Here is a 70,101-nt window from a genome sequence, read left to right as displayed (position 1 = left end):
TCCCGACCCCTCTGCATTGTCCTTTCTCTCCCTCCCACAAATGGGAATCCCTTTATCTCCTCTCTAATTTCCCTCCACTGATGTCCAGAAATGTGGGTATCCCCTGGGTGCTCAGCTCATTCCCTGTCTGGGTACTGATCACAGCGTCCCTTGAACATCCCTGACCACTTTCCTTCCCTCTGGCATTTTTTGCCAGCCCAACTGGCACTTTGAGGCTTTCCAAGCTTTTCTCCAGCCTCTGATGAGGTTTTGGGAGAGCCTGGAAGTGCAATGTGTGGATCCAGCCCTCCCCGGGGTGCCGGCTTTGAAGTGGACACCGGGATGTGCTTGGCTTTGGTGGGGATTTCACACACATTCCAGCCAGGGAATGGCTTTGCCATGCCAGGCTCTCTCCAGTAACCACCAGTTTGTCCCTCTGCTCCCCTCCCCTGCAGGAAGCACCATCCTTGGTTAAATAACATCTGGTCAAAGGGCTGCTGGCCGCAAAAAACACGTCTGGAATGTGGCCCCAGCCCTCGGTGACCTCCCTTTTCATGCTGCCAGGGGCCACTAACGAGGACAAGGACGGGGTTTGGATGGAGCAGTGGGAGCAGGGTGTTAACCCCACGGGACCCAGCAGGGATGAGGATTCTGCAGATCTCTGCTGGGAGCTCCAGCACAGATTCCTCTTCCCGGGCTGTTTTTTTCTTCTCTGTGCCACTCCAGCAAAGAGGGGGCAAGCACGACCCACTAATGCACCCCAAACTCACCCGCCCAACCTGGGCCAACCCCACGGAGCCCAGGACTTGCAGGATGGTGAGTGGGCACCCCAGCCTGTTTTGGGGAAGAAGATGAGCCCTGCAGAAGAAGGGAAATGTTCTCTGGCATTTCCTCTGCCTCGCAGCCCTTAATTTTAGTTCTGCTTCATTTCCTTGCAGCTTGGCAGAGTAATGAACAATCAAATCCCTTTAGTAATTTATTTCTGCTGCCGCACCGTTTCGAGGAGGTGATGACACTTGAAATTGCCTCTCCTGGAGGGATGGAGGGGCCGGATCCTGCAGCCCATTACACCAGAGCGTGCCTGTCCTGCTCCCAGCAGCCTGCCCAGAGCTCCCAAACCCACCTTCAGCCACAGCCCTGCTCCCTTGATGAGTCCATTAAGGTCACGCCATTACAAGCAGCCACCAGATGAATTCTGTCAGATGGAAGGCGCAGGGACTGCTGCTCCGACTCTCATCATTTGTGTTAATAGAGTTAATTTGCTCAACCATCCCCGGCAGCACTCCTGGGAGCACGCCTCTCTCTGCCTGGCCGTGTGCCCCGGGCCGTGTTTGTCTCCTGTTGCCGTCGGGGTGTTTACAGCACCGGGCAGCTGCGTCCTGGATGTCTCCAAAGGATGAGCTCACCTCCCCTTTGGGTTGTATCCGTGTGCAGCAGCCCAGGGGATGCTCGGCAGGGTGAGGAGGAGCTGCTCTGCACCCCTGTCACCTGCCCAGGGGAAGGGGACAGTGCTCTCCTGTCCCCCGGCAGCAAGGAGAGCTCCAGGCTGCTCCTCACACTCGCTTCCTTCTCTCCTCTCCCCAAAACCTCCTGAGAGCTGCAGCAATCCAGACCAAAAAGTGACTCTCCAGGCTCCTGGAGCAGGGAGGGAGCTGCCAGACGTGCGAGGATGGAGGTGCTGGATGCTCCTGTGGCTCTGGTGCTGCTGCCTCCCTCCTGCCCCTCACACACCTCCCAGCACTGTCACTGTCCCTGTCCTGGTGTCCCCAGGGGACAATCCTGCTCCAGGAGAGGGACATGGCACACAGAACAACTCAAACTTCACATTTCTGACCCTGTTCCTGATTTCTCCCTCTGGTTAATGGCATCGGAAGGCCTCTCACACACCTCCCCACCTCACCCAGCTCCTGAAATGATGGAACCAAATGAATATTATATTATTTCACAGGGAGTTGCCTCCTTCTCCAGCATGGATCCAATGGAAAAGCAGGAAAAGGAGCAAGCAGTCGGCAGGACAGAGAAGCTGAAGGACAGACCCTGGACACAAAAGCCAGGCTCACCCTGGGGATACAACAGGAATAAACAACATCCCTGCACTGCTCCATAGGCACCCCAGCAGGTGGGTACGGTCAGGAGGGATGGAAAGGTTCAGAAGAGGCAGAAGATTTGGATAACTGCTCATGATCTGTCTCTGGAGACCGGCACACGATTGTTTGTAATCTGAGAGGACAAAACAATTTCCCCGTGTTGGAGGACGACAAGGCTGAGGAGCTCTGCTGGACAGCAGCTCCTTGGATACTCCACTCATTATAAGCAAACAGAGGGGTTGAAAGACTCAGCTGAGGAGATTCCTAACTCACTGCTGTTGGTTTTTTTTACTATTTGTTAAAATAGTTAAATCTGAGAAGGTCAAATTCCAGCAGAACGGAGGAGGTGGGCACGGAGGATGACTCGAATCCTACAGGGTGATTTCCTGGCACCACAGCAAAAAGCAAACACAAGCTCCAGTTAATTAAGAATTAAAAAGCAGGGATCTAATCAATGCCAGTCTGTGAGGTTCATGGGAAATGGGCCTTGTCAGTCAAGCACAATGTCATTTTTCTGCCTCCTAAACCAGTCATGTCATCAAAGCAAGTGCAGAGACGGGATGGAAAATAGATTTAGAGTGACTGACAGGATTGGGGAATGGATCACAGAGGCTGCCAGAGCTGGGCAGTGACAAGGTCAGCCCCTAACCCAGGAGAAGCCCTCCCCATCCCTAAATCTCCTTCTCCCCACCCCAATCCCCTGCTGGGTGTCAGCCCCTGGGCTCAGCTGGATGCCAGGAGAGGGGAGGTGACCCCTCTGTGACACAGGGAAGGACATCCTAGGGACGGGACAGGGGTCCCAGAGCCTCTGTGGGACCTGCAGAGCTGTCTGTGCACACATTCCTCCTTTTGGGGACAGGTTCCAACATCCTCCTCTTCTCCTCCCCCCATTCTGTTGCTCAGGTAACACTTCCAAGGCAGGTCCTCCAAAGCAGATTTTTAGGTCAGTTGTAATTGGAGAAGCTCACACGGAGCTATAAAACATCAGTTAATACACTGGAACTATCTAGTTAAATGCCAATTATAAAACCCCATAAGCTCCTCAACTCAAATATATTAATAACATAATTAAACATTTATTGCTTATGCAAATTAAAAGTTCAGTTAATCGGACGTCAACGAAACCCCGGGAAGTGACCATTTAAGTAACTAATTTCTGTTTAATTACGATTCCTCCCCATTGCAAAGCCCCCCCCCCATGCCATTATTCCTGGCCAGTGTTTACTCGAGCTGCTCCAACTTGGCATTCCCACCCCATTCCCGATCCATTCATAACCCCAGACAGCTGCAGCATTCAGAGCACAGCTGGCAGCAGCTGGACTGGGCACACTGGGGGAATTATGGACCTTGGGAGCAGAGTTTCGGGGTGGGATCAGCTCCCTGGGTGGATGGAGCTGTGTGCCAGCAGGAATTTGTTATTTGTCCGTTGTTGTGCTCACTGGAAGGGCTGGGGCAGTGGGATGAGGCTGGAAATGAAGCGTTTATTCCTCAAGGAGTGGAGGAATTCCCCCTGTGAGCAGAGCCATGGGGATGGGCTCCCTCCTCTCCCTCCCTCTCTCCAGCCACGGGCAATCAGTTAAAGCTGACAGGTGTGAAGTTGGCACATTTCTGCTCCAAACCGTGAGGAAAAGAGGCTGGCAGGAGTTTGGGAGGACAAGGAGATGAGGGAGGGACGGAAATGTTCCCACATCTTCTCTCTGTGCTGCTCAGGGTGGGTGGAGGGAGGGAAGGTGCATCTGGGGCTCAGGGGTGAGGCTGGAAAAGGACTGGAAAACCAGGAAAATCGGAACCCCCTAATCTCACAGCTCCCTCTGACCCCTTAGGCTCTGATCCCTAATCACCTCCTGGGATTCAGCCAGCGCTGAGCTCCCCAGCAAACCACAGGGGCAGAAAAAGACCATTTACTGTTCACATTCAAACCGTTTTCCTCCCCAAATTCCCAACCATTCAGACAAAACCCTCTGCCTGCCTCCTGCCAGGGCCTGGGTTTGGTCCAGCAGTTGTGAAATCTGGAGGAGGGAGCATCCCTGGCTCACCTTGAGCCTGGCTTACTCAGGTGAGGCCACATTCACCTCAGCCGCCGGGGTGAAGGGAGCAGCTCGGGTGGCAGCTATCCATAAATCACTGCCTTTCAATAATTCAGCCCCTGGAAGGTGATCCGACATTTTTAACCCACGTTTCAGGTGAAAATATCAGCCTGCCTCTCCCGTTTCTGCTCGCTAGGATGTGAAATTCCAGCAGCTCAAGGCGCATCCATTTTTTATTCTTTTTCTTTCTTTTTTTTTTTTTTTTATTACAGGCTGAGCTTTGTTCTGCAAACACTCTCTAAAGCCAGGCTGCAGCTAAACACGTCTGGGAAATGCCTCGTTTGGGGGAGGAGGAGGAGGAAGAGGATGATGAGCCCTCCTCACCTTCTGCCAGGCACCACTGAGGGCACCTGAGGCTCACCAGCACTTCTGGTGTCACAGGTCCCTCAGCTGGAATCCATTTGCATAAAGCAATTTCCTCCAACAAATATGTTCATAGAAATCAAACTCGAGATTGCTAATAATTTGAAGGTGGGGAAGAAAAAAAAAAGGGCAAAAAAAAAAAAAAAGCAGACAAACCCCAACCTTAATCAAACATATTTGTTGCTACAAGTAATTCAGCCTGCACCGTGAGTTTCTCTTGGTTCCCTTCACCCAGCAGCAGCTGCAGATTTAATGGGCTGTGTGTGACCTCGAGTGCTCTGAGCTGAGCTGGAGCAGGACTTGCCTCTCACCTCACCAGGAGTTTGGGATTGAAGGTGACATATCTCAGTGACCTGACCTGTTTCCAGTGCCCCCTCGCTGGTTTGACATCTCCCAGTCCCTGCCTCCTCCTGTCTGCTGCAGCCCTTTGGCTCCTGCACTCGCAGTTCTGATTCTGTGCAGCCCTGGGAGATGCCCCTGGCCTGGGGTCTTGGGGAAGGTGTTCATCTCAGCTGCCTGTTCCCTGGAAATTCCCTGATTACCCTGGGCTGCCTCTCCCCACAAATCCTGCTCCAGCTCATCTGGGTGGGAATAAAACCCCACTGCGGCCAGGAAAGCTGATGGAGTGAGTGCACAGGATGGGAACCTGCGCCTCCAGCAGGGACATTCCAGCCCTGAATTCCTCGTGCGTCTCCCAGTTCCAGGCAGGTGAATCCCACTGTGCTCTGGACCACGCTCAGCACTGTGCACACAACAGCCACAGAGCTCTGCCTCCTCTGCTCCTGCCCTCATCCCTCCGCTGCTCCTCAGAGCCCCTTTGGGGCCAGCAGGGCTGGGCTGTGCCTTGGAGAAGGGATCCAAACCATTTCTCCATGGGCTGCTGGCTCTTTGTGTTTGGTTCTAGACAAACCCAACCCTTGGGGCTTTGTCTGGGGGGCTGCTCCTGCTGCCTTCAGCCCTCTGCAACCCGAGCTGCTGAGGAGAGGCCCCGGGCTGTGGGTTTTATCCATCATCGCTGAACTCTCAAGGCCAGAGAAAGTCTCTGGGAAACCAGAGCAGCATTTCCCAGGGGCTCATCCCGGCCAAAACAGCCCCTCCTGCCCTTCTGCCCATCTCAGCCCCAGCTCTGCAGTGCTGCTCCTGCTCCTCCCCACGCCCAGACTTGGCTGTGGCAGCTGCTGGGAGCTGGAGCTGTGGTCACTCCTGGATAAAAGCTGCACTGGCAGCCCTTGCCACAGCTAACGGGGGGAAACAGAGGGGCAAAATGTGTGCAGAGACACACACAGCCCAGAGAGCGGCCACAAGTCCCCTTTGGTCACTCTGAAGCCTGGTTTTTCCTCCCCTTTCACAAGGAAAATGTTCCCAGGGTTGTCTCTGGTCCCTCCCAAAGCAGAATGAGGGACCTGGTTCCGTGAGCAGCGCAGGAGTTTGGAGGATTCTCCTGCCAGGCTGCTCTCAGGGCACTGATCACCAGCTCCAAACCAAACCACTCCTTCCCAGCCGAGTCCTGAGCATTCCCTTCTCCCTCCAGAGAGCAGCTCAAATCCCAGTCTGGGTCAGCATCCTCCTCCCTCTGTGCTGGGCTTTGGCTCAGATTTAGGGTCAGGCCTCCAGCACATCACCCACGTGCTGAGGATGGAGGAATTACAAACCCTTTCCAAGGAGTTTCCCAGTTTCCCCGAGGAGCTGCTGATACCAGAGCAAGGACAGCAGGTTCCTCTCCTCTGATCTCCTGCCTGCCTTGTCTCTCCCTCCCTGGCAAAAGCCTGGCCTCGACCTTTGGGAACAAAGCCTCCTCTGTAGCCTCTGTTCCCGGGGAAAGGAGAGGCAGAGTGTCCTCCCCAAGGCAGGGAGCAGGGACAGGGACGTGGGGAATGCCCCTGAGCTCACCCTGAGCCTGCACAGGGGGTTGAAGCACCATTTGCCATGGCAGGCACGTGTGGCACTACCAAACATCCTCCTGAGTCCCTGCAGCTGGCCCTGACACCAGCTAATTCCACATTTATTGGGAAATATTGACATTTTTCCAATAGCCTGTCCCACCTGCTGCAGGCAGCAGACACAGACACCTCTCCTGAATTTTCACAGGTTTGGTTTTTTTCCCTATGGATTTTCCTGCCCTGTGTTTTTCCAGCCATTTGTTTTTAAGCTCAGGTTAACTTTGGGGCTCAGCCAAAGGGATTTCACAACTTACATCGACAAAGGGAAGTGCTCCTAGCCTCCTTTAACCTATTTTGGATCTTCTGTCCAAGAATTCCACACAAAACAAAGAATTCCACACACGCCAGTGGCAAACCCGGTCATTCCCAGTCCACCTCCTGCAGTTTTGGATATATTTTAACCCTCAACCTTCACCTGCAAGCAACTCCTCTTCCAAAATACAAATGCAAATAATTGAGATTTAAAAAACCATATATTTTATATCCTGGGATATTTCCACCCCAAGCCACTGGAGAACAGTGAACGACGACGCAGCCACGGATTTCCCCAAAAAGAAGGAGAAAGTCTCTCTTTTTTTAAAATTCTTTATTTATAAAAAAGTACATTTTTTTTTCCACAGCTCAGCCACTATTGTTTTTTGTTTTTTTTCTTTTATACAAGTAAAAGGAAGGGTGATGCAACACCCCACCCACACAAATTATAACCATGAAAATACCCCCCACCCCCACCTCAGGACTCAAAATGAACAAATTACAGAGGATGGAAAACAAAACAAAAAAGAAAAAAAAAGAAAAAAAAAAACAAACCAAAATCATAAAAGTCCATTACATTATTATTATTATCATTATTTTTATTTTTCATTTTTTACAAAAGCACTTACAACACAGATTACAAAATAAAAATTAAAAAAAAAATAAAAGGAAGTAAAAGAAAAATAAAAAAAAGTGGGGTTGGGGTTGTTTGTTTGTCTGTCTGCAGTTTCAATTCCACAATGATCATTACAGCCAGAAGATGAAGAAAAAGAGAGATTAAATCACTGGAGCTGAGGAATCATGTTTTCTAAAAAAGAAGAGAAAGGCCAAAGAAAAGAAACTCCAGATCCTCAACGAGAGTCCCTCCACCAAGAGCAGTGGGGATGTGGCTCCGTGTGCTCCTGACATCCACCCCAAGGGAACCACACCTGGAAAACCTCCCTGGGAGCGATGGGGAAGGACCCAAGCCCTTCCCACCCTCCCCTGCCCCAAAGATCCCTCTGCCCATCCCAAGGGAAAGCTCCAAGTGACAGATTTCCTGGGGATGGAAGGAGGGCAGGGTGAGGAGCTCTTTCACGCCCCAGCAATAAAGGACAGGCAGCAGCCACATCATGCTGGCAGTGTCCCCTGTCCCCAGAGCCTGCACAGCCCCAAAACTTCAGTGCTGCAACAGCAGAGGGAAACTTAAAAGTGGATTTTAACCCGCTGGGAACCTGAATCCCCTCATTTCCACACAGGGAAACCTGGCACCTGCAGGAGGGACACCTCTGACCCCCACAGGGGCTTTAACCTGCATCCAACCTGGTGCCCAAAGCCCAAAGCTCAGCGGGTGTGTGCGTTCTGCGTGTGCTCGTGCAGGGCAAAGGGAAAGAGCCAGGCAGAGCAGCAGCCCCACTGCAATCACACTCCCCTCTCCAACTGCCTCCAGATCAATCCTGGGAATCTCTGTCTCTGTAACCCTCCGTGATTTTTGGCTGAACTCTTGTTGTGTTTCTTTTTCGACTCGACATCAGGAAAATGGCTCCCTTTGTCCCTCATGTCTTGGCAATCAATTTGGTGTGCAACCATCTCAGCCCGTTGATTTATTCTGTGAGGAAATCTTCAGGTTGTTTTGGGGTTTTTTTTTTTTTCTTTTTTTTTTTTCCTTAATTTTTTTTTCCTCCACTGCTGGAATGAAAATGATTTAACAGGAGGGAAAAAAAAACAACCCAAAAACAAACAAAAAAAACCTCCCCACAACAAACCTGGTAATTAAATAAGGGAAAATAACATCACTAGGGTGAATTGCAATGAATAATCCTAGAGAAAAGCCCCAGCAGGGAAACAGCTGGGGCGTCTTTGAACATAAAGCACAGGCTGGTTGTGGGCTGTGACACAGATCCCTTGGCTTGTACAGCTCCCTGAATTCACACCGGGAAGGAAAGGGAGGATTGGCCCAAATTCACCCCAGTTTGGAGTCGCTGACCTCTCTCTCCATGCCTCCTCAGCTTCCCCATCACCCTGAGGTACCACAAAGCTTTGCCATCCAGGGTGAGGGCTTGGGAATGGGAAAAGCACCAGGCTGATGTCAGAGATCCCTGCCAGGGGAGGGGATGAGGCACTGACACCCAGCCCCGAGCAGGGTGAGGATGTTCCCCAGTGCGGGGCTGGTGTGAAACGGGACATTTCCTGCAGAAATGCTCCCTTAGCACCGAGGAGGAGGGGAGGATGGCCGGGGACAGCTTCCCTCTCCCAGCTGGAAGCTCCCACTCGCTCTTTGCCAGCTCCCACGGGGACATGTCCCACCTCCTTAGCACCTCTGATGAAAGGGGAGGGTGAAAAAGCAGGGGAATTTTTTCACTTGAGGCAGCCGGAGGGTCCCAGAGAGGTGACCCAGCCCCTGAGCTGGTGTGTGACACTCCAGCCTGACAGCATCTGCCCACTGCGGGACATTGGGGCACAAAGGGACAAGGGACACCAGCGCACAGCCCTGCCCTGGCTGAGCCCTGCTGCTGAGCCCCGCAGAAGCCCCCAGGAGCAGGATGAACGTGGTTCTTCCCTTTGGCCTCTCTCCTGAGCTCACCCCTGAGCTCTCAGGTAGGAACAGGTATGACAATTCCTGCTCGATGGTGGTGGAAAAACTCAAGTTTAATTCCCTTCAAGGGCCCCCTCAGAGCAATTTAACGCAGAGAAGGCAGTGATGCTATTACTGGACCAAAACAGCTCTCAGATGAAGCATCAATCTGATTTTCTTCCCCCACACTTCTTTTTTCTTCCACCTTGCTACGGATTAATGGCTAATCACTCGGCTAATTACCACCACAGGAGTGTCCTGGCCATCTAGCTGACCTTGCAAGGGACAGCAAGAAGCAAATGACAGCACAGAGGTGGCATTTCTCCGTGGCTGTGGTGATGATTTGCACCAGGGGAGCGATGCTGAAGAGCTCAAGGATGAGAGGAATGCAGCACTGAGCCCTGAACTCGCAGGGTGCGCCAGGCAACGCTGTCTAAGGATCTTCCACTCAAGGTTCTGGATGAAAAATGATCATTTGACCCCTTTTCTGAACCCCTCTGAGGAGGTAAGTGCCTGAGCTACGTCCTAAATTTGGGCTGGTGCAGAAAGGGCAGGAAAAAAAGTGCTGCAGCAGGAAGGGAGCTGAGTACAGGCTCTAGCCTGGAAATCCCACTTTGCTCCACTCTCTCCTTTCCCTGGGTCCCGCCGGGGTTTTGAGCCCTGGCTCAGGGCACAGGGTGTGAATGGGCAATAAAGAAGCCAAGGAGGCTACAGCTCCAAAAAATGACTCTTTCAAAAGCAAACTAGTAACTCCCAGAGCAGATTCCTTAGGGTTCCTTCGGTCACCCCTGAATTTGGGAACAGCCACACAGCCCTGAGCTCTCTGCCCCACTGCCAGGCTTTGCACCTCTGTCCTTCACTGTGGGGTCAGCGGGGTGGGGATGTGCCACACCTGAGCAGTGGCCTCTGCCTGAATGTGAAGGGTCACCGCTGCGCCCTGTGGATTGTATAAAAGATTGTTTTCTTCCAAAGCCACCTCCTCTCAGGCTGTACCTGTGCTGGGGGAAATCTGCGGGGCAGGGCTGTGCCTCTGGTCTCCCTCAGAGCCTGCTGATGCCTCTCCAGAGTCTGCAGCTGGAGGCTCTGTCACCGTCCCGATTCAGATCCAGATCTAAAGGATTATTCACTCCAGAGCTGGACTTTGCTGGGAATTCTCCCTGCACCACACACTGTGATCCAGATTACAGGCTCTCCCTCTGGGGGAATCAAAGCCCTGTGTGTGTGTGTGTGCTGCTCTCCCAAGGCACTGGAGGGAAGTCATTCCCACCCCTAATCATCAGTAATCAGAGGTTTGGAGAGATATTAAGAGGTTTTATTTCCTTTATTGGGGGCTTTCCTGCTAGCAGGATGCTGCTGGTGGAGCTGGGGCGGTTCAGCCTCAGGGATCCCGGGGGAATCTCTGCCTGCCCTGGCTCTGGGAGGACACAGAGCAGCCTTCCTGTGGCCTGTGGCTGTGGTGCCAGAAGCCAGGAAGCCTGAGGGGCTGGCAGGAACAGCAGAGAGATTACAGCCCGACAATTGGATTGCCCACTGCGCCACTAATGCAATCAGAGCACACTGGGGATGGCTCAGGCTCAGCACCTCACGGGAAAGGAAAGCTTTGGAGGCTGCCTGGATCAGGGATCTGCCCTCACCTCGTCCCTGTGGCTCTGCCTCTCCACCCTCCTCCCTTCTTGCAGCAGGAGAACCGCTGTGGAACAAAACCCAGCGGGGTAAGGCAGGAGGAGAATTAGTCCTGCTATTTTTAGATGTCCGTGATAATACAGCTCAGAAAACTGGGGATTTCTTTTCAAACAAAAGATTTATTTATACATCAAATTAAAAAAAAAAAATATAACCCACAAGAAGAAAAAAAAAAAAAAAAATAAGCTCCAACCCAGTGAATCTAATCTGGAGATGGTCGGTGTGAGACAGAGGGACCCTGAAGTCTGGAATCCCGTTTATTCACAGAGCAGAGATAGCAGCAATCCAAACCTCCCCAGCACAACGCCGTGGCTCAAGGCGAGGAGGGCGAGATCAATACCCCAGGCTCAACCCCTCCTACCCTGTCTGCCAGGCCCGTGCTCAGGAGAGGGATGTGATATTGGAAAAGTGGCAATCAATGCCAGCTACGTGGTGCAGCCACAGGCTGGGGTTGTTGCTAGGAGAGAGAGAGAAAGAAAGAGAGAGGAGAGAGAGAAGCACCCCCGTGCTCTGACCAGAATTAAAAAAAAATAAAGTGTAAACACATGACAATTAAGTCTTAGTGGTATAATAAAATAAAACTCAGGGGCTGGTGCTGCCTGGGCGTGCAGGGCAGAGCTGAAGGCAGTGAATGTGTGGAAGAAGCAAAGTGTCCTCAGTTGGTCCCTTCCCCAGTGGATGTGCCCCAGTGAACTGCCCCGTGGCTGGTACCAGCGACAACAACAGCAACGGGAACAGAACCAGCCAGCCTCTCTCTGAGCCATCACAGGGGGGAAAAATGTCAGCAATAAATACTCCTTGTCTTTCCTTTAAAAGAACGCTCAAACAAAGACGGAAAAAAATGAAAAGCCAGGCAATAATAAATTGTATGAGGAAAATGGCAGTTTTGTTTCCCTGCTCTGCTATCAGCCCCTGCACCTGGGGTTTGGTCTAGGGCTTTTTTTTTTGTTGTTTTTCCTCCCCTTTCTCCTCAGTTCCATTTCATTGAGTCATTAAAATCTGGGTGTGGTTCTCTCCAGGTGTGTGCAGCAGGCAGTGGGAATGTCACCCAGACCCCACCAAAAAAAAAAACCAAAAAAAACCAACAAAACCACAACAAAAAAAAAGAAAAAAGCCATTAGGGGAACAAAAACCCCAAAAATCCATTCACCTGATAATGGCACCTATGTTTCCATTGCCATAAAACTCTCCTGGCCTCTGTCCTACGGACAGCCCACCTGCCCCCCTCCCAAGGTTTTAAAAAACGAACAAAGAAGACAACACACAAACAAATTTCCAGTGTTTCAGGGAGGTGGGAGCGGGAGGAGGAAGCCTCGGGGAAGGAAGGGCACTCTGAGACATGAAGACACAAACAAGAGTGTAAATATACAGGCTGGGCAACAGTCGTTAAAGCAAAGAGTAACACCTAAGCCACCGACCAATACAAACACCACAGAAGGGGACGAAAAAAGTCGTCGAAAGAGAGAAATTAAAAAAGCCAAACCAAAACCGAGAGAAAATAATTACCCGACCTCCCGCCCTCCCGCACGAGCCCCACCCTCCCTTTTCCCCTCCCCACCAAAAAAAAAAAAAAAACAAAACAACAAAAAAAAAAAAAAATTTGATCCGTAAGCAAAGCCACCCCTTCCCTCCCTGCTCAGCCCCAGCAGCCCCTGGGATTTTCCTGCTGGGAACATCCAAAAAGTCTGTGTGGGGCGGCCGGGGCGTGCGTGGGTGTGCCGGGAGGGCTGCAGGACAGGGAGAGCGTCGTGTTTGTGAGCGTGTGTGTTTGTGTTTTTGTGAGTGCGAGTGTAGCAGAGGTTGAAGGGGGGGGCGTGGAGCTACACGTACCACTCCTTTTTGGAAATAAAAGACCCGTCGTTCTGCGACACCATGTTGTCGGCCAGGTCGAGCTGCTCGGGGTCGTACTGGAAGCCGAGTGTCCTCTCGTCGTAAGGTTCAGGATGGGCCTCGCCCTCGTCCACGGTGAAGTAAGGCCTCTTGGCGTCCTCCTCGTAGGCTTTGGGGCCGCCCAGCTTGCGCTCTCCTCCTCCAGCATCCTCATCCTCGTCCTCGTAGGTGCTGCCTCCCAAGGGGCCCGGCTTCTTCTCGTCATCCGAGTCGTCGGGGTACTGGAGGTTCTGCGCCATGGGCGGGTGGTGCTGTGGGATGCCAGCCTTGCTGTAGCCGTTGCCGTACACGTGCTTCTTTGTGCTGTAGTCACCCTTGAAGGTGTGACGCCGGCGCCGGAGTACCACAAAGAGCACCACGGCCACCAGCAGGACCAGCGAGACGCCTCCCACTATGCCCCCAATCACCGGTGTGGGGATGTTCGGCTGCACCATGGATTTGTGATCATCGATTGGAGACGGGGTGTAGGGAAATTCTGGGTAGGAAAAGACAGATGGAAAGGGGGAACAGTGTCAAACCATGCGGAAACGCGCCCTCCCCTCCATGCTCTCATTGCCAGTTTGGGCCGGGGCGGGGGGGTGAAGGGGTGGGAGGATGAGGGTAAGGAACAGGGAAGGGAAAAACTGGGGAAAGGGGAAGAGGAGTGTCCTCACAGGGGTCAGCTCTGCCTCAGCAAGGGGAAGGTGCCGTGCCAAGCTGGCCAAGCCTCATGCAGGAGCCCAGAGCAGGCTGGAAGCAGTGGTTTGCCCTCCCCAGGTGTGCTCAGATCCCTCCAGCCCCGTGTCTTGAGTCCGGGCGCGCTCCGTTTTACCAGCTGACAGAATTCTGGTTTCCCAGAGAGTGCTCCTGACAGGCAGCGAGACCCCAAACCCCACAGGAGGATGGGCACCGAGCTGCTCAGAGGTGCCACCAGCTCTGCATCCCCCTCCTCACACCCCAGCCCGGGTCAGAGCCAGTTTGGGCCAGAAGGCAGCAGCACCCCGTGATCCCCCAGGCACCCACACACCCATAGGTGCCCTGTGGCTGCTCAGAGCTCCTCCTGACCCCTTGTGCTGACCCTGCAGACCACCCTCCCACGGCCTCCTATCCTTCCCTGGCCAGCACAGTGCCACTCCTCCTGCTCGTCTTGCTCCTACAGTTACCCTGACCTATTTTAAAAAAAATCAGAAATAAATAACTCAAAGAGAGGCAGAGGAAAGAGATAAGAAAGCAGCTCTCTTCTCTTTCATGCAGTTCGACACCTACACTTTGGCACAGATAAAGTTTGAGCCAGGACTTCAATCAACCTTGCTGGGCACAGTTACAGCCCCTGGCCAAGCTCAGAGCCTGCTGAACACCCGTGTCCATGAGGCATTCAACACCACATGCTTGTCTCAGCCCCTCACCTGCCTCCCAATTTAGGCAGCAGGCGCCTGGTTAATGCCCTGGGGCAGCCTTGGGACATCTCCCAGTGCTTTTCCCACCTCCAAGTCCTGCCTGCCAAGCCTGGAGCGTCCTGGCCATCACTTTCCCCCCAACAGCCCAGGGAGAGGTGCAGACCCAGCAGCAAACTCAGCATCCCTGCACACAGCCAGGGTGAGGTGATGGGGAAAGAAGGGCCGAAAGGCAGCAGGTTCCAGAGGGATGTGAGGCAGTGGCTGCTGCCTGCCCCCCTTTGTGTCCCTGCTGGCACAGCTCAGCCCAGCCACTGAGGAGAGGGGAGAAAAGAACTTCCCCCAAGTGAAGGCACCGCAACAGCTGCAGGGTTTGGACAAGGGCACTGAATTCGAGCAATGCTGGCCTGAGCCATGAATGTTTTGGGGGAGTTTTTTTTTGTGCCTGGAAGATGATTAATTCCTGCCTTTGCTGAAACATCAACCCCACAACAGTGTGTTGGGTTCTGCAGCGCTGACTTGCCTGGAGCGAAGCCTCCTGAGGCTGAACCCACACAGAGAGCAGCCCACTGGGCAGAGTGGGCTGGGGGACAGATGGAGGGTCCTGCTGCAGCCAGCATGAGGAGCAGGATGCTGTGCAGGCAGCGTTTTTGCTCCCAAGACAGCCTCAGAGAAGCAGCAAGGGCATGTCTTGAGCACAGGGAGCCAGGGTTGGGCTGGGCAAAGCCAAAGCCACGTGTTGCATCAACACAAGGCCTGTCCCAGGCAGCTGGTTAATGCAGAGCCTCTCTGCAGGGACACCAGGGACAGTCACATCACATCCCCTCGTGGTCCTGCCTGCTGAGGGCTCAGCTCCAACCACACAACACCCACACTGCTCCCTCCACCCCTGCTCCTGGCTGTCCCAGCCTCTGTGGGGCCCAATTCCCAAAGCTGTGCATGGAGCAGGGGATCATCTTCAGCCGGAGTGGGAGCAGGGGAAGCCCAGCAAGCTGGCTCAGCCCCAGGAGCTCCATCTTTCATTTCCCCACAGCTCTGAAGCCTCCTCACACCCCGCTGTGCCCTACAGCGAGGCTGACTGTGCGTGGCCCCACGAAACCCACCCAGGCCAGCCCCAGACGTGGTGTGCACATCCCTCAAACCACACTGATCCCTGTGCCTCCAGCTCTGCAGAACAGACCTGAGAGGGGCAGTCTGTGCCTGATTTCTGAAGGAGCTTGGCCCACTCTCCTGCTAAAAGCCTCATTAACAGTCCAGGTTGGAAGCGTGAAGAGAAAAGGGGTGATCTGTTCCTACCTTTCTCAGGAGATATTTATTTTTTCCCTGCCTTTTGTGTTGCCCACCCCTGATGTAGCACTCGCCACCCCCATGCCACCCCTCTGGCACTGCCAATGTCATGGACACGAGGAGGAACACATCCACCCATCCATCCATCCATCCATCCATCCATCCATCCATCCATCCATCCATCCATCCCTCCCTCCCTCCATCCCTCCATCCCTCCCTCCCTCCATCCATCCCTGGTGCATTTCACACATCGCTCAGCCAAGGAACTCTTTCCTCCCCTCATCCCACCCCCATCCTCCTCGCCATGGCCCTTTCCCGTGCCAGACAGAGCAAACCCAGACTGTGGGAACGGAGGAAGAAGGAGGACAGGGGGAAGATAATGTGTCAGCAGCCCCACGTCACCCACAGAGCTCCCTCCCTCCTCATCCTCCCACGGGGGCTGTGCTGGGTGACCCTGGGGGGGTCAGGAGGGGGTCTGGTCACTCCAGAGCCTGGCACTGCCCCTGGATGGCGGCACAGCCCGGGGCTGGGTGGGCTGTGTCACTGCTGTGACCCTCACCGGGACGTGCCCTGTGACAAGGTGCCTCGGCACTGGCAGGTGGTGAGCGGGGACCAGCGTGTCACCTGTCCCCACATCCAGCTCCATTAACCACCAGGACACCTGCCAATCCCACAAACTGGGAGCCACCCCTCTGCTGATCCCGTTCCGTATCCGGGGTGCAGACACAGCAGCACCGAGGCAGAGAAACGGGAACTGTGGGAAAAGGATCCCCCTTTTTTTTTTTTTTTTAATGTCCGAGGGGGGCGTGAAATTCCTGGAAACCAGTGGGATGCCTGAGCGTGCTCGGGGGGGCCCCGTGTGAAAAATCCATTAGGAAGAGTCTGGAGAGAATTAAAGCCGCTGTGAAAAGCGGCCTGGAGAAACAGGAGACAGCGGAGCCCAGGGAGGGGGAACAAGCCAGGCTTTAATGCCAGCATGAAAAGCCTCCCCCCGCCTGCCACCCCCCAGCCCTTATAAAAACAGGGAGTGCTGTATGAATAGGAATTAAAGCAGCAACACTATCTGCCCGTGCCCGCCTCTGCCAGCTGTTGCATTCAGCCCAGCTTCCTGTCCCCGTGCCAGCAGCCGGACCTCTGGGACAGCAGCTGGGAGGGCAGGGAGACAGGAGGTCACCCCGGGCTCAGCCTGGCACCTGGCCCAGCCCACAGGTTCTCTTTGATCCCTTTGCAAGGCTCTGGCATTTTCCTGCAGCATCCCAAGGTTCAACAGCGAGGCTAAAAACTTCCCCAAGACCTTCCCCATCGTATCAAAAGTACAGGGTTTTTTTTATTATTATTATTTTAAATCCCATCTTTCTCTTAATGGCTGTTTTCCAATAAAAATGAGGCGCACGCAAATCATCCCACCTGTCCATCAATCCTTTATCTGCTGCTTTTTTGAACCTGCTGGCCAATTTTAGTGCAAAGTGAGAGAACGAGCTGAAATTATCCCTGTCAGAAAGCTCCCGGAGATGGCTGGAGTGGGATCCTTGGTAGAGGTGGGAGCCAAACCTCATTAGACATCAGAGAACCCAGAGGGACAGGAGGCTGCTCCCAGGGGCAGCAAGAGCCCAGATCAGAAAAAGGGTATTTTTAGACACCCAGTAATTCTTCTGTGATATGCAGATCCACGGGAAATGAGCTTTCAGAAGCTCTTCTGCTCATCTGCTGGGATATTTTAAAAGACTGCTTCCTCTGGACATGTTTTTCCTCTAAGTCCCATTACCATCCTTTTCCCCTCAATCCCAAGGACCAAGGGAAAATCCAGCACCAGCCCAGATTCTCCTGTGGCCACAGGCACTGAAGAAAATGTCAAACTCCATGAGGAATTAGCTGTTGGACATGTGTCAGCCCAAGCTCTTCCAGAAGAGGAAGACTCTGGATTTCCTTGTACCTTGGAAAAACCAAACATCCACTCTCAATGTAAACAGCAGCTCCAGGGAGGAACAGGAACAGGAATTCCAACGTATTCCTGGGGCTTCCCAGTTCCCAGATGGCCTCAGCAAATACAGGAATGGCCCCGTGGGGTTTGTTTAGGAGCCAGATTGCTGATGGCAAACTCTCCCTGCCGGAACAGCCCACGCCAAATTATCCCAGGACTTTGCTCCCGTGTTAAGTTCTGCACATGAGGGAAGATAAGGAGAAACCTCGGGACAAAGCTGCAATTTGAGAAGCCCAGAGCACTGCTGACCTCCTCCCTCCCCTCTGCACCTCTGCATGTCCATCTCCAGCTTTTCCAAAAGCATCCTGCATCCCTCTCCCTCCCGGAGGTTCCTGCAGGGAAAAGGCTGGGGGTGGAAAAACCGCTGGCAACTAATCCAGGAGTTCAGCAGCTGCCGCTGGCGTGTCAGAGTGTGACGGCTTTCAGGCCAGATGCCAAACGTGTCTTAGGTTCTAATCTCTCTCTCAGGTCACCTATCCCCTGTCAATCAGGCCCTGCTCCGCTCGGGGGCCGTGGCACAGATGTCACCAGACAGGATGCACAGCCACTCTTCCAGATTAGCATCAGCCCCTCGGGGCTGGCTCCTCTTTGCCCCCTCCCAGCCCTACATCCTCCCACCTAAATCTGCCTGCCTTTGGGAGCACCTGCTGCAGGGCTTGGGATTTAGGACTTCCCAGAAAGGGCTTTCCCGAGCCCGGTGCTGCGTGGCAGCAGCTCCAGTGAGCCCCAGGGGCTGTTTGCAGTGACCTTGCTGGGACGAGGGCGCTGCTGGTGTGTAAATAACTCCCTGCTGGAAGCCAAGAGAGTGGGGGGGTCAGCAACCCCTGCCAGCTTTTCCTCCCTCCCCACAGCCTGTGGCACATCCAAGGGCTGCAAAGCTGCTGGCACAGGCTGCCCCAGCTCTGAGAGTCTCCTTCAAAGGTCCATTTGCCTTTTTTTTTCCTTTTTCCTTGTGTTTCCTCTGGCTGGAGCCAGTGCACAAGTGGGTGAATGTCTCCTGCACAGGCCCAGGGGATGTCCATGCTCTGCTGCACCCAGAGAGGCCCGTGTTCATGAATCCATGGATTCACATCATACAAATGATTTATTCCTGCCCTGTGCAGCAGGTTTGGGGAAACCATTTCCGTGGCCAGGATGAAAATTGGGAGTCGCAGGTGTGAATGTCCATGGGCAGGATGAAAATGGGATCACACACATGGGAGTGTCCATGGGCAGGATAAAAAAATGGGATCACACAGGTGTGAATATCCATGGGTAGGATAAAAAATGGGATCACACAGGTGTCTAAGTCCATGGGCAGGATAAAAATGGGATCACACAGGTGTGAATGTCCATTGGGGTCACACACATGTGCGAATGTCCATTGGGGTCACACACATGTGCATGGCCACAGCTAGGATAAAAACAGGATCACAGAGGTAACTATCCACGACCTGGATACAGATGGGATCACACAGGTGACAGTCAATGGCCAGGATACAGATGGGATCACACAGGTGACTATCCATGGCCAGGATACAAATGGGATCACACAGGTGACTGTCCATGGCCAGGATACAGATGGGATCACACAGGTGACTCTCCATGGCCAGGATGAAAATGCGATCACACAGGTGACTGTCCAAGGCCAGGATACAAATGGGATCACACAGGTCACTGTGCACAGCCAGTTCTCTGTCAGGACCCCACACACACGTGCAGTCCATAAGCACAGCCCTTTATTCTGTCACCCACCCGCCCGTAATAAATAGTTACATGTCACACTACATGGCTTGCCTGCGACTGACAAAGGTCCTGCAAGGCAGGAGAAGCTATTATGGGAACAGATTGCCGGAATAAAATATTAAATTTCCACTTATCAATCTCTTTAATGCGCCATAACTCTCATAGAAGCATTCAGCCTTCTCCCTCTGAACAAATTGCCCTCCCCATCAGGGGTCTAATCCAGCCCTGCACTCTTCCTCTCTGGGGCCTGGAGGGAAGATTTTGGGTGGCAAAAGGGGGGAGAGCAGGCAGACAAAGGGGGAAAAGCTGCTGCAGGGTTTTCTCTGCATCAGCCTTCTGTGTTGTGTTTTTTTTTTTTCTCTCCCAAGGCTGGCTGCTCACTAGATTGAACTCCATTTATTGCATGCAGCTCTTGAAAGAGGTTTCGTGGTCCACTGACAATCCCTAAATTGCCTGCAAGACCCAAACAAATGTACCTGTAATAGCTGAGTGAGGAGGGCTGAGCCCTCCCCAGCACCGGCCTAATCGCTCCATGGGGAGAGCTGGATAAACATATTCATGTCCCATGAATTATTAAAGGATATTTATATATTTTTTTTTAATGTGGAGCTGGCCTGGCCTGTGGGGTTGGCTGTGAATCCCTCCTGGCAGGGCTGCTGTGGGTGTGCCCTTCATTCCCTCTCGTTTAACCTCCACCCCACAACCAGGGAACCTTTGGGACCTTTGGGAAGCAGCTGAGGTTACAGGCAGGCAGACACCAAACCCCAGCCCAGAAATCCTGCCAGCCCCCACTTCCTCTGCCAGCCCTGTGCTGGTGAGGGGTGAGAACGACGCTCTACCAGTCCTCTGGAAAAAAAAAAAAAAAAAAAAAAAAAAAAAAACCGCCAGGAAAAGAGACAATTCCAAATTCCAGGGAAGGGAACACACAGCCCCTCCTCTCTGAAGAGCCCGTGCAGGTGAGCTGGTGCAGCCACCTTCAGTGGCACTGTGGTGACACATCCAAAACGGGCAGGAAACACGAGGAGAGGGCTGTGCCCCGTGTCCTGACTGCTCAGGTGACATAGCAGGGTTGGACAGGCACAATGAGAGCAAGAAATGGCCACAGAGGCTGTGGAGGAATGGACAGTGAGAGTCTGGTACTCTCAAAGTCCTCTTCAGTCCCTGTTCCTCCTCCTTCTCTGTGCTGAGGACTGAGCTGGGAGGATTTTAAGCTCTGCTCACTGTCCCAAACGTGCCCCAACGCTCTGGGCACGGCGTGGGATGGATTTCTATTGCCAAAGGGAGTCAGCTCAGCCTGTACCAGGCACTGCCCCAGGAACACCGAGGTGACAACTCCCCTGGGATGGCCAGCAGCTCATTCTGGCCATGACCTTGCCCTGGTTTTGGGTGGTTGGGCAGGGCTGGGCACAAAGGGCTTTGTTCTTCCAGTGCTGGCAAAAGAAAACAGCCCCCAGAGAAATGCCTGTACCAGGAAGAACTCAGCAGGCAGACTTCCAGGACAGGAGGTGTGAATTAAAGACCTGCTACAGTGATAATGATCATAAATAAATACCGGGTAATTAGCATCTAATTAGCACATCCCATCCATTGACCTCCAAGCACTTGGATAGAGGAAGATTAGCCTGGTTTGCCCACGTTACAGAGAGGGGAGCTGAGGTGCTCAGGGTGCCAAACACTGAGCTGGTGCTAATTTTAGCTGCCCCAGACTCGCCTCTAGGCTTGCTCAGCATTTACCACCAGGGAAATCTGGCGGAAGGGGCTGGAGTTTCCTCACTCTCAGCTCAGACATCTCCCCAAGGATCGGGCAGCACCAGAGGCTCCGACTGCCTCGGGCTGGACAGAGGAAGAGGGAACAGCCCTGGGAGCCTGTCCTGTGCTCCCCAGTGCAGCTCATTCACTCACTGCCCATCCTGTCTGGGCTGTCTGCAGCCCAGAGCTCCCTGCGGTGAGGCTGTGCTCCACCTTGCCGCTCCAAGAGGCACTTCCAACCCTCCTGAGAGCCACCAGTCACTGCCTGATAACCCAAATCGCTCCTTTTACCCCAAAGGAATGGGATAAACGACCCTTTTCTGCTCTCAAAGCACCCACAGCCACTTTTCCCCCTCGGTGACGTCTCACAATGTCACTGTGACTTCCAGAAATCAGGCTACTGCCATATGTTATTCTCTTGGAGCTATTTGCTGACATGACTTTCTCTCCCTGACACTACCTAAGTGTGCCCACGTCTTTCCCTCTCTCCTGTGGCCACAGATCCCTTCTGCCTCCTGTGACATCACAGCATCACTTCCCACTGCCTGCATCCTGGGGATGTCATTCCTTCCTGGAACCCAGACAAAGCTCCTCAAGCTCCCACAGGAACCCGTGGCAGGCAGGTGAGCGAGTTCACAGAGCAGCACTGGAAGGAGCTCAGGTGAAGAATCCGGAGAATTGCCCGACAGAGGAGCACCAAACACCATCCTGAACAAGTGACTCATCCATCTCCCGCCCTTCTGGCAGTCCACATCCTCATCCTGCCCCTTGCTCTGATCAATATCTCCCTGACGTCTCTTCGTGTTAACACGTACTACCACCTCTGAATCCAAAGCAGAAGACGAGGAGGGGGGAACAAATTGATTTGGCGTAAGAGAGGAAAAGACCACGAGAGGAAAGGAGAACAGAAAGAAATTCCACAGCAAACCAGCGCAACACCATTCCAAAGCCAAGAACTCCGCCGCCCCATCGGCACCACGACATTCCCACCCCTGAAAGGAGACACTGGTGGCCGAGGAGATGGAAGTGGTGGAGATGCCAACTGCTCACACCTTTGTCTCCCTGCCCACCTTCTGTTCCGTGCTGCAGAGCAGCCCAGGTGCTGTCCTACCTGTGACATTGACCTCCACCAAGCCCGAGCGTGTCCCGATGGCGTTGGTGGCCTCGCAGACGTAGGTGCCGGCCACGCTGTAGGACACGGGCCCTTTGAAGTAGATGGTGTTGTTCTGGATTTCCACACTCCCTGGCAGGGTCCCATTTGGCCTGGGGGGGACAGAGACCGTGGTTGACCCCAGAGGTGACACCCAGCAGCGGTGCAGAGGTGACACCAACTTCTGGGTCTGTGTTTACTCAGGAGCCCCTGGAAAATCCCCGTTAATGTAGGCAGGAAAAGGACACAACCTGACCCTGTTTTACCCCATTTCCTGCCCATTCAACTCTCCTGATCAGCCAGTGTTCATTTCAACTCCAGCTCAAGGACATCAGTGTTGATTTAGAGCCCTGCCCGTGTCAGAACAGTCAGGTAAGTGTGAAACCGGAATAATGCAAGGCTAAGCCCAGAGATACAGAAAATAAATGAACAAAGGCAGATGAAAAAATAATAATAATAATAATAGTAAAAAAAAAAAGGCCCCTGTGTGTTAGGAAAAGACACACATGTCCTGGTTATTCCTAATTACTGAAGCAAAGTAAAGTAATTACTTCTCTTAGGCAATTAAAAATCACTCAAGTAATTCCTTCCCCTCCTCCCAACCCAAATGTGCACATATTGTCAGCAATTTATAAGAAACAAAAGGGAATAACGGGGGTATAATTAGGATTGCAAAGAAGTGCCTAAATGCATGTATTTTGCATGTCTACATATACAGATATGTACAGAAAACAGAGTTTTCCCAGCTGCATCAAGCCAGCGATCCCAAAGCTGATGGAGAAACACCTTAATTGTGGTCCTCCAGAGCCCTGAACCCACAGACCAAGAGCACAGCTCAGAGGGGTGGTGAAGATGCTCCACGGGGCTCCTCTGACAGCTCCCCTGACTGCTGCTCATCACCATCCAAATGGGAGGAGAAGGAAAAGCACTGCTGGATTTTACATTCCAGGCAACAGCAAAACAGCAGCAGCCCCCAGGATGGGGAGGAGGCACAGAAACAGCCTCGAGTGGCATCTCTTCTGCCTTGGGTGCACTTTTTGCCTCTGAGGCTTTCCTGGAAATGTTGTGAGGAACCCAGAGTTTAAATCAGAGTGGCAGAACCAACAGATGGAGAGAGCTGGGGATGGAGAGCTAGGCAAAAAAAGGCAAGAAAAACAATCCTCTTCAGACTTTCACTTTGAACAGTTTGATCTGGGAAGTGCAATGAGACAGAATGTGCTCCTTGCAAAGCCATGTGGAGAGCCTCTCTCCTGATGACAAATGCCAGCTGAAAAGAAGAAAGGCTCCATTTGATCTTCCTCTTTTAAAGCTACACGAGTGCTTACAGAGAAGAAAGAGCAGCAGAGAGAACCACATCAGGTTGTACCAATTCCCACCTGACTGCCCAGACACCCCTCACTCACTTTTCAAGTCCCTTTAGTGTGCTCAGCCAAAAGCTGGAAACCTGAGGACAAGGAGTTGTTGCTGTTTAATGTCAGACACGTGAGGGGCTGCTGGAGCTGATTCTGGGGAAAAGGTTGTTCACACACAGACAAATTTTGTGTTATTTGTGCCCCTTCAAAGCAGGGGAATCCTGGGTTCTTTCCCAGCTCTGCTGCTGAGGCACTCGGTGGTGCTGGGCACATTAATCACCTTGTCACATCTCAGCTGCCTCACGTCACCAGGACAGAATGTTATCCCAGGGAGGTGAGAAACAGAAGTTTTCCCTGGATATTGAGGCTGCACTGTCACCTCCATCACAGGCACAGGTTGTACCTCGCAGAGACACCAGTGACACTCATGGGACTGGGCCCTAAGTGACCAGAGGGTGAGCGAAGTGTCTGCCGAGACTCCTTGTCCCTGTGGGGAGGTGACATTTGCTCTGGGGACACTTACAGCTTCCACTCGTAGGTGTGAGCTGGGGGATTGGCATCAGACTTGCAGATCAGCTTCACGTCCTTGCGGTTCAGGAACCAGTTGCCATCAAAGCCCTCGATGGTGACTTCTGGCTCATCTGCAGGGGTGAGGGAAAGGGAGGAGAGCAGGAGAGGAAAGGGTTGTGGGGAAGGGGAGAAAATGGAATGGGAAGAGATGAGGGGACACGGGTGGGGAAAGGAGAGAGATTGAAAGGAAAGAGGAAACGGTTGTGGGAAAGGGGAGAAAATGAAACAGGAAGGGATGAGAGGGCAGGAGTAGGAGAAGGAAAGAGATTGCAAGTAGGGAAAGGTGATGGGACAAGGAATGTGGGAAACGGGAGGAAATAGGAAGAGATGAGGGGGCAGGAGTGGGAGGAGAGAGAGAACACGAGGAGGGAAAGATGATGGGACAAGGAACGTGAGGGAGTGCAAAAGAGAGAGAGAAGGGGAACAAAAGGGACATGGCAGAGGCAGAGAAGGAAGGTAAGAGAAAGAGAAATCCCACCATTATTCCAAAGCATCTTTTCAGTTTCCACTCTCAAAACCAAGACACCAGCCCCTCCACCAGCCCTCACAAACCCCTCTTCCCCCTGGGCGCATCCCCCAGAGCAGGGAGGCCCCCGAGGCGTCCCCAGGCCCCTTACACTGCACGTTGAGGGTGATGCTGTCGGTGAACCTCTCCAGCTGGTAGTTGACCACGCAGACGAGCGGCTGGCGGTGCGCCTCGCGGCTGGGCACCAGGCGGTACCGGCTGATCACCGTCACCGTGCCGTTGCTGTTCCGGATCTCCTGGAATTCCGCCTCCCCTTTCAGCTTCGTGTCCCAGGTGACCGTGCTGGGGGGTTTCCCGTTGGAGGAGGTGCAGGTGGCTACCAAGATCTTTTCTGTCCTGCCAGATTTGGCAATTAGAGGCCTCTTGGTGCCCTCCATCCAGTTGGTGGGTTTGGCTGCAGGGGAGTGCAGGGAGGAGGAGAAAAGGGTGCAAAGGGGTGGTTAGAAAAGCAATGCTGCTCTGTTTGCTACATCCCAAGAGCCATTCAACACCACTGAGGCTTGTGGTGAGTCCAGAGCTGTGTCAAATGCCAGCAATAACCCTCATGTAGTAATTGCTTTATGGCAGTGCCTGTGCACCTTGCACCATCTACCTGCATCATTTACAGGGGAATGATGGTGTAGGTGCCCTAAATGCACAGATATATGGAAAGTCAATCCTTTCCTCCCAGAGCTTTTCACCCCTGTGTTAGAAAGGAACTGAAACTGGAGAGGAAACCACTCATGGAGGCCTTGGGTGGGGTCTGTTCGCTCACAGCCCTGAGCTCCAGGGACAACCTTTGCTTGAGTTTAGGATCAATGTGTTGTTTCTTGTCTCTTGACAGCCCCCAGCTCATTAAAACTCACCACTCCCACAGGGACCTGGCCACTGTTACTGCACCTGCATTAGGAGTGTAGGTGGAAGGAAAAGGGGAATTTGGAGCTGGAAAGACGACGAGGTGTGACAGCTCAGTTATCTCAGAACCACCTGCTCTGTGCTCCCTGCTCTTCACCTCTTCCCAGCCAACTTAAAAATCCACCACAGGCACCATTTCCACCCCAAATCCACTTGAGCTCCCAGGAGGTGAACCTCAGGGCTCCTCCAGCTCTGTGGGACTGGAGGTTCCCCCTGCAGAGCCTTACCCAGCACGGTGAGGTTCAGCTGCCCTTCCCGGTTGCCGGTGGGGAAAGTGGCAAACTCACAGATGTAAACCCCCTCATCGTCCAGCTCCAGGCGGGACAGCTGGATGGTGCCATCCTTGAAGGAAGGGTTGCGGAAAGTCACCCTCTCCTTGTAGGGGGACAGGATGGACACGCCCATGGCGGGGTTGTAGATGGCCACATTCTGCTTGGTGCCGTTGGTGGCCTTCTGCCACGTCACCTGCGTGATCTTCACGTTGGGCAGCGGGTTGGTGAAGCTGCAGTGCAGCACCACGTCCGTGCCGATGAACCCCGAGACCGAGTCATTGACCAAGACACTCTGAGCTTGCAGCCCTGCAACAAAAATTACAGCACGTCAACGTTTGGTGCTCCTCGGAGGCAGTGTGGTTGTGGGGCATCAGGGATTCCTCTGTTTATTCCACTTCTTTCTTATTGGCATGGCTGATACAAGAGCAATTTGTGGCTGCTGGTACCTGCAGCTTCATTTTTGGTCATAAACACCTTCCTCCCTCTATGACCAGCCCAGCCAAGGGCTCATCATCCTCACCCAAAGGCACAGGGCTGGATCAGTAACACCTTCCTCCCACCATGACCAGCCCAAAGGCTCCTCATCATCACCCAAAGGCACAGGGCTGGATCAGTAACACCTTCCTCCCACCATGACCAGCCCAAAGGCTCCTCATCATCACCCAAAGGCACAGGGCTGGATCAATAACACCTTCCTCCCACCATGACCAGCCCAAAGGCTCATCATCATCACCCAAAGGCACAGGGCTGGATCAATAACACCTTCCTCCCACCATGACCAGCCCAAAGGCTCCTCATCATCATCACCCAAAGGCACAGGGCTGGATCAGTAACACCTTCCTCCCTTTTGTCTTCAGCTCCGGGTGACACTGAATCAGTTATGGGAAATACGCAGGGCATGTGTGTCTGCAGGCATGTGGAAGCCCTGATGTTTATCAGCACAGCACATCCCAACATATGCTAACACGCACTCAGACATCCATTTAATCCCATTGGAGCTGCAGCAGTAATTAAAGGAGCTGCAAAGACTCAGCCCTCATGGCAGGGCAGCAATAATTCCCCTATGAGAACAACTTGAGGGCACTGCCTCTACACTTTGCATGATCCCCCCGTATCACCCAGATCGTTTCTGTGGCCTTTTTACAACCCCAGAAGTGGCTGAATTTAGGAACCTTCCACCTTGATCCTGGGGAAGGTGCTCCTGAAAAGTGCGAGCTGCAGTTCACGACAACTCTTCTGTCTCAGCTGATTCTTTCCCTGACAGATGGAGGAAAATATCTCCCACCAGACTGACCCTGAAATTCATCTTTGCTGCCACTGTGTCTTCTCCTAATCTGTGTGTTTAGGGATAATGCTCTGGTAATTATACAGCCAGTATTTGTATGATAAATACAATAGAGAGGCAAGGTGGTAAGAACGAGAAAAGCGGGTTTTGCTCCCTGCTCCTGGGAGAATCTGCAGTTAGGTGGATTCTGGGAGCCAGGGAGGAAAAGGGAAAAAAAAGGATAAAATTAATAAAAAAAGAGAAAGCTGCACAGAGAATGAGGAACATGAAAGAGTAATGGAATGGACAGAGGGGCTGGGGAAAGAAAAATGTAGAGCAAGAGAAACAAGACAGCACCTCCTAACAGAAATGTCACCCTACTCTGTTCTTCCAGGGATGAATGGCTCCCTGTCCAAGGCTAAAATGAGCTCCTCAGTGTTGGTCCCTGTGGCAGACGTGCCCTGGGACTTCTCCAAGAGTCTCCTCTCTGCAGCTTCACACACACACCAGTGCAGGCAGACAGAACTCTTCTCCACCCACCCACACTCCGCGTTGCCCCCTCACTCCCCGCCTGCTGTTCCCAGCTTTATCTTAATCCCCACATCTCATCCACGCCTCTTCTTTCTCCCTTCTCCTTCCTGTGACCCTGAGGACAAGCCCCAACAACCCAGCCCAGCCACGAGACGCCACCAGCTGACCACAGCCATCAGCAGTTCTGACCGAAACTCGGCCTCCAGAGCCCTGTGTGAACTTGCCCCCTGCTCCCCGAGCCAAGCCCCACACCCCAGCACCGCAGCTGGGCGCTCAGGAATGTTCTCCAGAGCTTCTGACAGCCACAGCAAAGCGCTGGTGCCCTCATGTGCCTGCAAGCACCAAGCCACCACCGCGTCCTCCGGGGCTGGCACGGTGCACCCTTCCCCTCCCAGCACTGCCAGGACCGTCTTCCCCACGGTTTTCCCTTTTCCCCACGGGTTTCCCTCCACAAAGGCCACGGCAGGGATGGCCCCACTCTGAGAAAGGCACATATAGAGCATGTTTCCCCTCTGGAGGATGTCCCAGCAGCAGGACACAGCGAAGGACTTTTCTGCCATCAGTGTCCCCTCAACATCCTCCCTGCTGAAAGGAGGGCACAGGCCGGGTTTAGATGAGGCCAGGCTGGGATCTGAGGGAAGGATGGGCGGGTAGGGGAGAGGGGGAGATGTCTCCATCATGCTGAGCAGCATATGCTGCTCCTTCCACCCCGGAGGTGAGCGAGCCTCTTGCAGCATTGCCCACACCCGCCGAGGTGAGGAACAGCTTTGCCAAGCAGTCTGGCTCAGAAGGCTCCAGAGCCTCCTCAGAGCGTGTGGGAGCTTGCTGGGGAGCACTTCAATCACATCGCCAGGGCCTTGGGAACGGCCCAGCCTGGGTGGGTGTGCTCAGCACTCCTTCCTTCTCCCAGGACCGGGGGAGTGCGGAGTCATCAGCGCCTCTTGCACCCAGGGCTGGTGCCCCCAGAAGGGCCTGCCTGGGGCTGGGGCGCTGGCACAGCTGGCTCTGCTCCCCACAACAGCTGGCTGTGCTCCCCACAAGCTCCCTGACCCCCACAGCGGGGCCCTTTGAACCGGCATTTCCACACCCCAGCAAAGAGGGAAGTGACGGCTCGGCGTCTCCTCATGGTGCCCGGGAGCTGCAGAGGAGCCAAACTGCAGAGAGGAGAGGGTGGAAAGCCACCAGCTCCTCCTCAGAGTCACCCCTGCAGGGCTGGCAGCCCCTTGTGGGATTTCTGGATGAGCACTGCCAGGCTGAAGGCCAGCACTGATGGGCAACCAAGATGTGGCCCTTAAATGAAGATAAAGTCAATCAAGCTTCAGCCATCCCAGCAGGGAATGTGATGGATAGCACAGGGCAGGTCAATCCAGTCCCTCACCCCATCCATCATTGCTGTGCCTTTCCTTTACACTGTGATTTCCCTGCAAATTAATGAACTGACCCTTTTAAAAATCAAGTTATTTATCCTGACCTTGAGCAGCAGCAACAATTCCCAGTTCTGTCCTCCCCCTGCCATGGGATCCATGCATCAATACAGTCAGGGCTTGGATATAAACTTGGAATAAAAAGTGAATTTTGGAGCTGATAAACCTGATTCCTGAACCTGGAATGGTCCTGCAGAACCCTCCTGTGTCCAGGTGTAAAGAGCCAGAGTTTTGGCCAGGGAAAAAGCTGGTGCCAGTTGAGTGAGGACACTTGCCAACAGTCAAATGCTGCCAAAGCTGGGATTCAGGCCCTTACAGGCAGCAGCTTTGACAAAAACACATTCCAAACTTTCTCGAGGCTCCAGGGGAAAAGGGAAAACAAAAATAATAAAAAAAAACCAATCCAAAACCCAAAACAACACCTGGCAGAAAAAATAACTACACAAAACAAACAAACAAAAAAAAAACACCCCGAAAAACCCCAAACAGGGCGCGGAAATCGCGTTTCCTTTCCAGGTGACGGAACAACTCTTTGGCAAGAGAGGAAAAACTCTTTCTGTTCCACCACTCAGGGAAAACTCTTTCTGTTCCACCACTCTTCCAAGCCTTAAATCAGGAAAATAACGCACCCCTTCTGCTCCAGGAGCTCCCACACCTCAATGCAGTGATGAGGAAGGGGGACAGATGGAGGAAAGGGGTTTGGGAAGTTGCTGGATCAGCTTCTCATCCTAAATCAGGAGCCAGAGGGCAAAACTTGGCTGCTGCCACGCTCTGGGGAGCTCTTGTTTGCAAGGTGACTGAGCTGGGCTGGCGGGCCTTCCCTCACCCCGTTACACACTCAATAATTCATCAGGGCAAATGCATAGATAATTGATGGCAATGAGCACGCTCGGCCGGCAGAGGAGGAGAAAATAAAATCACTAATCAGCCTCTGGAGAGGTTTGAACATATTCAGCTGGATGTGTGTGTGTGTGTGTGTGAAGTGCTGGGATTTCTCCTTCGCTGAGCGATCCTCGTGGTTGGCAGGGCAGGGAAAAAGCTTGGGATGGATCCTGCTGTTTTCACACCCCCCGTGCCAGATCTCCCAGTGCCCACCAATCCAGGCTGACACCTCCCAGGGGCAGCCAGCACCCGAGCAAGGATTAGCTGGATGGGTTGCAGCTTGCCCACTCGCATTTTATTCATTAGTTCTGCGGTGTTATTTTTTGTCAGGGACCAGAACGGGCCCAGCCGTGTGCCAAAGACGTGTTGGTGCCAAGACCTCATTAGCGCAGACCTCGGAGATCCTACTCCTCCACCTTGGCCTCTGAAGTGGTTTGTGTTGATGCCTTTCCCCACGATCCCAACCCCAGATATTCACCCAGGCCTCGGGGGCACCGTGCACAGCTCGGGCTGCCCTGGGGCACACGGGCTGGGAAGGAAGGTCTGCACTCCCTGCCTGTCAGGGGCGCTGGGGACAGAGCAGGAGTGGCAGCTGGTGGCTCTTGGACCTGAAAACCCTTTCTCCTACAAGCCCACGAGGTGCTGCTCCAGCCAGGTTCCCACACTTGCAAATCAGGTTCTTGCTCCCCCGTGTAGAAAGCTCTGGAAATGATCTCCAGGCTCTGGGTGAGCTCTGTCACAACCACACTCAATGCCTCTTTGTTAAGAGCCATGTGAACTCCACTCTGCTTTGCACAACCTTGCCTCTGCTGAGCCTCCCACCGATTTCTCTCCCTCCTGTTCCCTGATACTCATCTCCCCCCCAGGGCACTGAAACAGCCCTTGGCAGGAGTGGATGAGCCACCCTCGGTGTGGCAACATCATGACGGATGCAGATGTCACAGGGATCTCTCCTGACAGTCTCAGCCACAGCAGCTGGGGTCTTAGAGAAGGACAAATCAAATCATCTCACTCCCACCTGCACAAACTCCCACCAAAAGCCCCTGATTCTGTGACAGCCCCCCGGCCACGGGCAGTGATGTCCCACCCGTGGTCCCACATCTCTCACAGACACTGCAGATTTTCCACGCAGGGAAAAGTGGGATGGAAGAGGAGCCCAAAACTTTCCACTCGCTGGTGGCACTTCAAAATTTCTCTCCTGGTGTTTCTGATTTTTTCAAAGGAAAACAAGGCCTGAAACGCAACTCTTGTGGGGCAGAGCCTCCAACAGCCCAAAGGAACATCCCAGGTGTGCTGGGCAGGGTGGGAAACACGGGAAAGAAGATCCTAAATCCCAGCAGGGGAATTTCAGGTGGCGAGAAGCAAAGGTGTGAGGTGGCATATGGCCAGGAGGTTGGGGTTAGTACCTCTGCTCTTGCCAGGGAGGCTTTGCATTGATTGCCAGGCATTTAAATCAGGATTCTGCTGCTCTTCCAAGAGCACAGGGCCAGCCTCGCCCTGCTGGGAGCCCGTTTGGATGAAGGAGTGGGCTCCAGTGAGTCAGTGGGCTCCAGTGAGTCACCCCCAGGCCCTTCCTGTGATACTTTCACTGCAGGTCTCTCTGTCACGCACTGAATCACTCCTGCAGAGCCGGAGCACCACAGGGATTGTAAAACTTGAGCTTCCAACACGAGGGGAGGGAGAGCCTTAGAAGGGAGATGAGAGAGATGTGGCAAGATTATAGCTCCAGGTGACATGGCTGCACATGAAAGGCCCGAGATAACACCGGGATGGGGTGGGGGCACCCCAAGAGAGAAACTGCACGCCCAGGCATCCCTTCCCCCTTCCCAGTGGGAGCTGGGAGAGATTTATGGGAGCTGTCGGGAAATGGCAGCGCTGTACAATGGCCCGCCTGGCCTTCAGCCAGACAAATCCCTCTCCAAGAAGAAAGGACTGGGCTGGGCTTTGGCTTGCAAATGGGAAACACGGGGCCCTGTCCTCGAGGTCACTGGTTCAGACCCAGCTCCAGCCCGTGGCAGCAGAGCAGAGATGATTTTATCCCAGCACCAGTCAATGGTTTGTATCGAGTGAGGGCTCCAGCCAGGCCATCACTGGCTGCCTTTGGGATAAAGCCTTCTTTGGGATTCCCTCTTTGGGGAAATGGAGCACAAAGCAGCCCCAGGAGCCCCTTGAGTGAAAGCTCTTCCCCAAAGGGCCTGATCCATCGATGCTCCACTTATTATTCCCTGTCACACTTTGGGAAATCTGGACACTGCTGGGAGTCACACACAAGGCCATGCTTGTCCCAGTGCTCCTCGTAGCAAGAGATGGAAGAAAAGCAGAGGCCAGGGTGTGATGGGCCACGGATTGAAGACACAGAGATGACCACCAGACCACGAGTTTTATCAACTTTGCAAACATCCCCAGCTGCATCCAGCCAGGAAAACGGGCTGCAAAGCAGAGGAGTGGGATGAGAACAGCAGCCTGCCTGTGCTCCCAGCCCTCGCTCCCTGCCGTTCCTTCCCTGCCTTTCTCACAGCTGCTGTGCTTCACCCCCCAAGTCACGGGGAGGGGAACATGCCCCATGGCAAAAGCAGGGTGGCTGGCAGAGCAGGGCTCCTGCAGAAAGAGCTGACGCAGCACTGGGAAAGGCCTTCCTGCAATAAAGCTCCCAAAGCCCGTGCTCAGCAACAAAGCACAAAGGCTCCCGTCCCCGCAGCGCCCGGCGCGCCCCAGCTCCTCCTGGCACCCAGCTCCCACACACCTGGGCACCCACCAGCCTGCCCCTGTGCTGCCCATTTTCCCCTCTCCTTTCGGGCTGGATGTGACTCCAGCTCCTTCCTCAGCTCTTTTCCTGCTGCGTGCACTGTCCAGCACCCAGTTTCACTACTCCAATCTCCCTTCTGCAATTTCCACATCTCTTTCTCTCCCCAGTGCCTGTCTCCAGGATTGCCTCTCCAGCTGGTCAATGCTTGTGCCTTTCTTTGCCTTGCCCTCCTTCCATTGTAGACTTAAAAACCTTCCCGCCCTTCCTGTGTCTCCACCACCACACTCAAGCTCGCCTCTTCTCATCCCCAGACACTATTCCACCAGTCCAGGATGACATTCTGCATTAGGAAAAGCAGGCAGCTGGCCAGGCAGAGACAAAGAACCAAAAATCCAACACTCTTCCCTCCGCAATCATCTCGCTGCCTGCCAGCAAGGAAAAAACCGAGGTGTTTTTGCTTACCAATTCTAACCTGTAAGCAAAAGAAAGGGGACCACAAGCAGAGCCAATGCTTATTTGGTGGTTGGGTGGGGAAGAAAAGCTGGAAAATCTAGTGTGGAGGAAGGGAAAGAAGCTGGAGCTTTGAGAAGATGGAAGTTAATTAAGCTGAGACTGTCCTGAGACCTTATCTTGATGGGCTGAGTCCCCAAATGCACACGAGTGTTTGCTCTGCTCTGCCTCTTTCTTGGGCTTCCTTGGATGTTGTTCAAGGAGCTGTGTCTGGTCCAGCGCTAAATCTCCTGGCTGTTAGAGCTCTCCAGGTGCTAAGGAGGAGGGATTTAATGAGGAGCTGTGAAGAGGGGATCAAGATAGCAACCCATGGAGAGCCTCATTTCCGAAACGAGGGAACTCGAGACTGAAGAGATCCAATAAAAACAAAAATAACCTCGATGGCACAGAAGAAAGGAGAGAGCATCAGAACCTTCCTTCCCTGGCTGGTCTGTGGGCTCAGAGCTGGAGCAGGAAACAGGGGGGGAGCTCCCAGGGCTGGAGCAGGGAATGACTCACTCGCCTCCACAACGGGAACGGGACGAAGCCGAAACTCTGCTGACTCAGGGGTGACTTCAGCGCCGGGGTTAATGACTGGCAGCCTCCTCTGGGCTGGCCCCAGCCGCCAATTCCCTCTGTCCCCACTCATCTCTTTCATCAGGAGAGATGCCCGCTCACAGGAAGTTATCAAAGATCCAAAGGCTGGTCTTCTGTCCAAAGCGTGGTGAGAAATGCATCCCCTGCCAAGCCACGCTGGGGCTGGCCAGCCCTTTAATTTTCATGGAGGAGATCAAAACTCCGACTTTCCTATGGCTGAAATGCATGTTTTGACAGTCACAGCTTTCTGCCTGTGGTTTTGCTTTCCTCCCATTATTATCTCGCAGGATATAACATATTGCTGATATCTCACTATCTCCCCGAAGTTAAAAAGAAATGTTTCCTTCTCTCGCGAGCAGGAATGCCACGCTCTGTTCTTCTGCAATTTGTTTCAAAAGACAAGAAACAAGCAAGTTTGTGTTTTTTTTGGGTTTTTTTTTTTTTTTTTTGTAACCAGGAGAATGTGATGTATGTTCTGGTGGCTGACAAGTAGGGAAAAGCTTTGCAAACAAGGCAAATGCAAACATGGCACCAACAGATGCAATGGACAGACACCCTTCGCTGGCTCCCCGCCTGTGATTTCTCTTTTAATGTGCTTTTATCTCACCCTAGAGATATCTCTGCAGGGAAGTGGGAAAGGCTCAGACCTCCCAACTTTCTCTGGGTTGTTTAAGGATTCCTGCCCGTGAACAACAGCCCAGAAAGAACAGTGAGTGCAAATAACCTCAAAGTCAGTGCTCTGCTTGATATCCAGCCTGCTGCTGCTCAGCTCTCTTATCATCAAGCCCCTGTGCAAGGAATTCCTACAAATTTCACTTCTTCCAGGGTTTAAGATCTCCACAGACACAGCCCCGGTCCTACCTGGGCCCCATCTGCAGGAATCACTCTGCATATTTATGGAAAAAAAAGAAAAGAAAGAAAAAAAAAAAAATAAGCTTTGCATCTTCAAAAGGCTTTTCAAACAGCAACTAATTAATCCTCCAACACCCGGAGAGGCAGGAAAGAGTTATTACCCCTGCTTTCAGGGGTGGGGAAATCAGAGGTGCTGAATGACAAAGAGATGTGCCCAAGGCCACCCAGGCAAGCGCCGGCAATCTCACCCGGCTGGAGGTGGAGGTGTGCAGAGGACGGGGGCAATTCTCACCCCAGGAAATAGGGATGGAGGCACCTGTGGGGCGGCCCCACAGCCCCACCCACCACTCATGCAAATGGCAAAGTCACCCTCATTTCCATGCCTGAGGAAACCCAGGAAAGTGGAAAATCTGTGCAATAGGCAGAGCTGTGGAAACCTCAGCATTGCCCAGTCAAGAGCTCCACGGAAGGTTCCCCAAAATGCGGCTCACGTTTTCAAACTGCTTGCAACCAAATCTCTGAGATTTTGTGCCAAGGACGTGCCAAAAATCAGGAGAGGCTTTGAGGCTGGGGGAGAGTGTTCCATTCACCCCCTGAGCAAGGCCAGCCCCACATTTCTGAAATATTCCACATACTGAGAAAGAGTGGGTTAGATTAGGTTTTAGGAAGAAATTCTTCACTCTGACAGACTGGCACAGGTTGCCCAGAGAAGCTGTGGCTGCCCCATCCCTGGAAGTGACTGAGGACAGGTTGGACAGGGCTTGGAGCAACCTGGGGTCATGAAAAGGGTCCCAGCCCCCAGAAATGGGATGATTCTGTGACCCCCAAGCTGGGTGGAGATGCAGCTCTCCCATCCATGAAGGTCCCAACCTCCATCCAGGCTGTGTGAGGAATGAGTGCTGAGTTGGAGGGGCCTGCAGGAGCCAGGGCTGTAAACAAGTGACAGGACCACCCATTGCAGGCAGGCTGAGCATGGGGAGGGAGACCTCCCACCGCGGGTCGTGCTCCCTGCCCCATCCCCTGGGCTGCCTGGGCTTTGCCTTCCTGGGACACCAACACAGGCACGGCCACTCTTCCCTGCTCAGAGAGGTGAGGGCTGTCAGCAAGGGCTCAGACAGACCAGAGCAGAGGGCAAGGCGGGGAATTCTGCAGAAAAAAAAGATGATTTATCCTGCAGAGAGGAGTTCACAAACTCCCATTTCCCTTTGGGCACCTCTCAGTGGGAGCATTACTCCTTCTGCTGAGTTAATGGGGGACTTAAACTCCATCTCCTTAGCGACTGTAACGCAATGAGGGGACACAGGTGAACTTCCAGGAAGAGAAATCAAAGATTTCTCCATGCCTGATTATCCCATTCTCCGACAAGGTGGCTTTGTGCCTCCAGGTAGCCCCAGGGTTGTGCTGGGACACTTAGGGGGATTTGATGACAAATGTCCCTCAGGAGGGGGAGTGACACCAGTGCTGAGTGACACCAGTGCTGAGTGACACCAGTGCTGAGAGCCCAGGGACAAAGGTGTCCCTTCAAACACAGCTCTCGACACTGGGCTGCTTTGGCAGGCCTCTCTCAGGGTGTTTCACCTCCATCCCAGATCTGGAAGGTCGGGATCCCATCAGCTCCGACAGGCCTGTGGCAGGCTGGGATCTGCCCTACAACTGCTCCCCAAATCTTGATTCATGAGGCAGAACCCAAAAGCAATCAGCTCCCCACGGAGCTCCATGAACAGCGGGATGGAGCAAGCCAAGAGCCAACACTCCATTCCCAGCCTAGAGCTGGGGAAACCAGGCCTGGATCCTCAGGGTTAAACAGCTCAGCCTGGATTGACAGATTTTATTGGCTTTCATGGTGATTTCATTGACTTCTGGTCAACTCCAGCAGCACCAAGTCTGCCTGTTTCCCTCCCAGGGAGGAACGAGGATGTGGATGCCAGATGGATTTTGCTGTGCCACTGGGGAGAGCTCCAGAGAGTCATCCTGGTCTTCTGAAGACCAGGAGGTCAACTGCTCTCAGGGGACTCCTGTGTGCTTTGTCCCAGCTCAAATTGGAGGCTGCCAAAAAATGGGAAGCATGCTAAAAAAATAAAAAGAACCAGAGCTGGTGGAAAAAATTCCAGCACAGCATATTTTTCTGATGGGAAAGTGTCACTTAGTCCAAGCCAAAACCATCTACTGGAACGTGCTGATTTTGGCAAAATTCGATTAAAAAAACCCAAACCAAAAAAAAAAAAAAAAAAAAAAAACAAAAAAAAAAAAAAAACCCAACCACAATAAAAAGCCCTTTTGATAAGTTTGAAATGGTTTTTCCTTGTGGACTCTCATTTCTTTTAAATGACATTATGGTAAAGCAGCAACCAGGAGTGCAGCCAGGATGGGATGCTTTGGTTGCCATGGAACAGGGACATTTTTGGATGAAGCCAGGCCAAAGTTTTCTTTTGAAATTTCCTTTCTGTGGAAATTTTCAAACGAGAGCCTGAAAGCAGAAGGAGAACTCCCTGTGAACCCCCCACTCTGCCAGCCCATGCTGCCTTAGTCATCCCCAGAGCTGACCTTTCCAGCAGCTCTCACCCCCAAACACAAATCACCTCCCTGGGGTTTCTCTCCCCACCTTCACTCCCACAGCCCACTCCAGGCTCTGATCCATCTGGATTCATCCTCTCTGGGCTCTCATCCCACCCTGGGTGAGGAGTTTGCTGGGGGCTTGGGCCAGCCCCTCGTGCTGTGTGGGACCCCCAGCCCTGCTCCAGCACCTCTCCCTCTGGATTCCCTGGCGATTCCTCCTTCCTGACAGACGGATTTGCTCCCACCCTGCACCTGCCTGGTGTGCCCACCTCCTCCTCCTCCTCCTCCGTCTGCTGCTTGTGCCTTTCCACTCTCTAACAACTCCAGGGGAAGGGGGCTGAGAGAACTCCTGTTCCCTTCAGATTTGGGGGCAAAAAAGCAAAAAAAAAAAAGACACAAAAAGAAGTAGAGACAAGAGAGAGAGAGAGAAGCCAGACTATTACATTTTTTGGCAGACATGACAATATGGACACAGTTCCTCCAGAATGCTGTGCATATTTTAAGACAAACTTTACCCCAAAAATGTCAGCCAGCTCTCCTGGTGGGAGGAAGAATGAAGGAATGGAAGGGTCCTCCAGGTTTCCAGCGGAACTTTTATCTTGGAAAAGCTGGAAACTCCTGAGCACCTTTCCCAGCACACCAAGGGCTGGAGCCAGGATGGATGCCCCCAAAATTCCACATTTCCCACAGGAGCAGCTCTGTCCTCCATTGGGGAGTGCCCAGGGTGGGGGAAATGGCTCTGGAGACAGAAGCAGGGAGGCCTGGAGGGGAGATGGGCTGGGCTTTGCCCAGAGAGGTCAGGGACTCTCCATCCCTGCAAGTGTCCAAGGTGAGGGTGGATGGGATTTAGGGGAAGCTGTTCTGCCTGTGAGAGAGTGGAATTAAATGGTTTTAAGGCCCCTTCCAACCCAAAGGATGCTGTGACCCCACGCCTTGACCTCCCATGCCAGGACCATCACCCAGGCGAGGAGGAACTGTGCAGAAACAATCTCTGGGAGACAAGAACTCCTCCAGAAGGATGGGGGCAGCCAGGCTGTGCCTCCCCTTGGTGCTCCACCACCTCTGGAGGTGGCAGCTGGGCTGGGGCTGCTCCCAGGCTGCACGGTGTCACTGGTTTGTCACCTCTGCTCGAGCTAAGAACTGCTCAGAACCATCTTCACTTGTTGCTTAGGGACCAGAGTGACAGAGAGAACACAGCTGGAGGCTTGGCTACCTCAGGAGATGGATGGCAGGATATAAATAGCTAATGGCGAGAGGAAAGAGGACAAAAAGTCCCATTTCCAATTTGGTAAAAAACTGACCAGAATAGTAGTGGAGGAAGACTTCCAGAAATAAGCATGTGGATATTAAATGAATGGAAAATGACTTCTAAGAGAAGACAGGGAAAAGAGACTAAAAGGAGATTCTGATCCTGTTTGAACAGCAATTTTCCCATCTTGGAAAAAGAGTTTATGTCACCTGGGTGCCACAAACGTTACTGGAGGTAACTTCAGAGTGACAGGAGGCAGTGGAGAAGGAAGATAAGGGTGTAGATAAAAGCCATTAACCCCTGTTAGTGCAGGGCTAGAGAGTTCAAAGGCTCAATCTGCAGCGGAGGGTGGAGGTCTCAGGGACTGTTGTCTGTAAAAACCCTGAGAGGAGACAGCTGAATAAACCAAACGTTTCTTCCAGGCTTGAGAACCTCCTGTTTGTGATGCTGTCACACCACCAGGGCTGTGCCAGTCACAGGGAACCCTCAGCTGGGCAAGAAGGGGGAGAGGAGATCAGTCCAAGGTGGGTTCTGCAGCTCAGGTCATCCTGACCCACAGGGGATGAGGAGGGAAAGGAAGAGCCTTCACTGAGAGGAGGGACACACCTTCCTCAGGAGAGATCCCATCAGAGAGAACCACCAGCCCTGAAAACAACAGGCTCTTCTCAGGGTGAGCTGAGAGGGAGCACAGTGTGCTGGGCTCAGCCCTGGGGGCTCCCCAGCCTCAGCAAACACGGAGACAAGGACCGGGATATTCTGCTGTGGATGTGCCCCAGCCAAGGAACTCAGACAGGGAAGCAGCACAAAGCCCGAGAGGAAGAGGAAGTTTACAGCTGTCCTCAGAAAAGTCAGCGTGGCCTTTCCTCTCAGAGCTTCCACATCCCTGGGGAAAGCACAGCAGCTCATCTGCAAGTCTGCACAGCCCTTTGGGGGTTGGAACCTCGGGCCTGACAACTCCGTGGCAAAGTGTGAACCCAAAGTAATTGCACTGTTTGCTCTGGGAATACTCCAGATGCACTTGGCATAACAGAGAAACACTCTGAATTCTCTCCTTGTAGGTCCTACAAACCCCCAGCTCATTCACACCCCGAGGATTTTCTCTCCTCCCATGCCTTCCTTCTTCCCACTGCCCTGATTTTTGAAAAAGGCGTTCGACTTTCTGCCTTCACCCTCTGCCTGTGTCATGAAATCGTTTCGTGCTCCCAAGCTGCTGGCAGAGAGGGGCTTCTCTGGGGCAGACACTGAGGGCAGGGTCCCTGGGGCATAAAGACAAACGACTGCAGGCAGAGGCTGGGGCTGCAGGGTGAAGCCATTTTAATTGCCTGCAAGCAGAGCACCAGCCAAGGAATGGCCAACGCGCAAAGCGAGCCCCGCAGCGGGGCTGGGATGGCTCACCAGGCTCCTGCTGATCCTCTGGCAGATTAAATTCTTGGGTCAGAGCTGCCCGACGGTTTTATGGCAGTGGGGGAAAGTTCTCTGCGCCCGTGTTTGGGCTGGGGCGATGCCTGTGATCCCAGAGCTGTGCAACTGCAAAAACCTCCCACCTGGATCACACCGCTGGGAAATCCAGGGAACTCCAGCAGGGTTTGAGGTTGTTGTTTTTCCATTCCTAACCCTGCAGAGAGGCAGATCCCTCGTCTCTATCTGTCCTGATCCTCCCAAGCCTGTCCCAGCTCCCAGCAGTTCCCCTCATATCCCTGCATCTCCCTCAGATGCCCACGGCCAACCCAAGGGAAGGAAAACGGTGTTGGGTGTGTTTACATGTGGGCAGAGGGAAGGGAAGGAAGAGAATCTTTCCCAAGGGACTCAGATGGCAGTCAGGGCCGGGTAGCAGCTGTCCCCAAGCCAGGACGAGGCCATTTGGGTCACCCTGGCTTTGTGTGAAGGCACCTGAAGCTCTGGCAGGGCTCCTTCCCACCAGGAACGTGGCAAACTGTGCTGCCAAAAAACTCCTGCACGTGCCCAGCTCCCCTCTGCCTCCTTCCCAAGCGCTCCACAGGGCAGCTCAAGCTGATCCAGGGAATCCTGTCCCCTCCCAGCTGACAGACCTCGCTTCCCTGCCTCCATCCCTTCTCCCCCATGCCTGCAGCTCCTGGGAAAGCCACAGCTGGGTCTCACGGGGCTCAGGGTGCCCATTCCCTTGCCCTGGCGCACGGGAAGCCGCGCCCTGACCTCTTCCAGCTCTGACTTGCTTTCCCAAATTGGGCCGGTTTTGGGCAGGACGTGCCGGGACCTGCCGCCTCCTCCCCAAGCCTTTGAAGGCAGCCACGTAGGCAGCTGCACCCCGCAGACTTTGGTGGGGAGAAGCCACAAACCCCTGAGTCACCTGGCACCTTCCAGCTTTGTGAAGGTGCCTGGTGCCTCTCTCGGTGGGACAGGACAGCAGGAATCCCTTCCCAAAAAAACTCCTGGGAGGGCAGCACCTGTGCCTGGGCTGGGAGCAGGATTTGGGGGGCTCAGGGTGGGAGAAGGGGAGACCTTTGTGCAGGATTTGGGGGCTCAGGGTGGGAGAAGGGGAGACCTTTGTGCAGGATTTGGGGGCTCAGGGTGGGAAAAAGGGAGGTCTTTGTGCAGCCAGCTTTGTGAGAAGGGGGAAGGGGACAAGGGACAGGGATTCCTGGCTCCACAGCAGATAACCAGAGCAGATGGCTCCCTGCAGGGCAAACCCCAAGTCAGAGGGGTCTGGTGTTCTTCAGCCTCAGCAAAGGAATCTGCCTGGCTGGATTCTCAGCACTGACCCATTTCCCCATCCCCAGAGAGCCCTTCTCCATCTCAAACCCCTTTCCAGCCCATTCACCCACTGTCCTGGAGGGCTGAGGGTGAGCAGGGCACGGAAGGAGGCACCTGGCAGCCGGGCACGGGGCAGGGTGTGTGCACAGGGAACAGCTCAGGGAAGAGGAAACACGTGCTGTATTCCAAGCGCACGCAGGGCTCGGAACAAAAAGCTCCCGGATTTCTGCAGCCCCGGCTCTGAATCCCCCACCAAGGCCATTTTCTCAGCCAAAGGGACAATGGAGACCTGACACAAACAATCCCATGGGATCAGCACATGGATACCCAGCCCACCCCCACTGCTGCCTCGCTTCCCCCTCAGCCGAGCTGAGGCCAGCAAGACACAATGTGTAATTAGGTTAATGAGCTAAGCACGGATTTTAATTGGGATTCCCCGATTTACTGGTCTATCTCCTCCTTTTGTTTTATTGCTGGTGCAGGTTCCTAAAAGCTGCCCTTGCTAAAGGCCCTGATATTGGAAAGGTCTTACGGATCTTTAATTGTATTTAATCATCGAGGTAATTAATGATCCTTGAGCAAAATGGAGATTGCATCTAGAGTAGTTCCAGTCTTGCCCTTCAGCATCTGTTGTGTCTGGGCCCAGGAATGCTGCAGGCAGGCAGGAGAGGGGTTCACACAGAGCGAGACAAAAGGATGGAAGAGAGAGGAGAGTGGTGGGAAGAGAAGGGACTGGGGGGAAAAAATCACATTTGAAATGGACAAGGAGCCGAGCAGAAGAGAGGGAAGCAGGGAAAGGGAAACAATGCCATTCCTCCTCCTCCTCACAGGCAGGAGCCATTAAATTCCAGAGCCTGGAGTGTTGGCTCAGGAGGGATGGTTGCCTGTTCCCTGTGTCCCCAAACCAGACAGCCTTGACCAGCACTCAGCGCTCACACAACTCCCACAAGACAACCACCAGCCCCTGCTGGTCCCCTTCTCCACTCCCTGCTTCCCTCTGGCACCGTTTCACACCCCTTGTTTTCTCAGGGAGACATTCCCAAAGTTCAAAACCTTGAGCTGGAACAGGGGAAGAAGAGGGGGAGTGTTGGGCAGCAAGTCCCAGCACGTCCCTTCTCTCCCAGGCCACAAACCCTGCACCTCCCATCCCTGCTCCCAACCCCTCCGCTTCTCCCGGAGCACAAACAAAGCCTGTCCAACCAGAAACGGGGCTGCCTGCTCCAACTTGCCCCAGAAAGGCAGATTTAGTGAGAAATGTCACAGGCAAAGCAGCAGGGACGTGGAATCAGCCCCTGTCTCTGTGTCTGGGACGTGTCAGAGCCGTCCTGAGCACGGGGATGTGCGAGCAGGGAGCTGGAGGAGGCTGTGCTGGCTTGTTGAGGAATGTCCCCTGGCTCCCAGCCCCAGTGACAAGGGACAGTTCAGCCCAGGAGAAGCTCTGCCCTCCCCTCCTGCAGCCCCAGCGAGGCTGAGCGCAGGACAGTCACACAAACCACACGTGAAGCAGTGCAGCCTGGCAGAGGGGTGACATTTGGGATACACCAGTCCTTCCCAAAGGGAAAATGCTGCTGCCACAGCAGATCCACCCTTCTCATTCCCATTCTGGCTGGAGCACGAGCGAAAGGCCCTGGCGTGGTGCTGGAATGAGCCTGCTTTTATTCTGTCATTGTAAATGAGCCCCAGCGTGGCTGCAGATCGGGCCCAGATAAGCTCTGTGAGTTGGGACTTGCAGGATTTGTTGGGCTGCAGTTTCCAGCTGCCCACCAACTGAGCTCCTGGAGCTCGGGGCAGCCGGAGTCAGGGCTCAGGGCAGAGCTCCCCTCCAGATACTGAAAGCTCAGTTTTCCCCTGGAAACCTGGGGCTGTGTCCCCATGGGAAAGGCACCGAGCAGAGCCAGTCCTGACTGGGAATCTGCCCCTTCCCACTCTGGAACAAGCTGCCTTCAGAGGCAAGTTCCAGCTTGCTCGGGCCGTCAGCTTGGCGGATCTCATTTCTGGTGTTTTCTTCTCCTTTATTGCCTCCTTACCTGCCCCAGGGCTGGAGAGAGGGCTGCCTCTTCCTTTGGGAGCATGAGCAACCCTGCCAGTTTTCCCCACTCGGAATATTTCATGCACAGGCCCTTCTTTCTCCCACGCTCCCTCCCCATCCACCTTCCCCATCCCACGTCCAGCTGTGGCTCCTGTGGCAGCTGGAGCCTGCAGGTGCTGCTGGCACAGCTCAGGGGCTGTCCCTGCTCCCTGGGCTTCACCCCTGCAGCCACAGCACAAACACGAGGTGGGAGCCACAGGGAGAGGCAGAGGAAGGAGTGACACCCGAAAACGGGGACATGGAACCAGCCAGAACAGAGGGGACAGGTGGGGACGGAGTCACAGGGATGGAAAAGGGGAATTGCAGTGGGGAATAAAGGGTTGGAAGGTCGGGAAAGCCTGGATGGGGATACAGGGTTTGGCCCTGCTGTCACAAAACCCTCAGGCAGGCAGAGCAAGGTCCAGCCTCCTTCCCAAGGCTGTTCTCCACAGTTCCTGATGCTGGGAATGGCCAAGCTGATTGCAACAGCCCCGGAGATCTGCATCAGCCTCCCCTCCCTCCCAGCACACAAGATCAGGCCGCCTGATTGTGTCATTTATTCGCCTGTGAACAAAGCAGCCAAAGGAGAAACCCAGCCCAGAAATGAGAAACTGTCCTGGGCCAGGCAGGGATGAGGCTCCCGACCTGACCTCACTTGTGCTGGAGCTGCCTTGGGCTGGAGGCAACATCAACTACAGCCAGTGCCCGGGTGGCAAAGGTCCATCCTGCCCCACAGGACCCCCAAAAAACCACCTGCAGGAGAACACAGCCAGCCCCTGTGCTTCAGGGCAGGAGCTGGTCCTGGCTTGCCACAGCAGGGAGGAGCTGCCCCTTCCAGGCACGTTCCCTGCTGGCCATTCATTCTTCCCTGCTGCCACTACTGAGAACTCCCCCTGGGCTGAACGGCAGGCCCGAGCTCCAAACCCAAACTCTGCAGCAGTGGGGCACAAATCCTGCTGCCTGCTTGCAGGGGTTGTGTTATACCCCATCAAGGAGCTGCTTCCAACAGCTCACACCCTCCTGTGGGGATGCTGGACTTCCAAGGTTCACAGAATCCCAGAATCACCAGGTTGGAAGAGACCTCCAGGATCATCGAGTCCACCCCAGCCCTGACACCTCAATAAACCTCAATAAATGTGGGGCCACCACATCCAGTGTGTCCTTAAACACATCCAGGGATGGTGACTCCACCACTCCCCGGGCAGACTTTATCCCTCTTTATCCCTATTCCAATACTTTATCACTCTTTCTATAAAAAACCCTTTTTCCTAACATCCAACCTAAACTTCCCTCGGTGCAGCTCCGGGCTGTGTCCTGTTCTGTCAGTGCTGCCTGTGGATCCCTCCTAGCTCAGGATATTCTGGGATTCCAGGACTGCTGTGCAGCCTGACCACTGCTGGGACCCCAAAGAGGCACTGCAAACTGTCCCCATGTCCCCAGGCCGTGTGTCCTGCAGGGGAGGAGATGCTGGGTAGCACCAGCATCCCCAGAGCTGGAACACCCTGAGGAGCAGAGGCTGGGCTCCCCTTGCTTTGATAACCTCTCCCCGTGCCCCAGAGAGCCCTCGGGGTGTTTTGGGGAGCTCAGGGCTGCCCCAAGGGGAGCCTGGAGCTGCCCAGCCTGGCTGTGGTGCCTTCTCCCGGCGGCTGGAGTGTGAGGCTGAGTTCCCTCTGGCGTGTCAAGGGCAGCCAGCAAAGCTCTGCCTCTGAGCTCCTCCTCAGGGACACCGCCGAGGCACCTGACTCACATTTCCTGTGTGTTTTCCCTTTCTGCCACCCTGCACATCACCTCTGGCTCTGGCACACGGCAGCAGCGCTCTGCCCTGCCAGGAGGAGCAGCCTGACGAATTCAGCAGTGGAATTCAGTGGACAGGGAGAAGGGGAGGGCAGGGGGGGCTCCCTTGGCCCTGTCACACTGCAGGAACATTTCCCTGCCAGCCCTGCCTCAAAGCTCTGCACTTCACAGACACGAATGCAAGGACGGCCAGCAACTGGAAGCACCACAACAGGAGTTTTCAGCCACAAAACAGCATAAATCCCCCACTGTCCTTGCTTGGAGCTGCCAGAGGGGGAAAGGATCAGGCCAAAGCATGCACAGGGATTGTTTGAAAACTCCTCTTGATCCACTGCCTTTGTTGTTTTTTTTTACAGGGGTGGAAAGAGAGCAAAGGATCTTGAGGGTGGCAGAGAAGTCACTGGCTGAATGCACAGCCTATGAAACCTCGCCAAAAAGGCTTCATGAGAAACCTCTGAGCCACGGCTCAAAGAGATTCTGAATGGAGGCTCAGGCCTTCCTACACCGAGTGTGATGAAGAATAAAATGAACTGAGAGCTTTTCACTGCACCCACCGAGGACAAATGGCTTTTTAATTGATAATGCCAGGAGCTGGGGCCAGGGGATCCATCAGCGGGTTTTGGCACCCCTCAGGCCTGCAGCATTCCACCCACACTTGTGTTAAATGACACATTAACGGGAGCAGGGGTGCAAGAGGAGGACTGCAAGGACTCCCAGCAGCTCAAAGAACCGCAGGAGCTGCTGCCAGAATTTCATCTCTCAGAGGCCACCTCTGGAGAGCAGCTCCTGCAGTGCAGACTGCAGCTCCCAGCCAGGTCCCTTGGCTGGGATTGTCCCCTGCAACACCAGAGCTGCTGTCCCTGGGGCAGCTCTGGGCTGGGGATCAGCTGCAGAGAGCCCAGGAGATGATGGCTCAGCTTCAGCCCAGTCATCCCTGTTCTCTCCTGCCCAGCTCTGGGAGAGGCTGGGATGTCCCTGTCCACCCTGGCTGTGTGCTCTGCTCTCCATCCCCCTCAGGAAGCTCTTCCCAGCCTTGCTGCCACAGTTACGTGACTCCTGGGACCGTGTGGGGAACCCAGGCAAGGAGATGGATCTTGGAGAGGCGGTAATTACTTCTGTCAGATTAATAAATTAATAAATCTCCCATTTATTCTCCAGATTTAATTTCCAATCCTGGCGTTTTCTCTTCCTGTCATGCAAGCGCACCACGAAAAAAATATGGCAAGGCACAAGAGAAGCAGGAAAGGGGAGAAGGAGGCTCCAAGAAAGGGCCACCTTGCCCTGAAGGTGAAGCTGTTAAGCATCTCCAAGCCACTGAAACGGCTCCTAAAGTTGCAGAAAGGTGAGAGGAGGAGGAGAAACTCTGCCTGCACCACGAGCAGCCCCCCTTGATGGAAAAACCCAGCTCACAGTGCAGACATCTTCATCTTGGCTCCCTGTCTGCACTCACTGCAAAGTCAATGAAGAGAAATTCCTAATTCAGGCACTGTGCATAAGAAATCTACCTTGGGCTGGATAAATCTGGAAGTGCCTTTTTTTTTTTTTTTTCCCTTGGACACGAGGGAGTCTGGATGATTTGCTCCATTTCCCCCTTTTGTCTCCAAGCAGGGAACTCAGTGAAATGGAGCCTTTCTCACTGACCTGGACAAGAGGGAGAGCTCTGCTCACCTGGAGCCTAACCCAACCACTGCTAAAATCTCTTGTACAGGAGACCTCAGCCTCTGTTTCCTCAAGGAGCTGCTGAGCTGGAGAACCCATTTCAGGAGAGCTTTTTCTCCTCAGAAACGACTTGTGAAGTGCTGCTCTCCTTAGTGGGTCTCTAGCCACAAGGGGAACCTCAGCTGAGCCTTCTCCTCCTTGGCACCGCTGGTTCTTGCCCAAATTTCTCAGCAGAATTTGTCCTTCCCCTTCTCCCTTTGCAAATCTCCCCTCGGAGAAAATCCATGGGGCTGCGGATTTCGGGCTCATCACTTAAAAGATTCAGCATTTCGGTAAAAGGATGCTTGGTCCCACCCCGTCCTGCCCTCCTGGACCAGCGTGAGGCAGAGGACACCCAGAGGGTTTGTGGCAGGGGAGGAGGCACTGCCAGGATCTGCCCCTGTTTTCCCAGCTCAGCAGAGCTCAAGTGGAGCGTCCATGTAGAAATAATAGGAAAGAGAAGGAAAATTAGGATCCTACTGCGGGGCCATCAGGTCTTTTCCATTCCTTTCCCAGCCATACATCCCTGGATGACCCTGGATTCCCTGCCTCGCTTGCAATTTCTTGCTGGCAAGCACAGAGGCAGGAGGATGAAGAGGCTTCTTGCCAAAAAAAATATAAAAAAATAGGTGGGCAGAGCAGGAATAGGAGCAGAGACATTCGAGAAGCCAATAGAATCAACCTCTCCTGCTCACAGCATCCCTCTCCCGTGCATCCCAGACAGCGGCACGCTCACCTTGGGCAGGTGCACGGCTTTTCCTTGTTATTTTGGGGAGGCAGGAGGCAAATCCCCCAAGGACGGCCGCAGAAGGTAAAAACAAAAAATAAAAAAAAACCCCCCACAAACCCAGAACAAAAGGCAGCAGCGGCTCCCTGCCCCCTCTCTGCAGATGTCCGCTGGCTGCTGCCTAATCCGCCCGGGCAGTGTCACCCCGCGGGGGGACAGCGCTGTCCCCTGCCCAGCACACACCGGCCAGGGGGCTCAGCGGGGCCGGGGGCGGCTCATCCCCGCTCCAGCAGGAACAAAGCGCCGGGCTCGGGGATTCAGAGCAACCCGACAGCATTTCCATGCTAATGAGCGCTCCCGGTTCCATCCTGCCGCCCGTGGCAAATTGGAGCGAAAATCCAGCCTCGACAAGGATGCAACTTTTATGTCCGATGAGCGTCGCTGGGCTCCAACACCAATCCTCTGCCTGGGTTTATTTTTAATTGACTCCTACTAAGCCGGAGTGCATTTTCATCCCTTCCAAATGGAGCAGCTGTTGAAACTGAAAATCAGCAGCAGAAAGTGCGGACGTTTCTATTTTGCGGTGCTCGCTCCTCGGAGCTCCATTTCCAAACCTCAGCAGCCTGCCCAGAACAAAGGCTGCCGTGGCGCAGAGCATTAACCCCAGCCTGAAACCGCCGGATCGCCGTCCTTGCAACCCTCACATTCCACTGTGAACCCGCACATTCCATCCTGGAACCTTCATATTTCACCCTGAAACTCTCACATTCCACTGTGAACTCTCACATTCCATCCTGGAACCTTCATATTTCACCCTGAAACCCTCACATTCCACTGTGAACTCTCACATTCCACTGTGAACCTCACATTCCATCCTGGAACTCTCACATGCCACTGTGAACCCGCACATTCCACTCTGAAACCCTCACATTCCATCCTGGAACCCTCATGTTCCATCCTGGAACCTTCATGTTCCATCCTGAAACCTTCACATTCCATCCTGGAACCCTCATGTTCCATCCTGGAACCCTCACATTCCATCCTGGAACCCTAATATTCCATCCTGGAACCTTCATGTTCCATCCTGAAACCTTCACATTCCATCCTGGAACCTTCCCATTCCATCCTGGAACCCTCACATTCCATCCTGCAACCCCTCCATCCCCATCCTGCATTCCTCATGTCGCCATCCTGCACCACTCCCATCCCCATGCTGCATCTCTCATAGTCCCCATCCTGCAAAATCTGGATCCCCATCCTTCATTCCTCACATCCCCATCCTTCATTCCTCACATCCCCATCCTTCATTCCTCATATCCTCACTCTGCACCCCTCAAATCCCCTCCCTGCAGCCCCTGCATCCCCACCTCACATCCCTTCCATCCTCATCCTCCAAACCCTGCATCCCCAACCCGTATCCTTCACATCTCCCTCCTGCAGTGCCACGTGTCAGGATTATTGTGTCACCTGAGTGTCACCAGCACGGTGACAGCGTGCGGCGCCAGGTGGAAAAGCTCTGTCCCCCAGGCAGGGTCAGCAGGGTTATCCTGTGACCAGCACACAGACCCCAGGCCTCAGAAAGACGCCCTGGTGAGGCTCTGGGCCCTGCAGTGGACAGCTGGAGGCCAGGAGCTGATCCCAAGGCCGGGATTGAGCAGGCGGGATGTCGAGATCAGGCAGCAGGGCTCACAAGCCGGGGCTCGGTCCTGCTCACGAATAATCCCAGCCCTCCTCCACAAGGCAAACACCAGCTGGCCAAGTGCTGGCCACGCCACTGCTCAGTCCCAAGGGATAATAATCCACAAACCTGGCACTCCAGAACCCTGGAGATTGCCAAATCCCTGCACCAAGCCAGAGTCAACATGGAAATGCTGCAAATGGGAGCACCTGGGCTGCAGCCCAGGCGCTGGGATTGGGCTCTGGGGTCTGGCTGGCTCTGAGGACACCCAGAATTCAAAGAGGGAACTCAGAATTCAAATTTCCCCTGCAAAGAGGGGAACAGCCAATTCCTAGGGGTGGGTGGCAGTGTTTCTGCAGGTAGCCTGGCCACGGAGCCCAGCTGCTGGAGAGGTTCCCGCACGTGGCAAGAACTGCTGATGGGGGAACAAAAGCTCAACTTCCCTCTGTCAGGAGTTTGCAACAGGGTTTCTACAGGAGCAGCTCTCCAGGGATCCCTAATCCCAGCAAAGCCAGAGGGAAGCTAAACCCTGGTGTAGGATGGATTTCCTTCTCTCCTTGTCTTCCTTGGAGAGCAGAATCCAGACCCGAGAAGGAGCAGGAGGAGGGCGAGTGGACGCAGGTAACACTTTGCTGGCACATGTCATCAGGGCTTCCTCTGGAAATAATATTTCACACCAGGGGCACGCTGAGTGCCAGTCAGCTCAGGTGCTCTGGCGCGTATCAGGTTTGCTGGGAGCTGAGGTGTTCAGAAAATCTGTCCCCGACCAGTGTGCTCCAACCTTAAAATAATTGATTAATTAAAAGCTGACCCTGAGCTTTTATCTGAAGGTCTGTCCCCGGCTCTAAAGCCCCGAAAGAGCCGTTTTTATCTTTTGCCAACCAAACAAATCCAGCTTCAGACCTCTGATTAAATATTTACAACTCTGCACAGACCACAAACAAGCTCCACAGCTATTTATTGCTCCAAAGGCAGCTGCAGCAAGAAACACAGAACAAAACAAACAAAAACCAGCCAGGAACGAACGGTGTCATCCACATCAACAAGTTTCCCTTGTGTGCTCGAGTCAGCTCAGAGCCAGGGGGCATTTCAAGCACGTTTCACTGGGCTCAGAGCTTGGGGACCTGGTGCTGTTGGAGCTCTCCCAGCTCCAGGTGCCTCTCAGCAGCCCTTTCTGGAATGTTCCATGTGCTGGTGGTGCTCACTTTGGGTCTCACTGTGATGCCTGAAGAGCTCAGGTGAGGGTGAGCTGGTGACTGGCTGGGTTTGTCACTTCCATCCCCAGTTTGGGGCTGGCAGAGGCCTGGCAGTGACATTTGGGGACACAGGGATGAGGTGAGGCTGTGCTGGAGGCACTGAGCAGCCACAGGGGTCAATGTTTGTCCCCGTGCAGCCACAGCCAGGGCCAGGCGTGGGACACAACTGGAGCCAAGGTCAGAACAACGTCCCCGTGCCCAAAGATCCCCCCTTTGTACACCCCATCCATCGTTTCCCCCAGTATCATTCCAGCCCCTGGAGCAGCAGGACAAAAGCGGATTGTTCCCCATCGTGCTCCTCATCACTCTTAGGAATAAAACAGCAGCTGTGGCTGCGTTTGGGCGCTGGGCCAGGCCGGGATCCCCCTCCCCACCTGATTCCCCAGGCACGGGCTCAGGTTTCTGACGCACAGGATCAAATCACCCATCACTCAGGGCAAGATATTATCCCCTATTACCAATTCCATGCAAACAGCTCTGCTCTTCCCGGGATTAAAAGGCAATTAAAGAGCCTTGCTTTTCAAGGGGAGAGCAAGATGAGAGGAGGGGGTTGTGTGGGGTTTTTGTTGGTGCCTGGCTGGTAGGAAATATCCCCCATAAGGACTATTGACGGGTTCTTTTCAGATCCCATCGATTTTGCTCAGAACCATTTGGGACTCGTGTCTCCAGAGGGAAAAAAAAAAAAAGAGAAACACAAAGAGGACAACAACAACAACAAAATCCCCACAAGCCGTGCCCTAAAAAAGGAAAAAAAAAGGAAGAAATTTTATTTGCAGGAGGATCAATGGTGTTTGCTGAAGTCAGCAATTGGTGTTTTGGGTTTCAAAGCTTTCTCAGGGCAAGGGAGCCTTACTCTCAAGGTGAAGAGCAAGCTCATAAATCTGGGAGAAGCTTCAAGCCCAGAATCTGCTGATTCCCCACTGCAGGGAGGGCAGAGCCGACAGGAAAAGGGCATTTGCTCTGCAAACAAGGAGCAGGATGAGCGCTTGTAAATCGCTGCTCACGAGGGAACAGGTGACATTCAGCCCTGCTGCACTCAGATCTGGGCTAAAGGGGAACACAGAGGTGACTTCAAGCCAGCTCTGCACTCACAGGGGCCATGTGAGCACCTGGTTCCTCAGCTCAGCTCCCAGCACAAGCCTCAGGTGTGACGCTGGGAAAACAAAGCTCATCTTCAACTCTTCACCCTGGCCCCAAAGCCTAAAATCACGGAATGGGTGGGAAAGGAACTTAAAAGATCAACTTCCCAGTCTCCTGCCATGGACAGGGACAATTTCCAGGTTGTTCTGAGCCTTATCCAACCTGAAATTCCTCTCGTTGCCTCCTGCCCTGGGAGCAGATGTGTCCAGAGGGGTGCCCAGGGAAGGGAAAATCTGCAGCTGGGAGTGCAGCCAGCACAGCACCACAAAAGTGCACGGGGACACCTCACCCCATCGATCCCGCCCGCCCGGATTTAGGAGGAACAAACAAAAAAGCCTCGTCATCAAAAACCCCCAGCCTGCCTTTGCAGCGACCCCAAAGGAGCCCTGGGTTTAGGATCACAGGATAGCAGGGTTGGAAAAGCCCTCTGAGATCCTCCAAGCCCAATCTTTACCCAAACACCCCCTGATCACTAAACCACAGAGCTTCCCCCAGCCTGCTCCTGTTGCCCCTCTGCCTCTCCCAGCCCCAGTTTGCCCCAGCAGCACCAGTTTGGAACCAGCTCCTGCCGCTCAGAGCAGCCTTCTGGTGCCAGGGGAAGGGGGCCAGGGCTGCGAGGCTCTTGCCACGGGTGTTTAGCACACCTCAGCAGGCAGGTAGGTGACCCCTCAAGGTCCCCTGCAATCCTGAATTATCCTGTTTCTATCAGCATGCTAAACTAGCACGAAAACACGTCTGTCTTTCTGTCAATCTGTCACTTCGCGTTCGCCTCACTTTCGTCTGTCAAACGTTAGCCCGGATCTCTCTGTCAACAAGCAGATATTTATTTGTTGTTTCCTCCTTTGTTTGCTGGTGGTTTTTTTCCAGGCCATTTCCACTTGAGATGCACTGGGGCAGGCAGAGCCATACGCACACAAATAGCAGGACACCATTTCCACTCCATCCCAGGCGTTTTTCACTGGGAAGACTGGGAGTAACTCGCTCTGACAAGTGACTCCCTGCATTAAAACCAAGCTGCCAGGTTCCCCTTGGGCACGCACCTGGGCACGGGGAGGGGATCTGGGCTGGCCACAGATGATCTTTAAGGTCTTCCCAACCCAAATCAGGCTGGGAATTCCATGGGAATGGCTGTAGGGCTGGGGGAGAGGCAGAGCCTTCTGTCAGGGCATCCTCACTGCTTGTGGCCGTGCCAGGGGGACAGGAGAGCTCACCTGAACACATCCAGACCTCACCTGAAAACATCCAGACCTCACCTGCACAGCCCCAAACTCTCACCTGCAGAGCTCAAACCCTCACCTGAACAGCCCCAAATCCTCACCTACACAGTGCAAACCCTCAGCTGCACAGCTCCAGACCTCACCTGCACGGCCCCTCACCTGAACAGCCCCAAATCCTCACCTGAACAGTGCAAACCCTCACCTGCACAGCTCCAGACCTCACCTGCACAGCCCCTCACCTGCACAGCCCCAAACCTTCACCTGAACAGATCCAGACCTGACCTGCACAGCCCCAACCCTCACCTGGCTGCTGCCACACACCTGGATGGGAGAGCCAACGCGGAGGGGAAGGGAACAGCAGAGAGCAGGAGGAGCCTGGGGCCAGCACAGCCTTAAGGGGGGGACACAGGGAGGAGCCAGAAGGATCCCCTCCCTCTCCATTTCCGCCCAGGATTAAAAAAAAAAAAAAAAAAAAAGGAATATTTTTCCTGCCTGGATTCTTTTTTCCCGGCGTCCCCGGCCCGTCTCAAGCCACCCTGTCGCCATGGCAACGGGCCGAAGGACCAGATGGGGCTGGCAGGCAAATCCCCTCTCGAGGAGAACGCTGAGGGACATGCCTTGGGGACAGGGATGTCACCCCCTGGCACCTCTCCCCTCGTCCTCCCGCCATGGTCACACCTTGAGGTGGCTTTGCAGGAAGAAGGGACAGGGATGTTCCCCTCCCGAAGATCCACCTGGCTCTGGGACAATCCACATTTTCTCAGACATCTGGAGCATCTCCCCGCCCGCCTCCGGCAAACCTCACCCCTAACCCAGGGCATTGCACAACGGGACGGGCACAGGGGACAGAATTCCCAGCCCAGACGGATCCATCCCACCAGCCTGGGGTGAGCACACGGGTGGGTGAAGATCAAACTCGGCCACTAATCTCCCTGTGGATTAAATGTCCACGTGGGGCCGTGGTGTGGGGCTTTGGAGCAGGAAAACAACAGCTGAGCCCTCCTGGAGATCCCAGAGCTCCTCTGGAATATCTGAGAGGAGCAGCCAGGGCTGTCCTGGGCACCCAGAAACAAAAGGGTGTTTTTCCCCTCCTCTTTCTCCTCCTCTTTCACCTCCTCTTTCCTCACCCCGTTTGCAGACAGAGCTGCAGACCTGATGCAGCTTGTTGTGCTCAGCCCCAGAGCTGGTTCCTTTTTTTTGGGGGGGAAACAGCAAGTGTGAAGCTACACTTCAAAAGGCTACAGCCTCCAAAGCTGTCTGGGCCTGCACAGGTGAAGGACTCTCGGTGGGGAAACTCAGGCTGAAGGCATCAAGAAACTGCTGCAAGGGAAGGAAACCCAAAAAGAAATGGCTGTTCCTTTAGGAACTTCAGCACAGGCTGCCTCAGCTGCTCCAGCCCGTTTTCTCCTGAAAAACCCAAATCAAAACTCGCTGTCCAGAGCCAGTGTTGAGTTTTGGAGCTGTTGCCACCATGATCCCAACTTCCCTCACTCCACACAAACCGCTGTGGATCGTGGCTGAGTTCTGCAGCCCTGTCCCCATTCCATAGGGACCAGAGCAGGGAGATCCTGGGGCTGGGGAGCAGCAGGGCTCAGGAACCAGAGCAGCCTGAGGATGGGGAGCGGGGTGGGAAATGATGGTGCTGGGAGGCTGCAGGGAGTGGGGAGCTGAATCCCTCTTCCCTTCCCTTCCCAAACCTTCCCTTCCCCTTTGCTTTTCTCTTTTCTCCTTTCTTTGCTTTTCTCGCCTTTCTCTGCCTTGCCCTCCCCTCCCTCCCCATGCCCTGGCAGGCACCCAGGGGTGCTGGTGCTGGCCTGGGGGCCCAGCCCTGCCCAACCTGCTCGCAGCCCACACCCGTGGGAAGCTCAGGAGCCCGTCCTGCCTCTCAGGTGTGGCCCTTGGCCCGCGGGCTCCCGCTCCGCTGCCAGCTCGGAGAGGAGCAGAGGGAAGGGCAGCAAAGCCTCCCGGGCTGGATGGCAGCACCAGCACCCCTTTTTGGGGCTTCCTTTCCTTCTCAGGGGGTCCACAGGTAGTTTTATTTTTATTTTTTTCCCCTGCTGGTGTCTGGGATGTTCTTTCTCTGCAGAACAGGCTGGGTGCAGCAGCAGCCGTGCCCAGCGCAGCCTGCCCCAGGAGCCCACCTCTGTCTGTCCTTCCCTCTGCTCCCTCTCCCGGATCAAAGCTCCCCTCCCTGTATTGCAAACATTATTCAGCTCTGAGATAAGAAGCTCTCCAGCAGCACTTTATTAATCCCACAGGAGGCAGAAAGAAGCAGAGTGAAAGGGTTTAGTGTGGCCAGGACAGAGACTAATGTTCTATGAAAACACCTTTGCAAAAGACAGCCACGTCCTTTTTTTTTTTTTTTCCCAGAAAGTCTCTTGGGAAGCTTGGGTAATAATTAACAATTATCGAACTTTAAACCCTCCATCTCTCTCCCTCTGTGTCCTGAGCAGGGTTTTGTAATAACTCCCCCAGTCTGGAACAGTCCCAGCCCGAGGTGCTGGGTGCACTGGGGCTGCAGGGTGAGGAGGAGGAGGAGGAGGAGGATGCAGACAGACTCCGTGGGCAAGCAGGAGGCAGCTGCTGACTCTGCTGCTTCCCTGCTTCTCCATTGGGCTTGGATGTGCACCTCCCTCCCTTCCTCCAAGGAATCCTGCAGCTCCTTTGGCCGCAGAATCAAGTGGCTCTTGGTGGTTCTTCCCAGGGAAGTTTTTCCCAGCCTTGGAATGTCACAGACTCCTGCATATGGCTGAAATCCTCATCTACCCAGGAGAGAGACTCGAGAGCTTTTCCAGCACTCGTCTAAACCCATCTGCTGTCTGAGGCAGCCACAGTCAGTGCCGTGAGAGGCTCACACTGGGACAAACTGGGGGCCTCAGTGGGCCTGGGTTCCATCCCTGCCTGGAGGAAGGACCACGGAGGTTTGGAAGCGCTTGCTCATGCAACAAAAGGAGTTTCTGTTAGCTGCATCCTACCACGGGGCAGCTGGAGTGTCAGCAGTCCTGCTCACAGCCGTGCAGGGGGGATTTGGGAAACGCAAAACTCGCTGCAGGTGTCTGGAGACCCTCACTGCTGTCATGGCAGGACATCCTCCCTGCCCCTCCTGCCCCACACCCAGGGCATGTGTGAACACCTGACAGGCGTTCCTGGTCCAGCCAAAAGCCAGGCTGTGGGTGGGAAGGAGCAGGAACGAGCAGAGGTGTCAAACCCACACCTCTCACCCCTCTCCTGAAAACCAGAGATGACCAAAATGCAAAATCAGCGGAGTAAGAAATCAAGAGACTTTTGAATTCAAGCAGCCAGGGAAGCCAGTGGGCCACACTCACCCAATTCCATGATGTCAGCCCCACATCCCACACCCAGAGCAGCCAGAAGCCAGCCCCACTGTTTGCACCGACAGAACATCTGCACGTGGATCCATGCAAAAGCATCTCCTGCCTTCTCAACTCTCTGGGCAAGGAGCAGCCCGCTTCTGGCTTGTGTGAAAGAACCAGATAAAGGGGAGTCACGTTTCCCTGTGCTCTGCAGACGTCTCCTGCTTGGATCAGGGAGGATCAGGTGTGCAGGGCACCCTGCAGACACGGGGCAGCGTGAGCAGAGCACAGAGGGACAGCTCCCAGCAGCTCCTGACAAGGAAAGGCACACAGAGGTGAGCTGAGCTGGCCAAGGATATTCCAGGGAGCTCGTGGCAAAGCCAGGAAACGCTGCCAGCCCTTCTGAGCTCAGCCTGCCTTTGCCATCACCTCCAGGCCATTCTTTCCCTGTAAGTAAAAGCTGATTCACGCACGGTAGGAGTCGGGAGCAGATATTCCCATTCCCACTGAGGTACTGTGAGGTACTCCACGGGCACGGCAGCATTTGAAAATGTCAAGAATACAAAAAAAAAAAATATATATATATATATGTACTTAAGGAGAATGATCTGAGCCATTTATTTCCAAAGTGAGTTTCGAGGCGCTGAAAGGTCTCAGATCAATACCAGCAAAACTGCAAATTGGAGTCCTCCCCTTCGCCACAGAGAGGGTACAGCTGAGACAGCATCTGCACAAACAGCCTGCCCACAGCCCCTGCCAGCCTGCCTCAGCTCTGACCTTGAGGAGCTGCCTTCCAGTGGCACAGGGAAACTCCCCCTTCCCCTCGCAGCCCTGGGCTTTTGTTCCCTGGATGCTGATTAATTTAACTTGGGTACATTCTGTCCAGGGAAGAACCCGAGTCTTGATAAACTCCCGCCACGTGCACGCCAAGGAGAAGCCCTGCCTCATCCTGCAGGTAGAGAGAAACCCCAAGGGGCTTTTGCAGCACGGATTTGGAGGTGAATCCAGAAGAGAGCTGGAGTACCAGGCTGGCTGTGGCATTTTGGAAGGCGAAATGCAGTTGCCTGCTCAAGTGCCCCATTACAACCAGGCTTTTCTTCCCCTCCCTGCCCCACAGCTGTCCCTGTGCCCCAGGGACCCCTGGAAAGGTTGTCCCCATCCAGAGTTGGGATCAATACAGCTGTCAGGCTCTGGCCACACTCCCCCTGCTAATTGGAATTACAATAGGCAGACTGCAGCTTTCACTCCATCTCTCTGTCGCTTGTCATAATGTAATCAAAATCTCTCTCTCTCTTTATCACTGAGCGTGACAGGAGCAGAGGCGGCCACGAGACTACAGATTCCTTCACATCTTCCTTCAAAGGGCTGGGGAAAGAGCCCCTCACTGCCCAAACTGCAGCTTTTGGATGAGCAGGATAACGGGAGGGGAGGCCTGGACCCCACAGTGGGGCTGGGCAGAGCAGGGAGGAGGAGATGGGGAGGAAGAGAAGGAGATGTGGGGTGCTGTGGGCAGCACCAGGGTGCGACCAGAGGGTTAGCTGTGGAGGTGGGCAGAGCCCAGCAAAGAGCCTCCCTCCTCTTCCTCACTATCCCAGGCTCCTGCCTCGCCCCAGCCACAGGTTCCCACCGGCTGCCAGAGCCAAAAGCCAGCAGGGGATGAGTGGATGAGGCACGAGGCGGCTTGGTACGGGCACGGGGCACTGAGCAGCACCCAGAGGCAAAGCTCTGTGCTCACACTGGAGCCCATCCATGCCTCACTGCCCCCTGCTCTCAGGGCTTGGCCAATTTACAGAGCCAGGGCGATCCATCCTGGGCAAACTGGTGCAGCATCCCAGATTTGTTGGTCATGATTAAACAGCAGTAATGCAGGGCTGAATTACCCACACCAGGGAGGGATCAGCAGTACCCAGCTCCCCTGAGAGTGGCCATAAACAAAACTTAAATAATTAGGAGTGCTTGGGTGGAGATGCAGCCTCTAAGTATTCTGAGGCTTGCGCAAATGCAGGAAATAAATTCTTGGAAGGTGCCAGGCTGGATGGGGCAGAGGGAGGCTCATTTTCCAGATCACTTGAGAGCAGCCGTTATAAATCTCAGTGAAAGATGCACCTCCCCAGGCTGGCGATATTTTTAAACTCCGAGAGAGAGAGAGAGAGAAAAAACCACATTTTAGTATTTACACCACAGGCGAAATGGGTATTTAAAAATCAGGATACATTTTCCAAAGTCTGTTCCTGCCATGCCAACAAATAAAGAATTTTCTTTCTATAGTGTGCTAGCTGGCAATAGTAGCCCCAGAGAAATCACTGCTACCACCATCATTCTGTTGAGAGCTGAGAAATCAAACTCCCAGAAGGACTGGGGGAGTCAGGGGATAAAGGTTCTTTCACTGGCAAATCTCTACTCCAGCTCGGAAGTGGATCAGCAGCAAATCCTTGGAATGCTGAGGGCTGACTCCTGCCCCATCCCTGCTTGCTCCATGTCTGGGCTGGTGCCCCAGGGGAGTGTCCCAGCCCTGCTGAGGCCACCTGAGCTCTGGAGCTGGGAATCCACGAGCAGGATGCCCAGGCCAGTTTTCCTTCCCGCTCCTTCAGTGTGCTCCAGTAGGTCAAAGCTGGATTTTGGGTGGACACCCAGGGAATCGTGTCAAGACTGAATTGACACGAATTGGTTGAATGAGGCTGCAGGTGACGGGAGGAGAGTTCCCAGCCTGGAGAGCCCCAAATAAGAACTTCCAGGGCATCCCTGCAAAGCACTGCAGCCTTCCTTTCCCTCAGTCCTGCTCCTCATTCCCTCCTCGGGCACTGAGAACATTCCCCCTTTCCCAAGCTCAAGCCTTCCTCCCTCCCTTCCCCAGGACTGCTGCCATCCTGGGAAGGACCCCATGGAGCTGCTATCAAAGGGACACACGAGCACACCCATCAGGCATCACAGCATCCAGCAAATCCCCAAACAAGCCTGCTGCAGAGATCAGAGCCCTGTAATCACTCCCTGCGCCGGGGAGATCCCCACCAGCCCTCCCCCACTTTCCTGGGATTCTCGCTGAGCTCCAGCACGAGGTGAATTTGGCAGAGCTCAGCCCCATCGCTGGGAAAAGCCTCCCCATAAAACTCACCCACGGCGAGCTCCTGGCCTCTCCCGCTCCCACGGCAGCACCCAGATATTGTGGGGGGCTGAGCTGGAGTCAAGGGATCCACGACTGCCCTTTCCCCTCAGGCCAGGAGAATAAACTCACCATTCCCAATGGAATACCCGGCACTCCCCCGAGCCTAGCAGAGCCAAGAGGGGTCCTGTATCCCATGGAAACTGGCAGCTGATATGAATTACAGCATGGCAGGGATGCTGCTATGCAACACATCCCCGAGCCTCAGCGGCCACAAACAGCACAGCCTTGGCTCTGCCCCGTAGCCAGAGATGTCCCCAGACCCTCTGTTGGTGCAGCTGACCAGTGAAGGCCCTAAAGATGCCCAGGAATGAGCAGTTCGTGCAGTTGTGCACCACCAAATCTGCTGCTGCCTCCTGTTCCAGCCCTTAAAACAACACTGCTTCTCACATTGCCTTGGCTAAGTGAGGAGACAGGCAAGAAAAAGGCAACACAACCCCTGCAGAATGGGTGAGGTCTTCTTCTTGTGTGTTCTTACAGCCCCTAAACTGACCTGGATTATCCATCCTTAACATTTCCTCTATTTTGGCACCCCCCAGCTTAGGAAGGCCATCAGCAGTGGTGGGAACAAGAGTCTGGGCTTGCCTCCAAGGGCTCTCTGCTGGTTGTGTAGGCCAAGAAAAGTCAGAGTAAAGCCCCTTGGATGCCTCCTCCTAAAAAAAATGTCACCAGAGCTCGATGCAGATAATTCTCCAGTGCCAAGAGTCCTCCTGACGGCAGGGTTTGTAGGGTGTCATTTCTGGGAGAGGGTTCAAGGCAGGGGAGCCTCCACCAGGGCCGTGGGTTTGGGTGAGTTATGATTCCATAGAACTGACAACTCATGACTCGTAACTGGGAACTCTGAACTGGGAACTCCTAACTGGGAAATCCTAACTGGGAACCATGACTGGAAACTCCTAACTGGGAACTCCTAACTGGGAACTTCTAACTGGGAAGTCCTAACTGGGAACCATGACTGGGAACTCCTCATAACTCCTAACTGGAACCATGACTGGGAACTCCTAACTGATAACTCCTAACTGGAACCATGACTGGGAACTCCTAACTGATAACATCTAACTAGGAACTATGGCTGGGAACTCCTAACTGGGAACTCCTGAGAACCATGACTGGGAACTGATAACTCCTTACTGGAACCATGACTGGGAACTCATAACTGATAAAACTCATCTGGCACCAGGCTCGAGCTCATGCTGGGCTGCTCAAGGACAGGGCAGGGTTCATCCCTCTCTTGCTGCTCTCTCCTGCCCTGAGTGTCACACACTCACACAGGGCAGGAAAACCATCTCGTGTCAAGCTGCTCTGCACAGAAATCAGGAAGAAAAAGTGATGGAAACTCTGACCTTTCTCCTCTCCTACTTCTCCTATTAAATTCTCCCCTGGGTCTGTGACTTCTGCCCACCAGGGACCGTTTGTAACCCTTGGCTCTGCCGGGACACTCAGCACAACCACCTCTAATCACAGCCCTCTGCTCCTGAGTCACACCAGCCTCCTGTACACATCAGCATCAGACCTTGTGCCCACAGCCAGAACTCTGCCCCCAAACCGAGCCCTTGGGCTGTGACACGGGTCCGTGGAAAGCTGCTCAAACAGCATTTCTCCAGAGGGTGTCCCGCCAGGGGATAGGAAATGAAACCCGCTTTTGCCACATGTGAGAGCCCCAGTGCAGAGGTGTGAAATCCCTGAACCCACACTACACAGCTCCAGACCCGGCCTCACTGCCTGGAGCCTCACAGGGAGCATAGGGCTGGTTCTGCTCTCAGAACCACGGGGCACTTCATTGCAGCCCCTGGGGCCCCTCCCAGACAGCCCTTTGTGCTGGGATGGCTCTGGAAGGGCTGGGTGTCAGCCCTGGCTGTGAGCTGCACCCTCTGATGCACGAGGGGAGGAAAGGAGGGACGGATCTTCCACGAGAGAGAAACAAAACAGCCTCAAAATCAGCCTGATCACAGGCAGGGAGAGAACTGCTGGGAAGGTGGAGGCTGAGTCCTCTTGCCTAACCAGGCTTGGGAGTACCTGCTGTCTCTCAGCCAGGTGGTCCATCTGGTGCTGCTCCCAGGCAGGGATGTGATTTGCAGGTCCTGGGCCGCATCTGGAGCATCCCTGCATGGCGAGGAGCAGATGGGAGCACTTTGCTGTTTCCTGCAGCTAGACAGGCAAACAGGCCGGGGTGGAGCACAGAAAACCCCTTCACTGTGCCTGATCTCCCGGGGAGGGGAATCACACTGGTCCTGCCTCTCTCGGGCTCCTCTCCCCGCTGTCCACCAGCCCGCAGCTGGGTCAGGGCCAGGGAGGGCAGCCCTGCAGCAGAGAGAGGCACAGTTGGGTGGATGATGCTCAGAAACGCTTTCCCTCTTGCATCACACGCAGCAATGTCGAGGCAGGATTATAAACGTCCTGCAGGGACTGCCGTGTGGTGGGGGAATGGAGCAGAGATGGTTCGTCAGGTTGGGTCAGTTCCTCCCACCCATCCCCGGCACCCCACGAAGCTGCTGACACGACACGAGGCGGCTGGCCAGGTCCTCTGTGCCTCCCTAGCCTGAGCCCCGCTGTCCCTCTGAGCTGGGGACAGCAAGGGGCTGAAGCTGTGACCCCTTTTTGTGGCCAGAAGCTGCTGTTTGTGCCCCTGGGACCGCAGCAGAGCCCGAGGTGTCCCAGCTCTGGTGCTGCCAGCCTGTGGGAACGGCTGCAGTCAGTGCTCAGACGGGGACAAACTCTCAATGGGCAGCAGGAGCTGAGCTCCACACGTGTCCCCAAGCTCCCGTGGAGGCTGGGACACAGCACAGGGTGCAAAATGTTTCAAAAGACAGTTGCAAAGGGCAGCAAGTTTCGCTTCCCGACTCTCCATGTGACAGAGGAGGGACGTCAAACGCAGTGTGGTGACAGAGGGGAAACTCCTTCCTCTCACCAGCAGCGCTTGGAGCAGATTTTCTCCTGCTGCAGAGCCAAGGGGCTCTCCTTGAAAACACCCCGTGTGTGTGCTGGGATGTGCCTCAGTCCTGGGCTAATCCTTCACTGGGAGAAGCCAGGGAAAAGTGCACGTGGGAGAGCACCCACGGCTTAACAGCAGCCACGAGAAAATGTGTCACCAGACCGCCCTTAGTTAAACAAACCTTCACCCGAGAAGGCTGCCGTGAACTGGGAATTCTGCGGGCTGGGATGGCTGAGCTCTGGTAATTAACACAAAGAGGTGTCTCCAGCGCAAACTGGGTCCCTGCTCCAGTGGCTGGCGGCTCCAGCTCACCCTTCAGCAGAGCTGCCCTGATTTCATCTGACGTTATTTGAAAAAGCAAGATCTCCAGGGGCTGGGAGATTGGAGTACCTTTCTTTGTCCCTCCCCTCATTCGTTTCTGCTTTTTTGCACTGATAAGCCTGGCTGGCCTGTGAAAGGGGCTGAGCAAGAGCCACCAGCACCTCGGGCGAGGATGTTGCAAGAGTCCAACCCTTCGCAGCAGCCCTGAGGACTATGGCCATCCTCCCCAGCACTGGCCAGCTCACCCCTGCAGCTCTCTCACACAGCCCAACCCCAGCTCGCCCAAAAATGTTTGGCTTGGAGCAAACCAGCCTGCTGGAAGGTGTCCCTGCCCAAGGCAGGGGGTTGGAAGGAGATGATCTTTAAGGTGCCTTCCAATCCAAATCATTCTGGATTCTGTGATTAGCACCCCTTTTTCCTGCAGTGCTTGTCCCCATCCCTGTCTGCTGGCAGTGCTGGGGACTCCCCGAGGCGCTGGAGGTGGGAAAGAGCCTCCCCCTGGCTCCAGGTGGCCACTTGCTGCTGTCCCCCGAGGCTGTCCCCAGCCTGAGTGGCACTAGCAGAGGGCAGGAGGTGCCAGCGGCAGCCAGGCCTGGGAAGCAGGTCAGGGACAACCGGCTCTTCTGGTTCCTTCCATGATTCAGCCGAGGTGTGAGCCCTGCTCAAAGGAGCCCCGTGGTGCCTCCCTTGGAGCTTGGCTTTTGTGGCTGCTCCAGCTGCAGGGGTGATGCAAGGAGAGATGTGCCAGGCTCTGCCAGCATCTCCTGGGCCACCAGCTCACCCCAAGCACTGGATGTGTCCCTGGGACCTCCCTGCTGATGGGACTGGGCTGGGAGCCGCTGCCTGAGGAATTCTGCTGGTTCAGGGAGCAAACAGCATCTCTGCCATGGGGCAGACACCAACCCACCCTCCTGCTGGTGGGCTGAGCTGCCTCTCCCCCAGCCTGGCGCCTCACCCACACTGACACACTCAGCAGCTCCTCCACGCACACCAGCCTAAAACCCGACCGGTCGGTTTAAAGTGAGGTTTAATGAGAAAAAAAAAAAAAAAAAATCAGCCAAAGACACACTTTTGCTTCCTGAAATAGCCTGGTGCAGGTGTTGGTGAGTTTTGGGAGGAGGCAGGTGGTGGAGGAAGTGAAAATGACAACCAAGAACTCAATCCAAAGGCTGAACAAGACTCTGGCAACTTTTTTTTTTTTTTTTTTGGCATTTTGGAAGCTGCTTTGGGATATTAAAGCATCTCTAGAAAGTGCAAGACGGAGCAGATCCTGCAGTGACACGCTCTGGCTCTTCCCAGCACTTCAGAGAGCTGCTGTGCCTCCCCAAAACGAACCCTCCCTCCAGCTGCAGCCAAGGCTGACCTCAGCCCCGCAGGTCACCACGGCTCAGTCAGTGCTCCTTTCAAGAGCCGTGATGGAAAAAAAGAAAAAAAAAAATCCTGTGTCAAAGCAGCTCCAGCCACCTCTGCAGCTCTCCCCTGCGGAGCATCTCAAAGCACTTTGCAAAGTGTTCCCAGGCCCCTCTGGGAGGTCGGGGGGTAGCCCAGCAATGGCAGAGAGGAATTTGTGTGGAGGCCCAGATGTGAGCAGACACAGATGAGGATGCCTCTGCTCTGTGCCGCTGCATCTCGAGCTCCACGGCGGGGATAAACAGACGGATTGTTAAGGCTTGCAAAGCACAAATTTAACTGCAAGTGTTCTTAACCTCTGCGGATCAGCTGCCTGGGATCTCTCCTGCCCTTCCCCCACGGCTCTCCAGTAACCCCTGTTGATATCAATATCGTGAAGGGAGCGTGAGTTGATACCTGGTTCCAAATGGATGGGCATGGAAGGCTGCAGGAGCCATGAACTGAAGCCGTTCTGGACGATTGAACTGCTCACATTAAAGATAATTTGTAAAGCAGATTTTTATACGAGGCTCCTTTACGGCTTTTACAGCGGCGGGACTTTTATTTCCTTATCAGAGGAAAAAAAAAAAAAAAAAAAAAAAAAAAAAAAAAAAAAAAAAAAGCTAATGTTATCAGAAGGGGGAGGTGGGTGGGAACAGAATGAAATGGCATTGATCAGCTGGACATGAAAGGTTTTCCAGAGAGCAGGCACTGCTCTGATCCTTCTTGGGTGTTGGGTATGAAACCACATTTTCCAACAAGTCCACAGCTTGTGGTGGAGGATCCTGAGTTTCCTCTCCTTGTTCAGCAAGCTCGTCTGTATTCAAAACTTAAATACAGCTTTATATATGTTTATATATATATATATATATGATTTTGGCACAATGCATCGTGAACTCGATGGGGTAAAGATCTGGTAAAGACTCTCTGCTTTGTGCAGCTCTGCTCCTTCCCTGCACCTCTGGGTCCATCCACAGCACCCAAACGAAGGAAATAAAGGAATAAATATTTAATGCACAGGATCAGCCGCTCCTGCAGCTGCGGTGCCTCCACCACTAAACTGGTCGGGCCGAGAGTGTCGCCCACACAGGCTGCAGGGCAGCGGTGCTCAGGGTTTGGGAAAGGATTTCTCCTCCCGGAACACTGCGGAGCTGGCTGTACCCCGCGCTTGGCAAAGCACCACGAGATGCACCACTGGCTTATCCTGGCAGGGCTGTCAGCGGGACAGTGCAAGACAAAGTGCCACGCTACTGCAGTGGCAGCAGACGAGCCCGCCCGGCTGCTGGCAGCGCAGCCAAAAATAGGAGAAGTGCAAGAGGGGGAAAAAAAAGTCTCTCTTGGCAGGACAAGGTGAGATGCCAGGCTGTGTCAGGGTCACTGCGTGTCTCCTTGGTGAAAGCAATTCCCAGGGGAGCACAAAGTCCTTTTGGTTTAGGCAGCACGGTGCCCACGGCGTTACTGCCCCTGCGGTGCCTTTCCCCGGGGCTCTGGGGAGGGGAAGGAGCAGGAGGGAAGGCCGGCTGAAGAACAGCATGGAAAGTTCTGAGACTCCTTGTGAGGAGCCAGAGCTCAGCCAGGCACCTGCCTGCAAGCACAGAGGAGCGCAGGGAGCCCGAGGCTGTCCCTTCCGTCACCTCTTTTTGCAATGCACAGCAGATCCCTTTGTCCTGGGAGTACCGAGGTGCGCACCCAGCCCTGCTTTCCCATCGCCCTGTTAACCTTTTCCCTCTCACAGCCTCCTGGTTTCTGGATCAGCACCCCCTCCCGTTTCAGCTCTGTCCTGATCCATTTTCCCCAGACCGTGCAGTGGCTGGGATCTGTTATCTCCCATGTCCTGATGGTATCACATCCCCGTCTCTGCCGGCTCCGGGGAGCTCCCGGCATTTGCTCTGACGGCGCAGCCCTCGCTCTCCGCGGCCACATCTCAGAGTCCCAACCCAGCCAGCCCTGGCCGCTCCTCCGGGACGCTGCCCCAGCCCCAACACCGGAGGAGTGGCCGCAATTCCACCGTGCCTTCACCGCAACTTGTCTCCAGCTGCTGCAGGCACAGGCTGGAGCCGCTCCTGTGCCCGCTGCCAGCGCTCCAGCCCCAGCCGCCGGCAGCCGAGCCCCAAAAAGGCAAAACATGGGCTCTGTTTGCATCTCCCAGTTCATTCACGAGCTGTAAACGCAGACTGCCGATCCCCTTCCCATGGCTCCGACTCCCGGAAAACCCTCCAGGATGGCATTAACCCGTTCTGCACCGGAGCGGAATAAATGAGCCCCCGCAGGGCACTGGCCAAAGTGGGTCACTCTCCCGCTTCCCAGCGCTGTGCTGGAGCCCGGGGAAGGTCCCAGCCCAGGGAAGGGACACAGGGACCGCTCTGTCACCGCCCGGGAGGCTCCAACGAGCCGGGGAGCACTCGATGCACATCCCTGCCCATCTCCTCCGTTCCAGAGACGGATCAGAACCCAAGCGATGGATCGGAACCAAAGGCATGAATAAGATGCCATCTGGCAGCCGAGCTCAAAGGCAGTGAAAGGAAGCGCTGAAACCTGGGAGCGGTCCAGCCCCTCCGCCAAGGAGCCCGTGGGAAGTGTGTGCGGAGGGGAGCGAGGATTTCGGGGATGCTGGAGAGCCGAAAGCCTCCATCCCTCCTCCCGAAACATCTGCGCTCCGTGCCCAGCCTCGTGGCTGCCTTTCCGGGGAAGCCTGGCTGCCGCGCCTCGCTAGACGCTGCTCGATCCAAAAAAGCAAACAAACGGCCTCAGCTCGCAGGGCTCCGGAGCCCGCTGCCTGCAGCTGCTCCCAAAACAAACGAGCGTGTTGTTCCGAGCCGAGCCGGCGCTGAAACCCCGGCCCCGGCTCTCTCCCACCCTCGTACAGATGCTCCCACACCTGCTCCAGACCCGGGCGCGCACCCCAAAACGCCGATCCCGCCCTTCCCCGCCGCTCCGCGGCGCTCCCCGCACCCCGTTCGCCCCGCGGGCACCCCCCAAAGCCCAGTCCGGGGCTGCCTCCGAACCCCGCAGCGCCCCGGCGGTGCCCAGCGCCCTCCGGGGACCGGCTCACCTGGTAGGAGCGCGGCCGCCAGGATGCAAACTCCGATAGTCCACCACGATGCACGGCAACTTGTCTGCAGCCGTGAAGCCATGAGAGTTCCTTAAGAGCGATGGGCAGGGGTCGGTCTGGCAGCGCCGCGGGGCCCCCCACCCTCCCAGCCCCCGGTGATGCTCAGGTCTGCTTGAAAAATAAAAAAATATTCAAAAAAAGAAAAAAAAATAATAATAAAAAAATAAAAAGAAGAAGGTAGGTGCGTGAGGACAAAGAGGCGGCGGGAGGGCTCCGGGGGGAGCTCGGCACATCCGCGGGGCCCCTCTGGGCGGCCGCGGGGCGCTCCGGCCGCGGGGCAGCGCGGACGCTTCCTTCCGCAGAACCCGGGCGAGTGACGAGGAAACGGGAGCTGGAGGAGGAGGGCGGGAGGGTGGGAAGGAGGAAAAACGCGATTTCAAAAAAAAAAAAAAAAAAAAAAATTACCGAGGAGGGAGAGGGAGAAAAAAAAATAATCAATCAAAAGAAACCCCAGACCAAAAAAGAAAGAAAGGAGGTCAAACAAATAAAGAGCGGCTCGGCGGAGCGCTCGGCGGGCTGCGGCGGTGCCGTGGCTCCGGCGGCGGGGCTCGGCAGCCCCCGCCCGCTGCCCGCCCTGCGCTGGGGCCCCGGCGGCGCTCAGGCGGTGCCGGTGCGGGGCCGGGCTCGGCGCTCCATGGCCGGGCCGCGGGATGCCCGGGTGCGGTGCCCGGTGCGGTGCCCGGTGCGGTGCCCGGTGCGGTGCCCGGTGCGGTGCCCGGTGCGGGGCTCGGCGGCCGCGCTCGCACTCACGCACACACTGGCGGGCGGGGCGCGGCCCGTGATGTCAGCGCTCGGCGGAAGGAGGGCGCAGCGTTAACCCTTCGGCCGGCGGCTCCCGGGGATGCTCGGGCGAGGGCGGGACGGGTGGCCGGGGCTCGCCGCCCGCCCCTCCGGATGTTGGCAGCTGGCGGCAGCTGGGCTTTGTTCGCCGTGTCCGGCCGCGCCGCGCTGCCCCTGCGTGTTGGTGGAGCTGCTCCCGCCTCGCCACCGCGGGGCTCGTGGAGTTGGAGGTTGTTCCTGGATTCCCTTCGGACCGCGGTTGGTTCTGAATTCCCGTTCCGGCTCTGCCCGACCCCAACCTCCCGGACTGAAGGTGTATTTTTCACCGTGTGAATGAAGTGCGTGGAGCCCAAAGCGGCGATCCGGACTGGATGTGGATAGCACGGCGTTTTCCTGGGGCCTGCTGGAAGAAGGAGCATGTTCCGGCCACCCTCTGTGTGCGCCCCAAAGCGAGGGGGACTCAGAAGTGACACAAGAGCTGATGTGAGGAGGAGCGGGCAGCGGTTTCTCCGGGCTTTGTGGCAGCCTTTATTGTGCGGACACAGACACGACCTCGGTGGATCTGTGGCCCAGGACGAGTTCAGCCTGCCCGTGCCGGCTCCTGAGCTGCCCTGGCCTCTGCGAGGATGCCCAACCCCAAACAAAGATGTGAGCAGCGATGACAACAACCAACAACAAAGTCATGTTGATTTTCAAGCTCCATTAGAACAACACGGGAACAAATCAATGCCTGGCAGGCAGAAAAGGACGGGATCAGTGGGGAAGGATACCACACATAGTGGGAAAAGAGAAAGGAGGGGGCAGCCAGCAGCTATAAAAAGATAGCCCTAAGGACCCCTTCGGCAGTCTCCTCCTCCTTTTAATTCCTTTAGAAGTTAATTCCTGTTCAAGGGAAGGATGGGCTGCTCTGTAACAAAGCGGATTAGCCAGATACAAGGTTTGTTCCGAAATAACAAAAGTTATTACGTAGTAATGAGGTTTAGTTAATAGATTCGCAGGCTGTGAGGCCGCTGGGATTCCTTTGGACATCCTGCCCGTGGAGCTGAGGCTGCTGAACTGATGATTCCTGCCTCCTGCCTCTTCTCCAAAGCCGCAGACCTGAGCTCAGGAGTGCAACCCCCCGTCCTTGTGGACAGGCAGGCTGTGGGGAGTTCCCAGCATCCTTGCTGCTGCTTGGTTTTCCTGCCCGTGGAGTGTTTATCTGTCTAATTTCAGTTTTAATCCATAAAATCTCATTATTTCCGTTCCCAACTCCATTAAAGAGATACCTCCGATGAGACATTGTTCCCCTGGGCAGGTCTCTCTGAGTTACCATGGAGTTGCCCACATTAACAATGTTCCAGCTTACATTATTCCCATTGTTACACTCCCCTTTCTCCCATTTGTTCTGTTGTCACTGCACCTGAGCTGATGTCCCTGAGATCTTGTGTGGCAGCCACACCTCAACACCCCTCCTTCAAGCTTCCTGCATTTCAGGTGGCGTTTCAGCAAAAAAAAAAATCACATTTCCCTTCAAAGGGAGATTTGATAGAGCCTTGAGGCCTTGGCCTCCCAAATCACAGACCTCAACCATGTGAGACAAAAATGCAAATCCATTTAGCAGCAGCAGCAGCAGCCAGTGGACCATTAGCCCTGGTGCATCAGGCCTGACTTACTGAGCCAGAATGTATTATTTTCACGATCCTGCACAAAGCAAAACCCATCACATTTGGCACAGTTCTGGCTGTTAACTTCTAAGATTTATTGCACAGTGCCATGGGGCCCCTGTTCTGCAGCATTTTGTGAGTCCAAAATTTCCGTGAAGCCCAAGGGGGCTTGTGCATGAGCAGGAGAAGCAGGAGCAGACCGCTTCGGTTTGGCAGTTTTTTGTTATTTTTAGGGAAGGAAGATCATAATGTGTAACATATTTAATTGCATCATACTTTGGGTTTTTTGTGGATTTTTTTTTTTAATTTGGGGAGGTCTCTGTGTTCATGTCCTCTGAGGGGGCTGGGGGAGCTGCCTTGTGCTTTGCTAGATCAGCTGCTTTAGCCCATTTTTTTACTTCCTGGTTCTACCCCTCACGACACCGGGTTCCTAAAACTCATCCCAGGCAGAGATGGGGAAGAGGAGCCCTGACTGTGGTGCCTGCAGTGATAACACGAGGGATTCCAAGGTTCCTCCTGCAGGAACACAGGAACCACTGTGAGACTCAGAAATCCCTGCCATAAACCTAGAACTGTGATCCACTAGAAACAAAGAGAGGGAAAAAAAAAACAACATACCTGGTGCCTCAGATGGAACTGGGCTGTGAGGAATCCCAGTTTCTCCAAGGAAAATAATTTCTAATACCACGATATTTGCCCTGTCTTGGGTTTTAGGGGTGGTAAAAGTCTCATTTCAGGTGGCAAGTAGCCACCAAAACAGAAATCCAAAGCCTTTCCTGTGCACCCCTGTGAAATCTGCTTTGGGCACAGACACTGGAAGTGGTGAAGGAACTTG

At 54.4% G+C, this 70,101-nt stretch overlaps 1 protein-coding gene across 1 annotated transcript; it reads right to left on the bottom strand.

Moving 5' to 3' along the window:
• Nucleotides 1-10,626: 10,626 nt before the first annotated feature.
• Nucleotides 10,627-67,193, bottom strand: NECTIN1 (nectin cell adhesion molecule 1). Its single transcript, XM_066334953.1, has 6 exons — nucleotides 66,781-67,193; nucleotides 25,670-26,020; nucleotides 24,640-24,942; nucleotides 23,976-24,093; nucleotides 22,062-22,213; nucleotides 10,627-13,310 (listed from the first exon to the last, which is right to left on the bottom strand). Exons 1-6 carry the CDS (start codon nucleotides 66,860-66,862, stop codon nucleotides 12,766-12,768), a joined length of 1,551 nt encoding a protein of 516 aa, XP_066191050.1. The 5' UTR covers nucleotides 66,863-67,193; the 3' UTR covers nucleotides 10,627-12,765.
• Between the last annotated feature and the right edge of the window lie 2,908 nt (nucleotides 67,194-70,101).

The sequence above is a fragment of the Sylvia atricapilla genome, chromosome 23 (assembly GCF_009819655.1).
Source record: "Sylvia atricapilla isolate bSylAtr1 chromosome 23, bSylAtr1.pri, whole genome shotgun sequence".
Lineage (NCBI taxonomy): Eukaryota > Metazoa > Chordata > Aves > Passeriformes > Sylviidae > Sylvia > Sylvia atricapilla.
Note: the sequence above shows the minus strand (reverse complement) of the source record. Positions and strands in the feature narration are given on the sequence as shown.

Coding starts and splice junctions, on each gene's coding strand:
- NECTIN1 (XM_066334953.1), bottom strand. CDS start 66,862: ATGGCTTCACGGCTGCAGACAAGTTGCCGTGCATCGTGGTGGACTATC. Junction 26,021..66,780: donor GGCGGCCGCGCTCCTACCAG/GTGAGCCGGTCC, acceptor TTTTTGTTGCAG/GGCTGCAAGCTCAGAGTGTC. Junction 24,094..24,639: donor CATCACCCTCAACGTGCAGT/GTAAGGGGCCTG, acceptor TCACCCCTGCAG/ATGAGCCAGAAGTCACCATC.